We start from the raw sequence: 71,816 nt of genomic DNA, 5'->3' as shown, positions 1-71,816 counted from the left end.
TGGAGCAGAAACTTGACCTTCAGCTTTTCATGCTGTTTCCCTTTACTTGTTTCTGCCTTTCCATCTCTACCTGTCTGTTTGTTGACCTCTTTTAGTCATTCTCTTTCACTCTTTCCATCTCTACCTGTCTGTTTGTTGACCTCTTTTAGTCATTCTCTTTCACTCTTTCCATCTCTACCTGTCTGTTTGTTGACCTCTTTTAGTCATTCTCTTTCACTCTTTGATTTCTATCTGTCTCTCTGTCAACCTTCTTCATCTTCTTCTTCTCTTTGTTCATCTTCTTCTCTTTCTTCTTCTCTTTGTTCGTCTTCTTCTCTTTCTTCTTCTTCTTCTCTTTGTTCATCTTCTTCTCTTTCTTCTTCTCTTTGTTCGTCTTCTTCTCTTTCTTCTTCTCTTTGTTCGTCTTCTTCTCTTTCTTCTTCTTCTTCTCTTTGTTCATCTTCTTCTCTTTCTTCTTCTCTTTGTTCGTCTTCTTCTCTTTCTTCTTCTCTTTGTTCGTCTTCTTCTTCTTCTTCTTCTCTTTGTTCATCTTCTTCTGTCATTATACACGTGTTTTAACCATCTGCTTTCTGGTCAGGTTCTTCATGCTACTTCTTGCGTTGTCAGAATATTGTTGTTCCAATCATTACTGTCAAACACAGCAGGATGTCTGTGCTTATTGTTCAAATACTTTATATTTCTATCTACAGTACGTTAGGATTATTATCCCTAGAAGCCAAAAAGTATTCAAAAACTCTGAGGATGCATCCCAAATGGCACCCTATTCCCTTTATAGTGCACTACTTTGAGTCCTATGGGCCCTGGTCTAAAATAGTGCACTACTTTGGATGCTATGGGCCCTGGTCTAAAGTAGTGCACTACTTTGGGTCCTATGGGCCCTGGTCTAAAGTAGTGTACTATATAGGGAATAGGGTGCCATTTGGGATGCAGACTTTCTGAGACCACAGAAACCAAAACACAGGCACAGGTATATTCACTTTCTCTTCTCCAAGGAAATGATGAACCATTTCACTGTTGTTGTGCGAAATGAATGGACAGAAAATGATTGGTTGAACTCCGTCTGTCGGTGTGTGTCTCATGTCTCGACAGCTCTGTGTCATATCGCTGTACCTAAGCTACAGGACTATGCAAGTACAAACAAACAAAAAAACAGTGAATGTTTGGTTCCAATCCCTGAAATAGTATGTATATATATATTTTTATCTGTGAGAGTTCAGATCAAGGCATATAGACACACACAGGGGTGATGAGTTAAGTCCTCACTAAGGTGGTATATTCAATTAATGGGGCTTCCCTCTGTGGGAGTAACTATAGCTGACTGGATCAGAAGTGCTGACTATGGAATACAGAGCTACTAAGAAGAATAGAAAACAAGGATGAGGAGGAGGAGGATGACGATGAAGAGGAGGAGGAGGAGGACAATGATGATGACGAACATTTTGCTCTCCTTTAGGATCCTTTCCAACGGAAAAAGACATCTGAAACACAGACCGTGGAACCCTGAAGTACTACTGAAGTACTACTGAAGTACTACTGAAGTACTACTGAGTACTACAGAGTACTGTTCTCTCTCTCTCTCTCTCTCTCTCTCTCTCTCTCTCTCTCCTAAACCTTGAACTGTGTGATGCAGAGGTGAGGTTGGCTAGAAGTAGGGCTGCTCTTAGAGGCCGGTGTGCTATCTTCAGATCAGATGTCATGTTGTGCATCCACTGGTCCATTCTTTCCCCTGGGGGTGGGAGACAGCTGACGTTTGATGGAGCCCCCAAAAGGACTATATACCTAGAACTGCGTCTGCCTCCTCCACATTGCTGTCTGGTCAAAGAGAAAACAAGGAATACGCTTTTGATTATGACCTGAACCCCTGTCATTTTGTTACTAGAAAAACAGACAGACAGACATACATTTGTTTTCATTTAACTGTGTAAAACTGCCCATTGTGAATAAAGCATCTAGCCTTCTTAACCTGTAACTAAATATACTTTTTATGTAATAAATGATATTTCCTAGTTTAACGAGAACATCATTAATGTTGTCTGTAGTGGAGATTGAAAGTCAACATGTCAACTCAATCAGACACCCTTACATTTATATCACTCAGATACCATTACATTTATATCAATCAGATACCATTACATTTATATAAATCAGACACCAGTACATTTATATCACTCAGATACCATTACATTTATATAAATCAGACACCATTACATTTATATCACTCAGATACCATTACATTTATATCAATCAGACACCATTACATTTATATCAATCAGATACCATTACATTTATATAACTCAATCAGACACCATTACATTTATATCAATCAGATACCATTACATTTATATCACTCAATCAGACACCATTACATTTATATCAATCAGATACCATTACATTTATATAACTCAATCAGACACCATTACATTTATATCAATCAGATACCATTACATTTATATCAATCAATCAGATACCATTACATTTATATCAATCAGATACCATTACATTTATACCACTCAATCAGATACCATTACATTTATATCAATCAGATACCATTACATTTATATCAATCAGACACCATTACATTTATATCAATCAGATACCATTACATTTATATCAATCAGATACCATTACATTTATATCAATCAGACACCCTTACATTTATATCAATCAGATACCATTACATTTATAGAAATCAGATACCATTACATTTATATCAATCAGATACCATTACATTTATATCACTCAATCAGACACCATTACATTTATATCAATCAGATACCATTACATTTATATAACTCAATCAGACACCATTACATTTATATCAATCAATCAGATACCATTACATTTATATCAATCAATCAGATACCATTACATTTATATCAATCAGACACCATTACATTTATATCAATCAGATACCATTACATTTATATCACTCAATCAGATACCATTACATTTATATCAATCAGATACCATTACATTTATATCAATCAGATACCATTACATTTATATCACTCAATCAGACACCATTACATTTATATCAATCAGATACCATTACATTTATATCACTCAATCAGATACCATTACATTTATATCAATCAGATACCATTACATTTATATCACTCAATCAGACACCATTACATTTATATCAATCAGATACCATTACATTTATATCACTCAATCAGATACCATTACATTTATATCAATCAGATACCATTACATTTATATCACTCAATCAGATACCATTACATTTATATCACTCAATCAGATACCATTACATTTATATCAATCAGATACCATTACATTTATATCAATCAGATACCATTACATTTATATCAATCAGACACCCTTACATTTATATCAATCAGATACCATTACATTTATATAAATCAGACACCATTACATTTATATCAATCAGACACCATTACATTTATATCAATCAGATACCATTACATTTATATCAATCAGATACCATTACATTTATATCAATCAGACACCATTACATTTATATCACTCAATCAGACACCATTACATTTATATCAATCAGATACCATTACATTTATATCAATCAGACACCATTACATTTATATCAATCAATCAGATACCATTACATTTATATCAATCAGACACCATTACATTTATATCAATCAGATACCATTACATTTATATCAATCAGATACCATTACATTTATATCATTCAATCAGATACCATTACATTTATATCAATCAGATACCATTGCATTTATATCACTCAATCAGATACCATTACATTTATATCAATCAGATACCATTACATTTATATCACTCAATCAGACACCATTACATTTATATCAATCAGATACCATTACATTTATATCACTCAATCAGATACCATTACATTTATATCAATCAGATACCATTACATTTATATCACTCAATCAGACACCATTACATTTATATCAATCAGATACCATTTCATTTATATCAATCAGATACCATTACATTTAAATCAATCAGATACCATTACATTTATATCAATCAGATAACATTACATTTATATCAATCAGATACCATTACATTTATATCAATCAGATACCATTACATTTATATCAATCAGACACCATTACATTTATATCAATCAGATACCATTACATTTATATCAATCAGATACCATTACATTTATATCAATCAGACACCATTACATTTATATCACACAATCACTAACACCGGGTGTTGGCCATGCATCTGGTTTGAGAGTGCTCCTACCCCCTGGTTTGAGAGTGCTCCCACCCCCTGGTTTGAGAGTGCTCCTACCCCCTGGTTTGAGAGTGCTCCTACCCCCTGGTTTGAGAGTGCTCCTACCCCCTGGTTTGAGAGTGCTCCCACCCCCTGGTTTGAGAGTGCTCCTACCCCTGGTTTGAGAGTGCTCCTACCCCCTGGTTTGAGAGTGCTCCCACCCCCTGGTTTGAGAGTGCTCCTACCCCCTGGTTTGAGAGTGCTCCCACCCCCTGGTTTGAGAGTGCTCCTACCCCCTGGTTTGAGAGTGCTCCCACCCCCTGGTTTGAGAATGCTCCTACCCCCTGGTTTGAGAGTGCTCCTACCCCCTGGTTTGAGAGTGCTCCTACCCCCTGGTTTGAGAGTGCTCCCACCCCCTGGTTTGAGAGTGCTCCTACCCCCTGGTTTGAGAGTGCTCCCACCCCCTGGTTTGAGAGTGCTCCCACCCCCTGGTTTGAGAGTGCTCCCACCCCCTGGTTTGAGAGTGCTCCTACCCCCTGGTTTGAGAGTGCTCCTACCCCCTGGTTTGAGAGTGCTCCCACCCCCTGGTTTGAGAGTGCTCCTACCCCCTGGTTTGAGAGTGCTCCCACCCCCTGGTTTGAGAGTGCTCCTACCCCCTGGTTTGAGAGTGCTCCCACCCCCTGGTTTGAGAGTGCATTCAGGAGGTGGCCGTTATTCATCCAGCAGCCAACAGATGAGATGTAAAGGTTATTATTGATTTGGTGTATTTTCAAAGTGTCTGATTGGGGGAGGGGGGGATTGGAAAATAAAACCGTAATCTTTACGAATAAATGTTCTCCTGTTTAATGTCAACTCAGTGAATTTCCAGGTTTCTATCGCCAGGAGAGTGGTCGTGGGAAGAGGCTCCCCCGCCTGCATCAAAGGTTGTTGCTGCCGTTGCTACCAGATATGCACGCCTGCAGTATATTTTTTACTCCCTCGACCAACAGACCGAACCCCTAAACGATCGCAGGAGATTTGCCTGCTTGAAGCGGGGCTGGGAAACAGATCAATAACTATGGCTGGTGGATGGATGCCATTAAGAGGTGAATGAGATTTTTTTTTAAGGGTATTTGTTTGTTGTTTGATACGACAGAACACGGCTCGATTACATGCTGTTGTAATTATTGCTGCCAAGTCTGCGTCGGGCGGACCATGGCAGTCTGACTACATTTTGAACTAGTGAATTGAATGAGACCTCTAGTTTGGGGTGGGTAATCCCATAGTTTACCTTGATGTGTATGTTGTCTTCTCTTCAGTCTGTTAACCAGGACAGCATGTTGTCTTCTCAGTCTGTTAACCAGGACAGAATGTTGTCTTCTCAGTCTGTTAACCAGGACAGCATGTTGTCTTCTCAGTCTGTTAACCAGGACAGCATGTTGTCTTCTCAGTCTGTTGACAAGGACAGCATGTTGTCATCTCAGTCTGTTAACCAGGACAGCATGTTGTCATCTCTCCTCAGTCTGTTAACAATGACAGCATGTTGTCTTATCTTCAGTCTGTTAACCAGGACAGCATGTTGTCTTCTCTTCTCAGTATGTTAACCAGGACAGCATGTTGTCTTCTCTTCAGTCTGTTAACCAGGACAGCATGTTGTCATCTCTCCTCAGTCTGTTAACAATGACAGCATGTTGTCTTCTCTTCAGTCTGTTAACCAAGACAGAATGTTGTCTTCTCTTCTCAGTCTGTTAACAATGACAGCATGTTGTCTTCTCTTCTCTGTCTGTTAACCTGCCGCCCCTGCCGCTCATGTTTTGTAACTACCAAGTAAAGAAGGGAGAGAACGTCCTCAACTCTTATCCTCTATATCATGGCTCCCCAACCCTCTTCCTGGAGAGAGACCCTCCTGTAGGTTTTAACTCCAACCCTATTCCTGGAGAGATACCGTCCTGTAGGTTTTAACTCCAACCCTGTTCCTGGAGAGATACCCTCCTGTAGGTTTTAACCCCAACCCTATTCCTGGAGAGATACCCTCCTGTAGGTTTTAACTCCAACCCTGTTCCTGTAGAGATACCCAGATATGTTGGAGAGCCCTGATGTAAACCTACAGGAGGGTAACTCTCCAGGAACAGGGATGGAGAGCACTGCTGTAAACCTACAGGAGGGTACCTCTCCAGGAACAGGGATGGAGAGCCCTGATGTAAACCTCCAGGAGGGTACCTCTCCAGGAACAGGGATGGACAGCCCTGATGTAAACCTCCAGGAGGGTACCTCTCCAGGAACAGGGATGGAGAGCCCTGATATAAACCTCCAGGAGGGTACCTCTCCAGGAACAGGGTTGGAGAGCCCTGATGTAAACCTACAGGAGGGTTCCTCTCCAGGAACAGGGATGGAGAGCCCTGATGTAAACCTACAGGAGGGTACCTCTCCAGGAACAGGGATGGAGAGCCCTGATGTAAACCTACAGGAGGGTATCTCTCCAGGAACAGGGTTGGAGAGCCCTGATGTAAACCTACAGGAGGGTACCTCTCCAGGAACAGGGATGGAGAGCCCTGATGTAAACCTACAGGAGGGTTCCTCTCCAGGAACAGGGTTGGAGAGCCCTGATGTAAACCTACAGGAGGGTACCTCTCCAGGAACAGGGATGGAGAGCCCTGATGTAAACCGACAGGAAGGTACCTCTCCAGGAACAGGGTTGGAGAGCCCTGATGTAAACCTCCAGGAGGGTACCTCTCCAGGAACAGGGATGGAGAGCCCTGATGTAAACCCACAGGAGGGTACCTCTCCAGGAACAGGGTTGGAGAGCCCTGATGTAAACCTCCAGGAGGGTACCTCTCCAGTAACAGGGTTGGACAGCCCTGATGTAAACCTCCAGGAACAGGGATGGAGAGCACTGCTTTGGTGTAAATAAGTTAAAGCGCTCCTTGGAGCCAACAGTCGATTAGCCTGAGTGCCAGTCTGTTATCTGATGCCAACTCATCGTCATGTACGACTTGACAACGACGACAAAAGCACGCAAACAGATGTGGTCCCTCGATCACCACAAAGATTATTTTTAAAGGCCAGCACTCTCTTGATATTTTTCAATTCAAGTTTTTGTTTGAATGTTCCTTGTCTTATAGCAACGCGTCTTAAGTATTTTTTGGTAACACTTGATATGAAGAGCATACCTATAGTGCGTTATGACGTATTTTACAATGACGTTGACTGAGCATCTATTTCTTTCTCTGTAGCTACCAAGAAGATCAGCACTCACTTGAACATCAAATCAAATCAAATTTATTTTATATAGCCCTTCGTACATCAGCTGATATCTCAAAGTGCTGTACAGAAACCCAGCCTAAAACCCCAAACAGCAAGCAAGCGTGTAGAAGCACGGTGGCTAGGAAAAACTCCCTAGAAAGGCCAAAACCTAGGAAGAAACCTAGAGAGGAACCAGGCTATGTGGGGTGGCCAGTCCTCTTCTGGCTGTGCCGGGTGGAGATTATAAGCTGTGGGTTGGGATGGGCTGAGGGAAGCTGAGGGTTGGGATGGGCTAAGGGAAGCTGAGGGTTGGGATGGGATGGGCTGAGGGAAGCTGAAGGTTGGGATGGGATGGGCTGAGGGAAGCTGAGGGTTAGGATGGGCTGAGGGAAGCTGATGGTTGGCATGGGATGGGCTGAGGGAAGCTGAGGGTTGGGATGGGATGGGCTGAGGGAAGCTGAGGGTTGGTATGGGATGGGCTGAGGGTTGGGATGGGATGGGCTGAGGGAAGCTGAGGGTTGGTATGGGATGGGCTGAGGGAAGCTGAGGGTTAGGATGGGCTGAGGGAAGCTGAGGGTTGGGATGGGATGGGCTGAGGGAAGCTGAAGGTTGGGATGGGATGGGCTGAGGGTTAGGATGGGCTGAGGGAAGCTGATGGTTGGGATGGGATGGGCTGAGGGAAGCTGAGGTTTGGGATGGGCTGAGGGAAGCTGAGGGTTGGTTTGGGATGGGCTGAGGGAAGCTGAGGGTTGGGATGGGCTGAGGGAAGCTGAGGGTTGGGATGGGCTGAGGGAAGCTGAGGGTTGGGATGGGATGGGCTGAGGGAAGCTGAGGGTTGGTATGGGATGGGCTGAGGGAAGCTGAGGGTTAGGATGGGCTGAGGGAAGCTGAGGGTTGGGATGGGATGGGCTGAGGGAAGCTGAGGGTTGGGATGGGATGGGCTGAGGGAAGCTGTGGGTTGGGATGGGATGGGCTGAGGGAAGCTGAGGGTTGGGATGGGATGGGATGTGGGAAGCTGAGGGTTGGGATGGGATGGGCTGAGGGAAGCTGAGGGTTGGGATGGGATGGGCTGAGGAAAGCTGAGGGTTGGGATGGGATGGGCTGAGGGAAGCTGAAGGTTGGGATGGGAGGGGCTGAGGGTTGGGATGGGATGGGCTGAGGGAAGCTGAGGGTTGGGATGGGATGGGCTGAGGAAAGCTGAGGGTTGGGATGGGATGGGCTGAGGAAAGCTGAGGGTTGGGATGGGAGGGGCTGAGGGTTGGGATGGGATGGGCTGAGGGAAGCTGAGGGTTGGGATATGGAATTGGAGACAAGTGAGAGTGGAGTTGCTGTGTGGGAGATAGAATGATCGTCAAAGTTAAGTCGTTTTTTTTAAAGCTAAAATAAAACATAATAAAAGTACATTTGAAGGACACTGGTGTTTTTACAACTAATGCCGGTTTGCCTGAGGCTGATGCCGTGCAGGTGTTTGTACACATGCATATACACACACTCTCATTCAAATAAACACTTACAAGAACACAGTTGAAGTAGGAAGTTTACATGCACTTAGGTTGGAGTCATTAAAAATCGTTTTTCAACCAATCCACAAATGTCTTGTTAACAAACTATAGTTTTGGCAAGTCGGTTAGGACATCTACTTTGTGCATGACACAAGTCATTTTTCCAACAATTGTTTACAGATTATTTTACTTAATCACAATTCCAGTGGGTCTGAAGTTTACATACACTAAGTTGACTGTGCCTTTAAACAGCTTGGAAAATTCCAGAAAATAATGTCATGGCTTTAGAAGCTTCTGATAGGCTAATTGACATAATTTGAGTCAATTGGAGGTGAAACTGTGGATGTATTTCAAGGCCTGCCTTCAAACTCAGTGCCTCTTTGCTTGACCTCCTGGGAAAATCAATAGAAATCAGCAAACACCTCAGAAAATCATTGTAGACCTCCACAAGTCTGGTTCATCCTTGGGAGCAATTTCCAAACGCCTGAAGGTACCACGTTCATCTGTACAAACAATAGTATGCAAGTATAAACACCATGGGACCACGCAGCCGTCATACCGCTCAGGAAGGAGACGCGTTCCATCTCCTAAAGATCAACGTATTTTGGTGCGAAAAGTGCAAATCAATCCCAGAAAATGTCCTCTGGTCTGATGAAACAAAAATAGAACTGTTTGGTAATAATGACCATCGTTATGTTTGGAGAAAAAAGGGGGATGCTTGCAAGCCGAAGAACACCATCCCAACCTTGAAGCACGGGGGTGGCAGCATCATGTTGTGGGGGTGCTTTGCTGCAGAAGGGACTGGTGCACTTCACAAAATAGATGGCATCATGAGGAAAGAAAAGTATGTGGATATATTGAAGCAACATCTCAAGACATCAGTCAGGAAGTTAAAGCTTGGTCGCAAATGTGTCTTCCAAATGGACAATGACCCCAAGCATACTTCCAAAGTCGTGGCAAAATGGCCTAAGGACAACAAAGTCAAGGTGGAGTGGCCATCACAAAGCCCTGACCTCAATCCCATAGAAAATTTGTGGGCAGAACTGAAAAGGAGCAAGGAGGCCTACAAACCTGACTCAGTTACACCAGCTCTGTCAGGAGGAAGGGGACAAAATTCACCCAACTTATTGTGGGAAGCTTGTGGAAGGCTACCTGAAATGTTTGACCCAAGTTAAACAATTTAAAGGCAATGCTACCGAATACTAATTGAGTGTATGTAAACTTCTGACCCACTGGGAATGTGATGAAAGAAATGAAAGCTGAAATAAATCACTCTCTACTATTATTCTGACATTTCACATTCTTAAAATAAGGTGGTGATCCTAACTGACCTGAGACAGGTAATTGTTACTAGGATTAAAAGTCATGAATTGTGAAAAACTGAGTTGAAATGTATTTGGCTAAGGTTTATGTAAACTTCCGACTTCAACTGTACATGTAATAGTGCCAGACATGCACACAAACATATACAGTTGGCATTGCTGTTATGATTTTAGGAGTTAGTCCTTGATGTCCTGTTTCTTTGTGTATTTTATGTTAGCCGTTTTCCCCAGTCTTTTCCTTTTTTCTCTTTCGTTTATTTCTCTTGGTTGTTGGTGCATTGGGAGGGGGGGGGGGGGGGGGGGGGGGGGGGGAGTGGAATTGTATTTTCCTTTGTGGGGTGGGGTGGGGGTCTTCGGGGTTGGTGTTTATGTTTTTTTTTGGTCTGGTGGGAGATGTCTGTCAACGTGCCCTTGAGCAGGGCATTGAACCTGGATGCATCTGTGTGTCGATCTGTTGGATGACGGGTATGAATGATGTAGCTGATGTAGCGGCTTCACTGCAAGTATAATCGTATGATTTGGATATTCAATAATAAGTCCAGTTCAAAACGTCAGCTATATAAAAGGCCGAGGCTCAACCTATACTTGATACTATACTCCTATAGACAGTAATGTTACGCGTGGGGCCTTTTGAGCAGCAAACACCAATATGTTCCATGATACTGCAGCAGGACCACGGAAACTTGATTCTCTCCTTACTGGAGCATTGGCACAATACGACATAGGATCTCTGCTGTTAGGAATCTCTGCTGAGCCGGTACACTGAGCTGAAAAGACATCTTCAATTTGGACAAGATAATAAAAATGTTAGGAATCTATGCTTTTTCACCACATGAGGATTGTCATCCTGGTTGTGATTAGTATCAGGCTAAAATAAGCAGGCAACACACCCGGTTCTCCCCATGGCATCTACATTCCCTCATTGTAAAAAAATAAATAAATCCAACCATCATTGGTAATTCTGCTCACACTGCCATCTAGTGGTGTCCAGCCCTAATTACTCTAGAGGCTATAGGATATGTTTATTCATCCCCCCCCCCTCCAAAGTACTGGTAGAGTTAATCATACAATCACATTTTCATTAGCTAAAACAATCTCAGTTCTTACGAAATAGGAAACCAAAACAGGGAAGAACTGCCTGAGCTTGACCAATAAGAAAACAGATTGTGGAAACATTTCACACTAATGAATACCACACATTAGATAACCACGTGGATTTGGGATCATTTTATTTCAGTTAAAATTGACCGATCGATTAGTTTCAGGCTGAACAGCGAGGCCGTCAGCCATTGATTATTGATCACAACAAGCTCTCCATCGTTACATTAGAAACATTGATTAGCATAAACAGGGTGAGGTCAGTCAGCACATTGGTTGGCTGAGTGGGACACTGCAAAACAGGCTTGACGGGGTGGGGGGGGGGGCACACGAGCATGTTGCTAGAGATGTCTCCGTCCCACATGGCACCTCGTTCCCTCTATAGTGCACTCCTTTTGACCAGAGGGCATAGGGACCAAGGTGCCATTAGGGGGACAGGGCAGTGAGTCACATTTTAGACCACACCCCTTGGTGCTACAGTGGATTCGTCACCCACGGCAACGGACGAGCCAACAAAAATGTACACAGGTCGTGACTAAAAAATAAAAATAAAAAAAAAAAAACTGGCACCTTACTCCCTCTATCAAATGCACTACTTTAGGGACAAAGGTGCCATTTCAGAACCACCCAATTTAATAATAAAACTAAAGTATTCTACACAATTCAACAGTTTCTACAAACTAGAGATTTAAATTTGCTTTAAGGAGATGAGACTTTGTTAAACAGAAAACATCCCAGAAAGGTAAGATATATACCGTCACAGCAAGGGATGGTGGTAGGTAGGGCAACGAGTAGGCTAGAGGGATGGTGGTAGGTAGGGCAACGAGTAGGCTAGAGGGATGGTGGTAGGTAGGGCAACGAGTAGGCTAGAGGGATGGTGGTAGGTAGGGCAACGAGTAGGCTAGAGGGATGGTGGTAGGTAGGGCAACGAGTAGGCTAGAGGGCAAAAGGTAGGTAGGGCAACAAGTAGGCTAGAGGGCAAAAGGTAGGTAGGGCAACGAGTAGGCTAGAGGGCAAAAGGACCCACTAAGACTCAACTGGAAGAATCCAAGCACTCTTTCACACAGACACAGCAGTATTTATCTTCTCGCCCGTCTGCTTCACGTACTTGAAATGGGCCAGTTTCTTGAACTAAGGAAGCAAGCCGTGCTTTTCAGTCCAGGACAAGGCTTAAACATGTGAAAATCGAAATCTTTACACAAACCAGGAATAGTAAAATAATCAGTACAGTATCGCTTTGGAGGTTTGTCCCAGTAACTAAAACAGTCAGGCAGGTAGATTCCCTCTCGAAGCCCCAAAAACCACCTCTTCCCCCACATGAACTGAAAAGGCATCAACTCCCTCCTCTCAAACCTGCCTGGTAAATTAATTTAGACAAGAGCAAAAAAAAAAAATTAAATTCCACATGTTTAAAAAAAAAGAAGAAAAGTTTTATTTGATTTAAAAGTTAAGCAGCGCTAGTGTTTCTCCTTAATTTCCTAAAGGGTCCGAACGTTTAGGGAGGTCTTCTCCACTTCTTCTCCTCCACTCTATTCCCACACGTGACGCCTGCAGTGTGCCACCGCCTGGGAGAGGAAAGACCAACAGGTTAGAGACCGCCTTTCCCTACGGAATAGTTCCTCCTTTAGTTTATGCATCTGCTGTGATAATAAATGTTTTAGACAAGACAAATAAGATCTGGATGAGCAGTGATTCCCAGCTAATCATAAATTAATAAAAGTTTCAGATGGACATTTATCAAGGCAACTCTGGAATGAAACATTGATCACTGCTGTGAAAAAAGGAAATTATTTTCTTCGTAAAAATCCAAAATAACTTCACAGATCTTCATTGTAAAGGGTTTAAACACTGTTTCCCATGCTTGTTCGATGAACCATAAACAATTAATGAACATGCACCTGTGGAACGGTCGTTAAGACACTAACAGCTTACAGGCGGTAGGCAATTAAGGTCACACTTATGAATACTTAGGACACTAAAGAGGCCTTTCTACTGAGTCTGAAAAACACCAAAAGAAAGATGCCCAGGGTCCCTGCTCATCTGCGTGAACGTGCCTTAGGCATGCTGCAAGGAGGCATGAGGACTGCAGATGTGGCCAGGGCAATAAATTGCAATGTCCGTACTGAGACGCGGTTGTAAGGCAGGTCCTCACCAGACATCACCGGCAACAAAATCGCCTATGGGCACAAACCCACTATTGCTTTACCAGACAGGACTGGCAAAAAGTGCTCTTCACTGACGAGTCGCGATTTTGTCTCACCAGGGGTGATGGTCGGATTTGCGTTTATCATTGAAGAAATGAGCGTTACACCGAGGCCTGTACTCTGGAGTGGGATTGATTTGGAGGTGGAGGGTCCGTCATGGTCTGGGGCGGTGTGTCACAGCATCATTGGACTGAGCTTGTTGTCATTGCAGGCAATCTCAACGCTGTGCGTTACAGGGAAGACATCCTCCTCCCTCATGTGGTACCCCTCCAGCATGACAATGCCACCAGCCATATTGCTCGTTCTGTGTGTGATTTCCTGCAGACAGGAATGTCAGTGTTCTGCCATGGCCAGCGAAGAGCCCGGATCTCAATCCCATTGAGCATGTCTGGGACCTGTTGGATCGGAGGGTGAGGGCTAGGGCCATTCCCCCCCAGAAATTTCCGGGAACTTACAGGTGCCTTGGTGGAAGAATGGGGTAACATCTCACAGCAAGAACTGGAAAATCTGGTGCAGTCCATGAGGAGGAGATTCACTGCAATACTTAATGCAGCTGGTGGCCACACCAGATACTGACTGTTAGTTTTGATTTTGACCCCACCTTTGTTCAGGGACACATTATTCCATTTCTGTTAGTTACATGTTTGTGGAACTTGTTCAGTTTATGTCTCAGTTGTTGAATCGTGTTATGTTCATACAAATATTTACACCTGTTAAGTCTGCTGAAAATAAAAGCAGTTGACAGTGAGACAAAGTTTATTTTTTTGCTGAGTTTGAGACAGCCAGTGAGCACATGAATAGTTCATGTTGCCTGTGTATTGACTCACGTTGCAGCGTTTCGCGGAGTCCATGTCCTTGCACCAGAAGGCGGGTCCCCAGCTACACTGCTCCATACCCAGAAGCCTTTGCACTGCCTCAGGACAGACCCCCAACTTCTGTAACCAGGGACAACCACACAGAGCGCACTGTTAGACAAGCATTCATAACCTTTGATTAATTCAACCAGGCAAGTCCTTTTTTACCAACTCCGAGACAATAGATGTTATTCTATAACTTTACTCCTCCCACACCTATATTAAAAGATATTGAATTCCAGTGCTCACCATGCAGACAAAGTCAGGGTCCAACATCTGCAGGAGGAGCTGAACCAGCATGGGCTCATACTGCTCAACCAGCTGGTCACACTGGAGGAGATAGACAGTGGTTAACACCAATGATAGAGAGAGATCTATACACACACCCAGTCAAGTTGACACACCTACTCATTACGGGGATTTTTGAGTTTTACATTTTAGAATAATAGTGAAGACATCAAAACTATGAAATCATGTAGTAACCAAAATATTTTATACTTGAGATTCTTCAAAAAGTAGCCACCCTTTGCCTTGATGAGAGCTTTGCACTCGTGTCATTCTCTCAACCAGCTTCGTGAGGTAGTCACATGGAATGCATTTCAATTAACAGGTGAGCCATGTTAAATTCATGTGGAATTTGTTTCCTTCTTAATGCGTTTGAGCCAATCAGTTGTGTTGTGACAAGGTAGGGAGGTATACAGAATATAGCCCTATTTGGTAAAAGACCAAGTCCATATTATGGCAAGAACAGCTCAAATAAGCAAAGAGAAACAACAGTCCATCATTACTATAAGACATGAAGGTCAGTCCATCATCACTTTAAGACATGAAGGTCAGTCCATCATTACTTTAAGACTTGAAGTTCAGTCAATAAGGAACATTTCAAGAACTTTTCTTCAAGTGCTGACGCAAAAACCATCAAGCGCTATGATGAAACTGGCTCTCATGAGGACCGCCACAGGAAAAGAAGACCCAGAGTTACCTCTGCTGCAGAGGATAAGGTCATTAGTGAACTACAACTCAGAATGCAGCACAAATAAATGCAGTTCAAGACATCAACTGTTCAGAGACTGTGAATCAGGCCTTCATGGTCAAATTGCTGTGAAGAAACCACTGCTGAAGGACACTAAAACAAGGAGACTTACATGGACCAAGAAACACGAGAAATTGACACTTGACCAGATGAATCTCAAATGAGATTCTTCGTTCCAACCGCTCTTTGTGAGACGCAGAACAGGTGAAGCATGGAGGTGGAGGTGTGATGGTGATTTAACTCAAGGAAGACTTAACCAACATGGCTACCATTCTGCAACGATACGCCATCCCATCTGGTTTATGCTTAGTGGGACGATCATTTGTTTTTCAACAGGACAATGACCCAACACACCTCCGGGCTGTGTAAGGGCTATTTGACCAAGAAAGAGTGCTGCATCAGAGGACCTGGCCTCCACAATCACCAGACCTCAACCCAATTGATGGTTTGGGATGAGTTAGACCGCAGAGTGAAGGAAAAGCAGCCAACAAATGCTCAGCATATGTGGGAACACCTTTGAGACTGTTGGAAAAGCATTCCAGGTGAAGCTGGTTGAGAGAATGCCAAGAGTGTGCAAAGCTGTCAAGACAAAGGGTGGTTACTTTGAAGAATCAAATATATTTTAAAGTTGTTACTAAATTATTCCATACGTGTCATTTCAGAGTTTGCCTCCAATATTATTCTTCAATGTAGAAAACAGTAAAAATATAGAAAAACCCTTGTACTGGTAGTGTGTGTGTGTACACACACACACACTAGATGACCGATAGGGGCACTGTGTTGAAGCCACCATGTCTCCATCTTAGAAGCTGTAGAAAACCCTTCATTAAGGCTTTACATTCATGCCAATATGGCCGACTGGTAGCGTCAAAGTATCAGTAATCCAGGGTTTGTTTGTGTGTATATACACACACACACACACACACACCATTGGATAACACACTGGAGGACAATAGACTATCGTGTCCAGGAAACACTTAACTGACAGATCGATCCCCCCATCACTGTGACAAGCAGATACAATGGTCTCTTATTTAACCAGGATGGAGTCTCCCCAACTCACCTCGCTCCTCACGGTCTCCGGGACAAAGCTGCAGACTTTCCTGACTGCGTCTTCGATCTGTGCCTCTGTGGCGTTCTGTTCCAGGATGCCGTCGATGTACTGCACAGCCACCTTACACACCTCACAGAACCCACCCGCCTCCACCCGGGCCATGTTCAGCACCGCTGAGAGACGGGGACAGAGTTAACTAACTTAATCTGGGCCATGTTCAGCACCACTGAGAGATGGGGACAGAGTTAACTAACTTAATCTGGGCCATGTTCAGCACCGCTGAGAGACGGGGACAGAGTTAACTAACTTAATCTGGGCCATGTTCAGAAATGACACTTGCGTCTCGTTGTACCCCACATTCACTTCCTTTTAATGAACACTACTCACGGATGAAGGCGCGGCTGGCGTCCTTACAGAGCCCCAACACGGTGCAGATCGTCTTCGGGTCGGCCTCCTGCACCAGCAGCTCAATGATGGCCTGGCCGTAGGCCTCAATCAGGTCCTTACACTGGACCGACAGGGAGGAGGGCAGCACAGCGCACACCTTCTCCACAGCACGCACCACATCTTGCTGAGAAGAGAGAGGGAAGGAGAGAGGGAAGGAGAGAGGGAAGGAGAGAGCACAAGGGTGAGACATGAACCCTACCATTTCATTTGACTTTTTTTCCTAATCAACCAATCCTATTCTGGCTCAACCAGTAGAGGACTTGGCCACCACTGGGACTAGTTGCCCCAGGTTCCTGTCTTTCTAGGGAGTCCCCCCGCCAAACAACACATCTGCATTGCTTGTCTTCAGGAGTAGGCCGGGTTTTTAATAAAAGCACTTCATGACAACTACCGTTGGAATAAGGGTTTCTATATAAAATAAATACATTTGATAAACTAGGAGATGAAATGAATTAAGTCATTGACTACACACTATTTATATACCGCTGACAGAATTCTGATAAGACAACAGCTTGGCTACCAAAATAGCTAGCTAGACACAACAAGGTGTGTCACAGTCAACACTTCCCTCTGCTGCTTAAACAAACATCCTGCCATCCGTCAGAGTGACGTCGGTACAAAGACATTATTACAATAATAACATTGTTATTCCTGCGTGTCAAGGACTAACAAACACTTTGGGTCTGAGGGAAGTTTATGAAGACAAAATAAAAAAACATTCTTAGGGTTGTGAGTGACTCACTTAAAATAAATCAAATACATTCTGGCTGCACATTGCAGACAATAGTCTCTCCGTTCTGTTTTAGCACCATGGGGACTTTCTTTAAGTCACCTGCTAGGATTACTCTCTAATCGGATAGAAGTCAAAAGTTTTCCTCAAAACTGAAAGATGAGACGGATCCTTCAGATCGGGATATGGTGATCAAATCTCCACTTTAAATAAGGATGAACATTGTTTTGTTGTTGTTGCATTGTTCAAAACTCAAAGGAAGGCAGAGACTAGCTGAAGAGCAGATCAACAAGTGCCCGGGCTCACAGAAAAACTTCCAGCACACAAGTGCCTTGCTCAAGGGCACAACGGCAGTAGGTAGTATACAGGATATTGAATCTGGTAACCCTCTAGCTGCAGCCTAATCCCTGCAGAATTTCCCAGCAGGCAGCTCAGGGGGATTGAACCAGCAAACCTCCAGTTATCAAACCGATCCTGGAGTGTAAGGATTACAGAATCCAGACAATTTAATTTAAAAATGTTTTAAAGTTGCCAAACTGACGAGACGCAAACGGATCAGAGTCATGATCAGCAGCGTCGCAGGTCTTCATCATCCAGAATACCACAAGCACATTTATAATACAGATCTCATAACTATCATTTATTTATTTTTTTAAAACAGTGTCTACTCCGGTTTGAACAGGAAACCCCTCCAGTACTTCCACCAGTTTGCACCAGTCAGTGTTCTATAGCAGGTCAATGACTCGTGTGCCACACGGCAGGTAAAAACCTACCTCCGTTTTCTCATCCTGCAGCATGCTCTCCAACTCCTTCATCATGAACTCACACATGGCACATTGAGGGGAGTCACGGGCACGCACCATGTCCTATAGAAGAGACTAGTTAGTATAGCAATACCCAGTACCACATGAGCCAGACAATCGAGCTTCTTGGAAAGAGGAACAACCCTTTACAGAAAATGGTCACTGATGAACAGAGTACCTGCAATGTAACAGTGTCTTTGGCATAACGTGTTCGGTTCATACAAGTTTTCAAATAATCTGTGAGTATGCAAACTGGCCAGTATCCTGACTAGTATCAGGAGGTTAACCTACCGTGGCAGGCTTGACAGCCTCCATCTTAGTGGCAGGAACCAGTTTGACAGCGGGGATGGTTTTGGCAGCCACCAGCTTCATCATGGGGACAGAGCTCTTCACATCAGCAGAGCAGAAGCCAGCAAAGGTACAGACATCCTTGGGTTGCTGGGGGGGGGGGGGGGGGAGAACGTCAGAATGGACACATTCATACCACAGAGAATACCCTGTTCCATAGGCCACGCTAGCTAGAACCCCCTTCCACCAGTCCCCTGTTCCATAGGCCACGCTAGCTAGAACCCCTTCCACCAGTCCCCTGTTCCATAGGCCACGCTAGCTAGAACCCCTTCCACCAGTCCCCTGTTCCATAGGCCACGCTAGCTAGAACCCCTTCCACCAGTCCCCTGTTCCATAGGCCACGCTAGCTAGAACCCCTTCCACCAGTCCCCTGTTCCATAGGCCACGCTAGCTAGAACCCCTTCTACCAGTCCCCTGTTCCATAGGCCACGCTAGCTAGAACCCCTTCTACCAGTCCCCTGTTCCATAGGCCACGCTAGCTAGAACCCCTTCCACCAGTCCCCTGTTCCATAGGCCACGCTAGCTAGAACCCCTTCTACCAGTCCCCTGTTCCATAGGCCACACTAGCTAGAACCCCTTCCACCAGTCCCCTGTTCCATAGGCCACGCTAGCTAGAACCCCTTCCACCAGTCCCCTGTTCCATAGGCCACGCTAGCTAGAACCCCTTCTACCAGTCCCCTGTTCCATAGGCCACGCTAGCTAGAACCCCTTCTACCAGTCCCCTGTTCCATAGGCCACGCTAGCTAGAACCCCTTCCACCAGTCCCCTGTTCCATAGGCCACGCTAGCTAGAACCCCTTCTACCAGTCCCCTGTTCCATAGGCCACGCTAGCTAGAACCCCTTCTACCAGTCCCCTGTTCCATAGGCCACGCTAGCTAGAACCCCTTCTACCAGTCCCCTGTTCCATAGGCCACGCTAGCTAGAACCCCTTCTACCAGTCCCCTGTTCCATAGGCCACGCTAGCTAGAACCCCTTCTACCAGTCCCCTGTTCCATAGGCCACGCTAGCTAGAACCCCTTTACCAGTCCTAGGCCACGCTAGCTAGAACCCCTTCCACCAGTCCCCTGTTCCATAGGCCACTCTAGAACCCCTTCTACCAGTCCCCTGTTCCATAGGCCACGTTAGCTAGAACCCCTTCCACCAGTCCCCTGTTCCATGGGCCACACTACGTTCTAGAAACAGAGGCATGCATAGGGCAACATGCACCCAGATCAGATGGTTCCAGACACTAATGACGCAATAAGACACTAACAAACATGTTTGTGGCATGAAAAATAAAAAATAAAGTAGCAACAGCGCCATCTGCAGTCCAGCATGAAGACATGCACATCAAATACATTTCTAAAAGAAGACTGACAGCTTGCGACCTAAAATAATATTTACATCCGCCACAACTAAACAGACAAACACAGATGCAGATCTAGAGCAGTGGAGGTGAGTCTGAAGTAAGCAGCACTAATACACAGCCAGTGCAGGAAGCAGATGCTAAAGCTGTGGCCAGACAGATGGGAGTTATCCGTTGACATGTGTTTTTTTGGGGGGGGGGGGGGCGGGGGCAAATGTCAGTCTTCATGAATATGCAACTTGACCTTTCGCCAGAGAATGAATCCATAATACAAATTTTCATCCAAGTCACTGTGTGGCCACAGCCTCAAGGGTGAGAGACTCAAAGCTGAACACAGAGAGAGACACCTACCTGTTCCTAGAGACCAGCAGCAACCAGAAAAACCCCAGAGGGGGGTGGGGGGGGGGAAAGAGAGCAGAAAGGCAAATAAATGGATGGAGGAGGGGATGAGGAGAGGAAAGAATCTGTATATATAAAAAAATTAAATCAGCAGGCTAGGAGCTGTATGGGCTCAATGTATCTATTGTGCTGAACCAAATCACATGATCCTCCACCCCCCTGTTTCCCTTTCCTGTAACTACATCTCGGCCCAGTAGTGGGAAAAGTTTGCTCTTGCTCCATTTCACCCTGCAGTCTGTTTATTATCGGTCATGTGATATTCAGTGGTGAAGAAAATACCGGTCATACCAGAGTCATTTTCTATTATTAAATGGCTCAAGTAAGTCTCCCAGTAAAATACTACTTGAGTAAAAGTCTAAAAAAAGTATTTGGTTTTAAATTTACTGAAGAATCAAAAGTCAAAGTAATTGCTAAAAAAATATATACTTAAGTATGAATCATGAATCACGACATTCCAACACCGTTTACAGACTAAGCATTTGTGTTGTTCTCTGTTTAGTGAGTCCTCCAGATCAGAGGCAGTAGGGATGACCAGGGATGTTCTCTGTTTAGTGAGTCCTCCAGATCAGAGGCAGTAGGGATGACCAGGGGATGTTCTCTGTTTAGTGAGTCCTCCAGATCAGAGGCAGTAGGGATGACCAGAGATGTTCTCTGTTTAGTGAGTCCTCCAGATCAGAGGTAGTAGGGATGACCAGGGTTGTTCTCTGTTTAGTGAGTCCTCCAGATCAGAGGCAGTAGGGATGACCAGGGATGTTCTCTGTTTAGTGAGTCCACCAGATCAGAGGCAGTAGGGACGACCAGGGATGTTCTCTGTTTAGTGAGTCCTCCAGATCAGAGCCAGTAGGGATGACCAGGGATGCTCTCTTGATAAGTGTGCGAATCAGAACATTTTACTGTCCTGCTAAGCACTGTTGGGTGAATGGAGTAAAAAGTACATTTCCTTCTCTACATTCCTAAAGAAAATAAAGTCTTCAAATATATAAATAGTAAAGTCAAATACAGATACCGCCAAAAAAAATAAAAAACACTAGTAATATTATGCAGATCTCCCGGCTAAATGAGGCCTAGTTATTAGTGCTAACTGTGGAACGTAACAGATCTCCCGGCTAAATGAGGCCTAGTTATTAGTGCTAACTGTGGAACGTAACAGATCTCCCGGCTAAATGAGACCTAGTTATTAGTGCTAACTGTGGAACGTAACAGATCTCCCGGCTAAATGAGGCCTAGTTATTAGTGCTAACTGTGGAACGTAACAGTAGAAGAGTTACTCACCATGGACATCAGCTGCTGGACGATTAGAGGGGCATACTGGCTGACGTACTGCTTGCACTGAAACAAGAGGACAGGAAGTGGTACAACAAACGTGCTCTGCTAGCATCACAGATTAAAAGTAATGGGGGGGGCGGGGGTTGTATTTTGCTGTGCCCCTTGTTATAGAAACCAGTCCTCTAACCGGGTCAGAGACCACACTGGTTCTGGATCTGCAACTAACTAGATAACAAGGCCTCTCACCAGGTCAGAGATACCAGGCCCCAGCAGGTCACACTGGTCCTGGATCTGCTCGATCAGAGAGTTGACAAAAGTAGAGTTGCTCTTCGCCTCCTCCTGAGTGTCTGTGATGAACTTCACACAGTCCTCACACACATCTCCAGACTCCTACAAGGAGACAAAACATTCACTAGGGAATAAGGAGTAGCAGTTACATCAACACGCACCCCAGTATGAATCAGTAGTAGTTTAAAGTTGCTACTGTGTTAGTGTTCAGTAGGGGGGAAATGTTTTGAAAACAGGGATGTACAGACAGAATTGGTCAAAAACAGATTTAAGTTTCCCGTTGCGAAACGACTTGGTACTTTGTGCCCTACTGAACACAACCCAGATGCATCTAGATTTAGTATAATAGGAAGTCAGAATCACATGTTCCCCTCCCAAGCCCTTTTTAGGCATCACAAAGAATATGACCATGTACCTGTGCCGCGGCAGGTTCCTGCTTGGTGTTATCCTGCGCCTGAGGGTAGAGGAGCCCAGGGACGTTGAGGAGGAAGGGGGCGACCCTCTGGGCTAGGTCTACCTGGGGGATCTCATTGGACGTGAGCTGGGGGATCTCATTGGACATGAGCTTAGCCAGCCTGGCCAGAGCTGCCTGCTGGGAGTCACACAGCCCCATGGCACCACAAGCCACCTGAGGATCCTCCTGGGAAACAACAATCACCGTCCACTTTAGGTCAACGACGAGCTGCATCTCACTACACAGCATAAATAGACCCCTGGATCCTCACACTGCTACTGAGGGGGATGACGGCTCATAATAAAATGGTATCAAACATAGAAACTATGCATTTGATGCCATTCAATTGGTTTTATTTCCAGCCATTATCGTGAGCCCATCCGCTCCAATTAAGGTGTAACCAACCTTCTGTGACAAAACAATTTAACTCCGGGTCAGTTGTCCCACTCCAGACCCAGAATAGGCCAACTCCTACATTAAAAAACAATCTACACTGAAAGGGTGTTTGTCCAGGAACTATCGATATGTATTGTTGTCCATCTGGTGCTGAAGCCATGGCAGGTTGAACTGAGAGGGATGAGGCCTTTTGGCCCGTTAGTCACAGGAAGCAGTCGAGGCCCACAAAGAACCGTCTGTCTGTGTGACCAGAGATCCAGCCAGCATCCTAAATGCCTCTCATTCAACTAGTCCCCCAGCCCACACAGACACTCTACTGTGTGGCCCCTTGAGTTTACAAACAGAGTCTGATAAGGAGAGAGTAATACATTTACTTTTCTACAGAGAGAGATCAACTCTGAATGCAAATCTAATGCCTAAGATGGCCCCTATGAAAGGCTAAAATCCATTAAGTGCATAGGATTGCATAGTGGGTCAATGCTGCATAGCGGGCCACAAGGTTGCTCTACCTCAGTCAAAACGTGAACCTTTATCCCACTAATTCATTCAGTAACAGATCTCTGCCCACGGACCAGACTGTATTAAAGTCATTTGAGAAGACGATATGGTAGACCCAGACATTCAGTCCACTTTTACACATCAGTTCAGCTGTCTACCATCTCAACACTAATAAGCATTAAAAATCACCACTTCATTTTTTATTTAACTAATGTTATTATATGGTGTTTGGTACGTACCAGTTCTCCAGTGATGATACCCATAAGGATAGGGTAGTAGCTGTCTACCAGCTCCTTACACTCTGCAGACAGATTCTTGTCAGGAACCAAGGCACAGGCCTTCTCCAGGTAGCCCAGGATCTCGCCCTGGAAACACACAGATCTCAGAGCCTCAGGAGACGTTGTTGTTGTTGTCTGGCCTAACGTCTCCTCTGGGAGAACAACTACGACACCCTACTCAGAGGACTGTTGTGAACAATGGTAGCTATGGCCGGGGTATCTTACGAACTGGAAAACGGTTCTGGCATAAATGCACCGATAGTTTACGCTGGTTGGAAGAATGGTCAAATAAAAACAGATTAGTCAGTTAACAACAAATTCTTATAAACAATGACGGCCTACCAGGGAACAGTGGGTTAAACTGCCTTGTTCAGGGGAACAGTGGGTTAAACTGCCTTGTTCAGGGGAACAGTGGGTTAAACTGCCTTGTTCAGGGGAACAGTGGGTTAAACTGCCTTGTTCAGGGGAACAGTGGGTTAAACTGCCTTGTTCAGGGGAACAGTGGGTTAAATTGCCTTGTTCAGGGGGCAGAACGACAGATGTTTGTTTACCTTGTCAGCTCTGGGATTTGATCCCACCACCAGGCTACCCCGCCTCCCACCACCAGGCTACCCCGCCTCCCACCACCAGGCTACCCCGCCTCCCACCACCAGGCTACCCCGCCTCCCACCACCAGGCTACCCCGCCTCCCACCACCAGGCTACCCCGCCTCCCACCACCAGGCTACCCCGCCTCCCACCACCAGGCTACCCCGCCTCCCACCACCAGGCTACCCCGCCTCCCATGGTAGAGCATGAATTTGTTTTCAGCGGTAAAAGTTGTGGAACAATCTTCATCCCCCACGACGCACCTCAGTAGCGTTGTCTTTCAGCAGCTGGTCCACCACAATCAACACCTCCTTACACAGGTCACACGGCACAGATTTCTGAAACGGAAGGAGGGGGAGATGATTAGAGTAACAAAACCCCAAGGCCAGGTTAAACAATGCCCACCTGTTGAGCCATTTACACAGTGAAAGACAAGGGCTTAGAGCAGCATTTACCCAAACTCTGTCGTCGTCCCCCCTGGGTGCACCAACGTTACCAAAACTGTCCTGCTCCCCCCCCGGGTGCACCCTGGGGGAGGGGCCCAGGACAAAGCTTGGGTAACGGTGGTGCACGCTGGGGGAGGGGCCCAGGACAAAGCTTGGGTAACGTTGGTCAAGACCTTCTCTGCTCCTTCAGTAGCCAATAACTTGCTAGATACAGCAGGCTAGAATCTCACCATCTGGGGTTGGTTCCATACGTTCTGTTGGCAGTGGACCACGGCGCCACAGATAGAGGCAGTCTTCACATTGTGGCACCAGTAGGGAGGACCACGGGCACACTGTTCAGTACCCAACAGAGGGGTGGCGACGGCTATGAGGACAGAAAAAAAAAATCTAGCTGTTTATTTCAACGCATACCCATCTAACCACACTGTTGTCGGTGTGTTACACAATACTAGAAAAGTCACTGCCCCATTCTAGAATAAAACAGGGTCACATTTGACACATTGTCACTTAGCTCTTATCCAGAGTGAGTTACAGTAGGCAACGAGAGCATAGATTTCCGTCCCGGTCCCATGTGGGAATCGAACCCACAACCCTAGTGTAGGAAGCACCATGCTCTACAAGCTGAGCAAGTCATTTGTTTAGAAGTAAAAACCTACAGGAAAACGGCAATAAACCGCAATGAATTTAGCCTTCACTGCTATGGGGGGGGGAACCAGCAAAACAGTGTAAATAAATCCTAAGGAATAAGGTCGTGAAGTGTCCTATAGCTAGGAGACAAAGATCAAATATATTTTTATCACATATTTACACCTTTTGTGTGTGTGGGGGGGGGGCATCCATAAAAACAGTTTAAACCAGTAGCAGGTGACTTTCAGACAAGTCCTGTAACAACTTGGGGTTGTAGAACAAAAAGTATCCTATGTGCATAGAGTGGTCAAATTAGTTTGCATAAGGGCCTCCCGAGTGGTGCAGCGGTCTAAAGCACTGCATCATAAGGGCTCGGGGTGTCACAACAGCCCCGGGTTCTGTTGTCAAATAAACCAGCACCGTGATAGATGGTTAATCATGTGACAACAATTTCAGCAGACAATGACACAGATCACCTAGTGCTGCTGGAGCAATAGTCTACATACTGAGGCTGGACCCGTATTGAGTGGGTCATTGTGATAACAGCCTAAAGATAGATTGTAGATAGGATACAGCATGTGTTTAGTAAGCACAAAACATTCAGAAGGGGAGGGGGGCACTATCTGTACTTGTCCAATGAGAAACGCTAATTTTCCGTTGCAAAACCTTATCTACAGTACACCCTAGGAATCTAAGGCATTAGGAAACACAACTGAAACACTCCGTCATGTTCACATGATGATAATACCCACCCACCCACCCCTCCCTCTTCTCCTCAGCGGTCAGGTCACATGACTAGGCAGATAAAAACAAGCCATTGCTCAATATGATGTAATGGGCCTAGGCATCACAAGGACATGTTTCAGCGTTGTCGAACTCCCCAAAGAGCAAAGTCTTTAAGCTACAGTTTCAGTGAGTCAGCATAGATAACGTATAATTAAACAATAAGGCCCAATGGGTATGGTATATAAAACCCTACCCCCCCTGACAGCAGGCCTACTGAATAGCCTATGATGAACATCTTGTCTACAGAGCAAGAATGACTCCTAATGACGTAGGAGTGTCAAATCGCTATTCTCATAGTGAATGGAATTGTTGTGCTGTTAGCTTTGCAAACTGGGTGCTCTAAAACATTTCCCCAAAAACCAAAGGGGAACGAACACAAGAGCAGATGTATTGCAGAAATGGAAAATATGAGTAAGCATGTGACAAAAACAATTTAATGCTTAGTAAACAGGTGTAGATCAACACTAAAATGCTTACTTATGGGCCATTGTAATAAAGACCTTGTTCTTCTGACTTGCCCAGTTAAATTAAGGTTAAAAAAATATATATACACACACACGTGGTACCAGGATTAAATCAATGTGTAGGGGTCAAGGTAATTGAGGTAGCTATGTACATATAGGTCAGGATAAAGTGAGGAGGCAACAGGATATATAAACAGTAGCAGCAGAGGAGTCATAAGAGTTCCTGCAACAACAACAACAAAAGGGTCAACGCAGATAGAGGCTGAAGAGTAATCATATAACTGGCCGTGTCGTAAAGATAAGTGGATCGTCTACTAGACGGTCTTTATGTCAGTGTGATCCAATTCCAAAATACAACACAAGGAGTCAAGGAGGAAGAAGCTAGAAAAAAGGATTAGCCATTGTCACACACAGCAGCAATAAGCAACTCTCGATCTACTGACCAAACCAGGACGGACACAAAATGGAACTAGCTTGTGCATGTTTATTACAACAAAGCCCTTGTAACAATACTAGCCTATAGGCCTATACGGAAGTGAGTTTTGCTTCTCTACAACCCAGTTTGTGTAAGGGGTTCTATAGGGGACGTGACAGACTGCATGATTGATTTATTGAATGTGTTCGGCAGTAATTAGTAATCAGCAAAAAAAAGAAGACTCTGGGGGATTAGTGCTTTTCTAGGTCAGACTGGTTTGATTTAAAAAATAATAATAATAAGTGTAACATTAGTTTCAATTTCTTTGAACTTTAAATGCATTATGCAATAATGACCAATTGGAGCTTTTTCATGGAAATTCCAAAACCAAGGTTAATGAACATTCAAATGACAAAACATAGAAAATATTCCATTAGCTAGCCGGTCCACATTGGGTAGACATCAATAGAACAGTACATTAGACGGAGAGCATCCTGGCCCGTTACAGCACCGTCTGGTATGGCAACTGGTCAGGCATCTGACCAGAGGGTCATGCATATGGTCCAGACTATTTACATTGACAACCCCCCCCCCCCCTTTAATTTCTACACTGCTGCTACTCGCTGTCTACACATAGTCCCTTTACAAATTACCTCAACTAACCTGTACTTTGACTCGGTACCAGTATCCCTTTATATAACCTCGTTATTGTTACTCTAAATTATTTAGTAATTAAAAAAATATATAACTCCATTTCTTGAACTGGATTGTTGGTTAAGGGCTTTGTAGGTAAGCAATTCACTAAGGTCTATCTATACCTGTTGTATTCAGCGCATGTGACAAATACAATCAGATAGGACTGCATTTGTTTAGATGATAAACGCACCTTTTTCCACACACCTGTTCAAAACTGTTTCAGTTGTGGATGGATTACATCAAGAGTAGACCCTAGTCTTGTAAATGATTCTATTTTCTCTGCATTGTTGGGAACGGCCCGTAAGTACTGTTAGCATAAGATATCATGAATAAAAGACGGTGAATAGGAGAGCAAGTTAGAGTGTGATTGTGTAAGACAACAGAACCACACTTTGGTTTTTCCCATAAAGAATATGTGCATAAGAAAAGTGCAGACTCACTGTACACTTATGTTTGTTTACATAAATGGTGATATAACAGTTGTGCCATCCCTGCCATTTACCTGCGCAAACGGGTGTTAATGATTTAGTTATTTTCTAAAACAGGTTAGGTGAAAAGGAAAAACATTTGGCAGGGATAGCTACTCTGCTTAGATAGCTAATGCGTCACACCAATGTCTGAGCTATAAAAATCTAAATAAAGTAGCTATCATGAGTTGCTTTGATATTATATATCGTGGCTTTATTTTTTTTTTTTTTATTACTTTAACATTGTGTCCTTTGGCTAAAAGTTAAATCAACCGGACCACAGCTAACCTTGCCAGAGTACCTTGCTGGCTAATAACTCCCTGGTCAAATATCTAGTTAGTTAGCTATAGCAGCTAACAGGAAGTTACCTAACAGTACACTAGGCTACAGTGAAGTTAGCTCCGATTCATAACGTAGAAATAAGACAAGTTATCTAGTACAATTATCTAGTTACACATCTTGAATGTTCAGAAAGTGACGTTTTTGGTCATTGGACGAAAATGTATTTAACCGTTGGTTGCTACAGTAACGTTAGCTAGTTAGCTGTCTAAGCTAACCTCGATACGTATTCTCTATACTACATATTTATCTATGATACAACAACAGCAAAAAATACAACTATGTACCTAGTTAACGTTACACTAATCAAATCGTTTACCAATGTAATGTGTATCGTATTACCTGCGGAGATGAAAAACAAAGCGAGGTACAGCATGACTGCGCTGTTTATGTCCGGTTGAAAGCTGTTCTTGTTCTGGCGACTGTGTGAATTTGAATGGCGACTGTTCGGTTTTGAGCACTGCAATGCAGGGTGGAGGAGGAGGAGGAGCCTGTCCAGGGTCTGAGCACTGCACTGCAGGGTGGAGGAGGAGTAGGAGGAGCCTGTCCAGGGTCTGAGCACTGCAATGCAGGGTGGAGGAGGAGGAGGAGGAGCCTGTCCAGGGTCTGAGCACTGCAATGCACGGTGGAGGAGGAGGAGGAGGAGCCTGTCCAGGGTCTGAGCACTGCACTGCAGGGTGGAGGAGGAGTAGGAGGAGCCTGTCCAGGGTCTGAGCACTGCAATGCAGGGTGGAGGAGGAGGAGGAGGAGCCTGTCCAGGGTCTGAGCACTGCAATGCACGGTGGAGGAGGAGGAGGAGGAGCCTGTCCAGGGTCTGAGCACTGCAATGCAGGGTGGAGGAGGAGGGGCCTGTCCAGGGTCTGAGCACTGCACTGCAGGGTGGAGGAGGAGCCTGTCCAGGGTCTGAGCACTGCACTACAGGGTGGAGGAGGAGCCTGTCCAGGGTCTGAGCACTGCACTACAGGGTGGAGGAGGAGGAGGAGCCTGTCCAGGGTCTAAGCACTGCACTGCAGGGTGGAGTGGGAGGGCTGCACTGGGTTTATAGCATGCCTCATAGTCAGGTGACTTCTGAGCCCGAACATGTGACGGTCTTGTCTGGGTCTATTTGATTGATCAGCGTTTACCTCAACAAATAAACATGTACTGTTCTCTTTTTTTTGCCTTTGAAAAAATAGTTAGTAGATCATTATGTAAGGTATCATTATTGTAGTTATATGTAGACAAACATAGCCTACTCATTATTCCCCCCCCCCCCCCCCCCCCCCACACACACACACACACACACACACATGACTAATTAGTAGCCTATGATAATTAAGAGTGCAATTAAAGCACATGATAAGATCACTGAGTCCTGTGGGTGATCACTGTATTCAAATATTTAACTGATCTAATGAAACTTGATTTGATTTCTACTGAGTGTTGGTACTCAATTTAGTGAATTTACATGCAAGTAATCCCATTTTAACATACAGAGGAGTTTAGTTTAGGGTTATCTTTGCATAGCCTTTCCCATCCTCTCCCCAGGGAATATGTAGGCCTACTACTGTAATGTATTTCTCCAAGGCTCTACATTTATTTTATGTGATTACGTTTTACAGGATGGATTGTGAGAGAGAGAACAGACACATTTCCTCAAATACAGTGCCTTGCGAAAGTATTCGGCCCCCTTGAACTTTGCGACCTTTTGCCACGTTTTAGGCTTCAAACATAAAGATATAAAACTGTATTTTTTTGTGAACAATCAACAACAAGTGGGACACAATCATGAAGTGGAACGACATTTATTGGATATTTCAAACTTTTTTAACAAATCAAAAACTGAAAAATTGGGCGTGCAAAATTACTACTGTATCTGCCTATGCCGTTCTGTACCATCACTCATTCATATATCTTTATGGACATATTCTTTATCCCTTTACACTTGTGTGTATAAGGTAGTAGTTGTGGAATTGTTAGGTTAGATTACTCGTTGGTTATTACTGCATTGTCGGAACTAGAAGCACAAGCATTTCGCTACACTCGCATTAACATCTGCTAACCATGTGTATGTGACCAATACATTTGATTTGATTTGAATTTGATTTGATTTGAGATGCAGCATTTTCAGGAAGTATTCAGACCCCTTGTTGACTTTTTCCACATTTTGTTATGTTACAACCGTATTCTAAAATTGATTAAATTAAATTCCCCCCCCCCCCCCCCCCCCCCCCTCATCAATCTACACACAATACTACATAATGACAAACGCAAAAACAGGTTTTTATTTTTTTTAAATACAAATCTGAAATATCACATTTTACTTAAGTATTCAGACACTTTACTCAGTACTTTGTTGAAGAACCTTTTTCAGCCATTACACCTGTGAGTCTTTCTGGGTAAGTATCTAAGAGCTTTGCACACCTGTATTTGGGGAGTTTCTCCCATTCTTCTCTGCAGATCCTCTCAACCTCTGTGAGGTTGGATGGGGAGTGTTACTGTATTCATACCCCTGAGTCTATACATGTCAGAATCACCTTTTTCAGCCATTACACCTGTGAGTCTTTCTGGGTAAGTATCTAAGAGCTTTGCACACCTGTATTTGGGGAGTTTCTCCCATTCTTCTCTGCAGATCCTCTCAACCTCTGTGAGGTTGGATGGGGAGTGTTACTGTATTCATACCCCTGAGTCTATACATGTCAGAATCACCTTTGGCAGCGGTTACAGCTGTGAGTCTTTCTGGGTAAGTCTCTAAGAGCTTTGCACACCTGGATTGTACAGTACTTACACCTGATTATTTTTTAAATTCTTCAAGCTCTGTCAAGTTGGTTGTTGATCATTGCAAGACAGCCATAGATTTAAGCTGATTTAAGTCAAATCTGTAACTAGGCCACTCAAGAACATTGATACAGTAGTTTCATTTTTAGTTATGACGGTATGATAAGCACTAAGCAGATGTCAAAAAGCCTACTTTAAAGTAGAAGGAGATGAGTCGACTTTACAGTAGCAGGAGATGAGTCTATTTTACAGGAGCAGGAGATGAGTCGACTTTACAGTAGCAGGAGATGAGTCTATTTTACAGGAGCAGGAGATGAGTCTACTTTACAGTAGCAGGAGATGAGTCTACTTTACAGTAGCAGGAGATGAGTCTACTTTACAGTAGCAGGAGATGAGTCTACTTTACAGTAGCAGGAGATAAGTCTATTTTACAGGAGCAGGAGATGAGTAAAAAAATCATATACCTAGCTGGGTATTGTAACGAAACCAATTATTAGCCTGCTAATATTGTTGCACTCGCTAAGTTTCGGGGTCTTAGTAACTTGTCTGTAACCTGATTTGATCCCAGCAGATTACTCATTGTTCAAAGTGCTTTTCCCAAAATACATTTATACAACAACAAAAATGACAAAAGGCATCCCCAAAGATTAAAAACTAAAAGTTAAGGCCTCCTGGCCACCAAACTAAACCTCACAGCCTCACAGCCTGGTTACTGCTGCCTCCCGGCCACCAAACTAAACCTCACAGCCTGGTTACTGCTGCCTCCTGGCCACCAAACTAAACCTCACAGCCTGGTTACTGCTGCCCCCCAGCCACCAAACTAAACCTCACAGCCTCACAGCCTGGTTACTGCTGCCACCCGGCCACCAAACTAAACCTCACAGCCTCACAGCCTGGTTACTGCTGCCACCCACCCAGCCACCAAACTAAACCTCACAGCCTGGTTACTGCTGCCTCCTGGCCATCAAACTAAACCTCACAGCCTGGTTACTGCTGCCTCCCGGCCACCAAACTAAACCTCACAGCCTGGTTACTGCTGCCTCCTGGCCACCAAACTAAACCTCACAGCCTGGTTACTGCTGCCCCCCAGCCACCAAACTAAACCTCACAGCCTCACAGCCTGGTTACTGCTGCCACCCGGCCACCAAACTAAACCTCACAGCCTCACAGCCTGGTTACTGCTGCCACCCACCCAGCCACCAAACTAAACCTCACAGCCTGGTTACTGCTGCCTCCTGGCCATCAAACTAAACCTCACAGCCTGGTTACTGCTGCCTCCCGGCCACCAAACTAAACCTCACAGCCTGGTTACTGCTGCCTCCTGGCCACCAAACTAAACCTCACAGCCTGGTTACTGCTGCCCCCCAGCCACCAAACTAAACCTCACAGCCTCACAGCCTGGTTACTGCTGCCACCCGGCCACCAAACTAAACCTCACAGCCTCACAGCCTGGTTACTGCTGCCACCCACCCAGCCACCAAACTAAACCTCACAGCCTGGTTACTGCTGCCTCCTGGCCATCAAACTAAACCTCACAGCCTGGTTACTGCTGCCTCCTGGCCACCAAACTAAACCTCACAGCCTGGTTACTGCTGCCCCCCAGCCACCAAACTAAACCTCACAGCCTCACAGCCTGGTTACTGCTGCCACCCGGCCACCAAACTAAACCTCACAGCCTCACAGCCTGGTTACTGCTGCCCCCCAGCCACCAAACTAAACCTCACAGCCTCACAGCCTGGTTACTGCTGCCACCCGGCCACCAAACTAAACCTCACAGCCTCACAGCCTGGTTACTGCTGCCACCCACCCAGCCACCAAACTAAACCTCACAGCCTGGTTACTGCTGCCTCCTGGCCATCAAACTAAACCTCACAGCCTGGTTACTGCTGCCTCCTGGCCATCAAACTAAACCTCACAGCCTCACAGCCTGGTTGTTACTGCTGCCACCCACCCAGCCACCAAATTAAACCTCACAGCCTGGTTACTGCTGCCTCCTGAACACCAAACTAAACCTCACAGCCAAGTTTGAGGAGCCATTTTGTAAATGATTAAAACGTTATGTGGAGGAGAAGGAAAGCAGTATTACTTCATCACTGACTAGGTGAACATGTAAGAACCATGGCAAAGCTGCACTAAGCACTTTATGAACAAAAAAATAAAACTATATATTTGTTCAAGTTTGTCATTTGGAAAAAGTTATTTCATCAACATTTTTTAAAGCAGATGGCCCTGAAATAGTATTACAGTTTAATGTATGGTATGAACGCTCTAGGGAATTGTACACCACCTTTCAAAAGTTTGGGGTCACTTAGAAATGTCCTTGTTTGGGGTCACTTAGAAATGTCCTTGTTTGGGGTCACTTAGAAATGTCCTTGTTTGGGGTCACTTAGAAATGTCCTTGTTTGGGGTCACTTAGAAATGTCCTTGTTTGGGGTCACTTAGAAATGTCCTTGTTTGGGGTCACTTAGAAATGTCCTTGTTTGGGGTCACTTAGAAATGTCCTTGTTTGGGGTCACTTAGAAATGTCCTTGTTTGGGGTCACTTAGAAATGTCCTTGTTTGGGGTCACTTAGAAATGTCCTTGTTTGGGGTCACTTAGAAATGTCCTTGTTTGGGGTCACTTAGAAATGTCCTTGTTTGGGGTCACTTAGAAATGTCCTTGTTTGGGGTCACTTAGAAATGTCCTTGTTTGGGGTCACTTAGAAATGTCCTTGTTTGGGGTCACTTAGAAATGTCCTTGTTTGGGGTCACTTAGAAATGTCCTTGTTTGGGGTCACTTAGAAATGTCCTTGTTTGGGGTCACTTAGAAATGTCCTTGTTTGGGGTCACTTAGAAATGTCCTTGTTTGGGGTCACTTAGAAATGTCCTTGTTTGGGGTCACTTAGAAATGTCCTTGTTTTTTAAAAGAAAAAACATTATTTTTTTTGTCCATTAAAATAACATCAAATGGATCAGAAATACAGTGTAGACATTGTTAATGTTGTAAATGACTATTGTAGCTGTAGTAATCAAACCCACAAATGCTGATGCCCCAGATACTCAACTAGTCTAAAGAAGGCCAGTTTTATTGCTTCTTTAATTAGCACAACAGGGTTTTCTAATGATCGATTAGCCTTTTTAAAATGATCAACTTGGATTAGCTAACACAACGTGCCATTGGAACACAGGAGTGATGGTTGCTGATAATGGGCCTCTGGACGCCTATGTAGATTTTCCATAAAAATAATCAGCCGTTTCCAGCTACAATAGTAATTTACAACATTAACAATATCTACACTGTATTTCTGATCAATTTGATGTTATTTTAATGGACAAAAATGTGCTTTTCTTAAAAAAAAAAAAAAAAGGATATTTCTAAGTGACCTCAAACTTTTGAACGGTAGTGTACAATTCCCCAGAGCGTTCGGACATTAAACTGTAAATTGTAAATAAACTGTGTATGTTGTAATGTTTCCGATGGGTTAAGCGTTCACGTAGTCCCTCTCTGTTTCAGTCCATTTTCTTACGTTTGGTGCCTAATGAACATGCCCACGATGACGTGAGTCTTCAGGATGCGAAAAGCCCTATATCTGGCAGGAGAGCAGAAACAGTCTTGTACTCAGGCTAAAGCCTGGCTATCAAAATGCCATCCACTTCCCATTGTGTCACAGAAGCTGGGCAACTCGAAAGAACTATGGACATCGAAATACCTTTTCTCATTCATTTCTGCATGGTGTCCTGGAGGTTTGAAGCCCCCAGTGACCCGCGGCAGGGTCCATTGAGAGGCTCCGGCTCCGGATCCTTCTTCAAGACTGTGGGCCTCACCACGTCAGTGTCCCGTTCCAGATGAATCAGCAAGCCCGTGATGATACAAGGAGCGGTATCTTGTATAGTTTCTCTCCAAGGTTCTCCAAGCCTCTCACTACAGCACCCCACTCCATCAACAGCTCCACTGTGTGTCACAGAGCTTCCACGGTCTTCCGTGGTCTTTGTGTGGCTTTCACGATAAGGGAAAGCTCATACCGAGGCATGACAAGTACAGACAATAATACAGTTTAAACGTCCAGACATTAACAACATTCTCTGAGTGTCAAGATGCTATGTTGAGAAATTAGGGGGATCAGAACATTATAGATTATGGAAAATACATACGCCAGACTTTTACCAAAAATGGAGGGTGAGGTAGGGGGCTTAAACCGTTTTGCATAAGAATACTGTGACTAGGGCTATCACAGACTAAAAAATATTGGTCAAACCAAGAGTCGTCTGTTCTTTCGACCAATCAACCAACTGGTCTAAATTTTTATTTAATTTAATTTAATTTAATTTTTTTAATTATTATTTTTTCCATACATAAGCACACCCTATGTGTTTTAATAAAATCAACTACATGTACTGAGCTTGTCTGATGCTTTAAGCTGTGATTAAATAATGACTTAAGAGGGAGCCAGAGATCAAAATAAGAAAAAAAAACCTATTCCCGAACCACCTCTTGCCGCTGCCTGCTGGCCTTGGCAGATTCTGCCATTAAGCTCCCGAAGTTGCAGTAATAGGCTGAACCAGGTGTCGGAAAACTTTTCCATTTGAAGTGCCGATGTATCCTACCATTTATCCTACCATTTATCCTACCATTTATCCTACCATTCATCCTACCATTTATCCTACCATTTATCCTACCATTTATCCTACCATTTTGACCGATCTGCATGCCAGTTATGATTTTGCATATTTATGTGGAACAGTTTCATTTATTTTATTAGGAATTCGTCGTATCTCAAAATCATTGTCATGTGGTTAGTAAACATGTATATCTAAATGAAAATGATACCATTATAAAAGTAACTTCTATTGCGATTGCCAACTATGTAAAAATAGCCTACATAAAGCCAACAAATAAAAACATTGCAGCCAGCAGGTGAAAGATATCCTGAATAACAATAAAGCACATTGGCTACACATGGCTTGTCTGCAAGGAACTTGAAACATTGTATCAACTGTCACCTTGGTCTATCCTGAAGCTTGCACTGACAAAACTAATATCCTGGACCCTCAGAGTTTCCAGGGCCAGTGAGCTTCGGGCTGTAGGCTATTTGCACAAGGGACTAGAAGTAATCAGGTAGGACCTATTTTATGACGTTTCGACCGGTTCAGAGCATGACATCCCCCCCCCCCCCCCCCCCCCCCTGAATGGTTATGGAAAGGGAGAGAGCTGGAAAGATTTTTCTAATAGGATACGTTGGAGGAACTATTGTCATTCTCAATGGATGTAAAAACAGACTTTGTTTACTTGCTGTTTGAGGTGAAGAAAAAGTTACTTTTAGAAGCTTCACAGCTGGTGATGAGTTAAGACAATCAGTAATACAATCAGATCCCCAAATGGGCACATTTATAAGCCTACATCTGTGCAGACTGGGTGGTGTAAGCCTACATCTGTGAAGACCGGGTTGTGTAAGCCTACATCTGCAGACTGGGTGGTGTAAGCCTACATCTGCAGACTGGGTGGTATAAGCCTACATCTGCATGCAGACTGGGTGGTGTAAGCCTACATCTGCGTGCAGACTGGGTAGTGTAAGCCTACATCTGCGTGCAGACTGGGTGGTGTAAGCCTACATCTGCATGCAGACTGGGTGGTGTAAGCCTACATCTGCATGCAGACTGGGTGGTGTAAGCCTACATCTGTGCAGACTGGGTGGTGTAAGCCTACATCTGCAGACCGGGTGGTGTAAGCCTACATCTGCAGACCGGGTGGTATAAGCCTACATCTGCAGACCGGGTGGTGTAAGCCTACATCTGCAGACTGGGTGGTATAAGCCTACATCTGCAGACTGGGTGGTATAAGCCTACATCTGCATGCAGACTGGGTGGTGTAAGCCTAAATCTGCATGCAGACTGGGTGGTGTAAGCCTACATCTGCATGCAGACTGGGTGGTGTAAGCCTACATCTGCATGCAGACTGGGTGGTGTAAGCCTACATCTGCATGCAGACTGGGTGGTGTAAGCCTACATCTGCATGCAGACTGGGTGGTGTAAGCCTACATCTGCATGCAGACCGGGTGGTGTAAGCCTACATCTGTGCAGACTGGGTGGTGTAAGCCTACATCTGCATGCTGACTGGGTAGTGTAAGCCTACATCTGCAGACCGGGTGGTGTAAGCCTACATCTGCAGACTGGGTGGTGTAAGCCTACATCTGCAGACTGGGTGGTGTAAGCCTACATCTGCATGCAGACTGGGTGGTGTAAGCCTACATCTGTGCAGACTGGGTGGTGTAAGCCTACATCTGCATGCAGACTGGGTGGTGTAAGCCTACATCTGCATGCAGACCGGGTTGTGTAAGCCTACATCTGCAGACTGGGTGGTGTAAGCCTACATCTGCAGACTGGGTGGTGTAAGCCTACATCTGCAGACTGGGTGGTGTAAGCCTACATCTGCAGACTGGGTGGTGTAAGCCTACATCTGCATGCAGACTGGGTGGTGTAAGCCTACATCTGTGCAGACTGGGTGGTGTAAGCCTACATCTGCATGCAGACTGGGTGGTGTAAGCCTACATCTGCGTGCAGACTGGGTGGTGTAAGCCTACATCTGCGTGCAGACTGGGTGGTGTAAGCATACATCTGCGTGCAGACTGGGTGGTGTAAGCCTACATCTGCGTGCAGAATGGGTGGTGTAAGCCTACATCTGCGTGCAGACTGGGTGGTGTAAGCCTACATCTGTGCAGACCGGGTAGTGTAAGCCTACATCTGCGTGCAGACTGGGGGGTGTAAGCCTACATCTGCAGACTGGGTGGTGTAAGCCTACATCTGCGTGCAGACTGGGTGGTATAAGCCTACATCTGCGTGCTGACTGGGTAGTGTAAGCCTACATCTGCAGACTGGGTGGTGTAAGCCTACATCTGCATGCAGACTGGGTGGTGTAAGCCTACATCTGCGTGCAGACTGGGTAGTGTAAGCCTACATCTGCATGCAGACTGGGTGGTGTAAGCCTACATCTGCAGACTGGGTGGTATAAGCCTACATCTGCATGCAGACCGGGTAGTGTAAGCCTACATCTGCGTGCAGACTGGGTGGTGTAAGCCTACATCTGCATGCTGACTGGGTGGTGTAAGCCTACATCTGCATGCTGACTGGGTGGTGTAAGCCTACATCTGCAGACTGGGTGGTGTAAGCCTACATCTGCATGCAGACTGGGTGGTGTAAGCCTACATCTGCAGACTGGGTGGTGTAAGCCTACATCTGTGCAGACCGGGTTGTGTAAGCCTACATCTGCAGACTGGGTGGTGTAAGCCTACATCTGCAGACTGCAGACTGGGTGGTGTAAGCCTACATCTGCATGCTGACTGGGTGGTGTAAGCCTACATCTGCATGCAGACTGGGTGGTGTAAGCCTACATCTGCAGACTGGATGGTGTAAGCCTACATCTGCATGCAGACTGGGTGGTGTAAGCCTACATCTGCAGACTGGGTTGTGTAAGCCTACATCTGCATGCAGACTGGGTGGTGTAAGCCTACATCTGTGCAGACTGGTTGGTGTAAGCCTACATCTGCATGCAGACTGGGTGGTGTAAGCCTACATCTGCGTGCAGACTGGGTGGTGTAAGCCTACATCTGCGTGCAGACTGGGTGGTGTAAGCCTACATCTGTGCAGACCGGGTAGTGTAAGCCTACATCTGCGTGCATACTGGGTGGTGTAAGCCTACATCTGCATGCAGACTGGGTGGTGTAAGCCTACATCTGCATGCAGACTGGGTGGTGTAAGCCTACATCTGCATGCAGACTGGGTGGTGTAAGCCTACATCTGCATGCAGACTGAGTGGTGTAAGCCTACATCTGCATGCAGACTGGGTGGTGTAAGCCTACATCTGCATGCAGACTGGGTGGTATAAGCCTACATCTGCATGCAGACTGGGTTGTGTAAGCCTACATCTGCATGCAGACTGGGTGGTGTAAGCCTACATCTGCAAGCAGACTGGGTGGTGTAAGCCTACATCTGCATGCAGACTGGGTGGTGTAAGCCTACATCTGCATGCAGACTGGGTGGTGTAAGCCTACATCTGCATGCAGACTGGGTGGTGTAAGCCTACATCTGCATGCAGACTGGGTGGTGTAAGCCTACATCTGCATGCAGACTGGGTGGTGTAAGCCTACATCTGTGCAGACTGGGTGGTGTAAGCCTACTTCTATGCGTAATCAGGTGCACATCCTTACTCAACGTTGACAGGAGCGCTCCAAACAAAACGCAATTAATATTGACCAGGAATGGTCTTGTTTTGATTCATTGTAGAACAGAGGAAAAGATTGCAGTGAGCCTCAAAAGAATCCGGACAACAGAAGTTTTCTGTTTTGAACTTTGGAGTAGAGCATCGGTCAAAGGAGTCATCTCAGGGGTGACGACAGATGTTCAGGTTGAATCCCTGACGAGAATTCCTGGTGTGATTAGTGCCCGGCGTCTGACCCCGCTTGGTGAATGGAGAAAAAAGATAAATAGCAAATACCTACATATGTGAACCTTGGTTAGGTAAGATACGCTGTAAGAGCTTTCGTCCCCAAACTATTACAGTGTAAGAATTGTAAAGGATTTGTCCATGTAACAAGTGTGTGCAGACAGTTTGAGTTTGAGTTTATTTTTACAGGGACAGTGCACATTAATCAACGTTTCAGTAAAAGTGCCGGTTTTAGCCAGCCAGGCTAATTTTCAACCGCAGTCCCTGGGCAGGTTATTAAAAACAATTACAATATAGACAATAGCAGCATAGAACAAGCAAGACACAGACGGAGTATAATTGAAGAACGAACGGTGTGTAGAAGGACGACAGTGTTGCAATTTTGGTGTGGATCATGATCCCGAGTTCCTGGAGTGCCCTGTAACAGTAAAGGAGATTGAGGTGGCAGAAGTTAGAGCGATGAATCAACTCTCTTTAATGTGGAGGCGATTCAAATAATTGAGAAAACAAGTGATGCTAGGGAAGATATGGTAGTGGGCGCACAACAGCCTGCAGTAAATGTTTGCTGCCAGGCAAAAGATACCCCGTTGTGTTAAAAAGGTGGATTTTGTGGCGTTCATTTCCACAGTTATAAACTGTACCACACAAGTCTCAAGGGGATTGACGAAACCGGACATTATTGTGGCCGCGGTAGAAAAGTTTTTGGGACTGAAGGATTTTTACATCTGATGACTTGCAAGGGGTACTGGTGCCGGAAGACCCGCCCTCCTGGGTTCCCCTTGAGCTTGTTTACGGATCCGATCTGTTTTATTTTTATATTTTTTACATCATTTAAAAAAAAATTAAGTTTATTTTATTTATTTTTGGTATTTTGTTCCATTTTTGGGAATCCTGTTTCCTGCGTACTGTAGGTGGCAGTACGCACATTGAATTGTGCGCTCGCCAACATACCATAGAAGAAGAAGACTTCCGCGTTTCTGTTCAGCACACAGGCGTGGTAAAAAAAATGGCAGAACAAAATTCAGTGCCGAGTGATCTTTACAAGCATGTATATTCATTTCTACTAGAGAACAAGTTTACCAAGGCTGCTCAACACTTCATCAAACAAGCTAAAGTGGTAGGCGCCATATTCTGTATCTCTATTTAACGGTTGTTTTTGTTTACCGTTTAAGCTAGCTAGGTGAGCTAACGAGCTACGCAGGAGGTGCACGCCGTGGCGCTAACACGTGTGATGCCAACCCACCAAGTTTGAATGAGAATGCACTTTTTTTAATATATTTTTAATGTTTGACGAGTGACGGGTGTATTTTTTCTTTAAACGTTTGCTTTTTATCAATTGCTCTCGTTGAATTATTGGACCAACTACATAGTTAGTTAGCGAACGTTGACATATTGAAATAAAATGTCTCTGGCTAGCCCGCAGGCTAAGAAATGCATTGATTCCTGCCCCGAAGAGCCTTGGTTTACAGACGACTTCTATAGCCTGGCGTCCTTGATCAACCAAATCTAAACCAGTCGTCTGTAAACAATGGCTCGTTGCAGGACGAAGCAAAGAAATGGTTTGTAGTGATGTACAGGTTAACTCATAACCTGCGTGGGTTTAGGGTCATGACATATTGTGTGGATTAAGGGTGGGCGTGCTGATTAACGATACACACACAAATCCACAAATGTATCTTTCTTGTGGAATTTATATCTATACACTACATTTTGAATTTGTCTTGCCTTATTTTTAGGCTGTATGGCATTAGTGCTGTAAACTTACACGCCAATCACTAAATACTTTGAGGAATTTGCAGAACAATTAAGGACAATGTCTGAGTTTAATTCTGTAACAGAAAAACTGCGACATGGAAAGTTGAAGAGGGACAGAGAAGTAATGTTTGGGAAAGATTTAGTTAAGTGCTAAATGAGGACGATAGCCGTGAATGTTATGTATTTCGACAGTCACAAGAGAGGGACTTCAAATCGGCCTATGGCAAGTTCAGGGAACTTTAGTTTACTGTTCAGATGTGATAAATGGAAATCTGGACACTGACTGTAGGTCTTTAACCTCTCTCCTTAATATTAACGCCTGTAGAATTAAACATTACTTGCAGTAAAATGATTCACCAAATGTAGGCAACATTTCAAATCAAATCCATTTTGACTCCGGAACGGGAGTGAAAAAAGTGATTTATTTCATCTTAAGAGTTAGCTGATAGTATTTAAACGTCATAAAATATTGCATCCAAGCCAAACTGAAATCTTATCAGAAACATGTCTGGTTGTTTTTACAGCTTTCTATTTCCTAACAACCGTTCACACTGATGATGTTTGGACATTTTGCACAGAAAATCTTTACTGTTTTTAGTTATTGCATTTTCTCCCCAGTCCCTGAATGTCTTTGCTCCTTGAAAGAAGCAGAGATGACAGAGAAATTTACCGATGTCAAATAGATTGAAGCATTCGTTTCGTTCTATTAGATTTTTTACATTATTGTGAGGAAAAGAGGTTGATTTAGTCTTCTGGGGCAACATATCTAGTTTTTGACTAGTTGACTATCCAATAGCATCAAAAATGTCTGAAATTATAAGCAGAAAAGTATCTAAATTGGCTCCCTCAAATCCTGAACCCTGTGTCATAAAATCCTTCTGCCGTCTCTGACTGGAGCCTACAGTGGATTTTCTACATCAAATCCAATTTTATTGGTCACATACACATGGTTAGCAGATGTTAATGGTCACATACACATGGTTAGCAGATGTTACTGGTCACATACACATGGTTAGCAGATGTTAATGGTCACATACACATGGTTAGCAGATGTTAATGGTCACATACACATGGTTAGCAGATGTTAATGGTCACATACACATGGTTAGCAGATGTTACTGGTCACATACACATGGTTAGCAGATGTTAATGGTCACATACACATGGTTAGCAGATGTTAATGGTCACATACACATGGTTAGCAGATGTTAATGCGAGTGTAGTGAAATGCTTGTGCTTCTAGTTCCGACAGTGCAGTAATATCTAACAAGTAATCTAACATTTCCCCAACAACTACCTAATACACAGGAAACCTAAAGGGGAGAATGAGAATATTTACATATAAATATATGGATGAGCGATGGCCGAGCGGCATAGGCAAGGTGTAATAGATGGTATAAAATACAGCATATGATATGTAAACATTATTAAAGTGGCGTTGTTAGCGGGTAATAGGATCGGATGGGGGCTTGAGATTTTCCCCATCACATATAGCCAGGCGGTTGGGTTATTAGTGACTGGGTGAATAAATGTCCCACACAACTAGTTTGTTGCTATCCAGATGAACTGAACGTGTCGGCCCTGGCATTGGCATTGCTTGTTTTATGGGTAGATTTGGATTGTAGTTGGAACATTGATAACATGACTTAATGGAAAACTTGACTAGTTGCGTTATGCCGGTCGATGTGTCTTCCATGCACGAGAAACTTGTTTGTAGCTAAAACATTGTTCGGCGTTTCTTCCCGTATCAACACGCAACACGATGGCTAGAAACCCGCAAAGACAATCAACTGATTTTGTTAACCTTTCTTCCTTTTACAACAGCCACCCCAGAATGAGAAACACGATGCCGGTCTGCTTGACATATTCAACTTCTGGGTGAAGTAAGTAGTTCGTACATCTGATTTCATTCCTTCAGTGTATTGTCCCCCACTTGGCGGGAATGACAACCTGTATATTACAATCCTCCATTTTTCCCAGAGTTCCTGGGGGCTAAACCATGAACCTCACGTGCCTTTGTGTAATTTAGTGTAAATGGATCAGGTGGTTTTCTTTTTGTGGCTAGTTTTGAATGCCACTCACTGCTCTTGTTTGTGCCGTTCTCATTTTCAGGTCTCCTGAATCTAAGAAACGGAAGGCGCTGCCCAACGGTCCTGGAACAAGTGACAGGCCGTCTGCTAAGAAGGCAAAGACTGCGGAGAGCTCCAGTGAGGAGTCGAGCAGTGAGGAGGAGGAAGCTGCGGCGCCTGCCAAGGCCACACCCACAGGTTTGCGCTCGTCCTTTAAGTATATCCCATTTAGCAGACACTTTTATCCAAAGCAACTTAGGGTAGTGCGTGTGTAAAGTACATACGGTCTTTGGTATTATTGTCCGTAGCGACGTTTGCTAGTTAGGAAGCCAGCCCATTGAGAGAACATTGCATTGTGGGTTTTGTAGTCTTGAGCTGCAACAGATTTGCACAAAGATTATCCATGTTGCTAACCAACCTTATTATAACACAAAAAAAACATTGTTCTCACATATTAGTGTTATTAAACACTGTAGATTAAAGGAATGAGTGGTTTTGTTTGTTCGATTTGCTTAACGGAAACAATCTGGCCAGGTTATCAAGTTTTGAATGAGTTAACATGGCACAGGTTTGTCGTGATAATCGTAACACTATTGCACATGCAAATTATGTGACTTGTTAATAAGCACATTTGTACTCCACTTATTTAGTCTTGCCATAAGAAAGGGGTTGAATACTTATTGACACAAGATATTTCATCTTTTCATTTTTTTAAATGAATTTGTAATCATTTCTAGAAACATAATTCCATTTTGACATTATGGGGTGTTGTGGGCCAGTGACACAAAATCTACATTGAATCGATTTTAAATTCCGACTGTAACAAGAAAATGTTTTCGAAAAAGTCAAAGGGCTGTGTTTCTCTAAATCATGTCCAAACAATTGAATTAGCCACAGGTGGATTCCAAGTTGGTGTTACACCTCAAGGATTATCCACAGGTGGATTCCAAGTTGGTGTTACACCTCAAGGATGATCCACAGGTGGATTCCAAGTTGGTGTTACACCTCAAGGATGATCCACAGGTGGATTCCAAGTTGGTGTTACACCTCAAGGATGATCCACAGGTGGATTCCAAGTTGGTGTTACACCTCAAGGATGATCCACAGGTGGATTCCAAGTTGGTGTTACACCTCAAGGATGATCCACAGGTGGATTCCAAGTTGGTGTTACACCTCAAGGATGATCCACAGGTGGATTCCAAGTTGGTGTTACACCTCAAGGATGATCCACAGGTGGATTCCAAGTTGGTGTTGGCGTGTCAGTGATGGGGAGGGCAGAGTTTCCCTTTTTTGTTCTGTTCCATGATGAGGTTTTGTATCGTTACCAGCTACGGCGGCCGAGTCCAGCAGCAGCGACGGGTCCAGCGACGAGGAGGCCGCAGCGAAGGTACAGGAGCGCTGTGATGTCTTAACGACAACGTCACGTTTAAAATAAAATAAAAAGTTTTTATTGTCACGTTAAAGGCTGATGCTGTTTACAGAGCTGTAGGAGGACGAATGAACAAAATATTTGTGTGTTGAAGGCAGCTTGTTGTTGAAACATTCGTTTGAAATCTGCTCCTCTTCTCTGCTAACAGAAGCCTGCAGCAGCCAAAGCCCCAGTGAAGACCCCTGTCGCTGCAGCAGCCAAAGCCTCAGTGAAGACCCCTGTCGCTGCAGCAGCCAAAGCCCCAGTGAAGACCCCTGTCGCTGCAGCAGCCAGGAAAAAGGACTCCAGCTCGAGCAGTGAGTCATCTGAAGATGAGGCTCCAGCTAAATCCCCTGTGGCTAGTGAGTACATTGAACCTTTGTTTAACCATCTTTACGACAGGGTTTCTTAAACTTCTTCGGCCTGGGAGCCAAAATGAGAAATTCAGTGTTTTCCTGGGACCCACGCTCATGAAAACATAACCCCCTTTAGTGGGACATTAGTGAGACCCCCTCTTGACGGGGGGGAGAGACATTTTTAGTTTTATTAAAGTTAATTTCCTGAAAAGATAAACAACGTGCTCGACTCCACCTAACATAAACTTAAATTGGGTGCTGGTGTATATAATCCAAAGAACAGAAGTAGCACAGCACTCTGGTAAATAAACTTAAATTGACATATTTTTATTGCCTCACGAACGTTTGGGGTTTGAGTCCTTCCTGAGCTAGGCCGTGGCAGTCAATATCACAACACACAGGTAGGCTTCATGATACATTCCAATCAAGAGATCCCAACAGTTTAATTTCCTACAATTCTACCCATTTTGCCACGGAGCGGAGAGATTTTCTCTCTGCCACGGCTTAGCTGAAGAAAGACTCACACCCCAAACGCTGCAGTTTTTTTTTTACAGATAACTTATGCCGTTTTAATGATATCTGAGTGAGAGTGAATAACAAAATCAACGGGGGTCCCATTCCTCAGGGCAGCTGCCTGGGCCCCTAACTTTTCTCAATCTTTACTAATGACATGCCACTGGCCTTGAGTAAAGCCAGTGTCGCTATGTAAAGTTGAAGTCGGAAGTTTACATGCACTTAGGTTGAAACTCATTTTTCAACCACTCCACACATTTCTTGTTAAGAAACTATAGTTTTGGCAAGTCAGTTAGGACATATACTTGGTGCATGACACAAGTAATTTTTCCAACAATTTACATACAGATTATTTCACTGTATCCCAATTCCAGCGGGTCAGAAGTTTACATGCGCTACGTTGACTGTGCCTTTAATAAACAGCTTGGAAAATTCCAGAAAATTATGACAAAATTATGACATGGCTTTAGAAGCTTCTGATAGGCTAATTGACATAATTTGAGTCAATTGGAGGTGTACCTGTGGATCTATTTCAAGGCCTACCTTCAAACTCAGTGCCCCTTTGCTTGACATCATGGGAAAATCTAAAGAAATCAGCCAAAATTGTATAACTCCACAAGTCTGGTTCATCCTTGGGAGCAATTTCCAAATGCCTGAAGGTACCACGTTCATTTGTACAAACAATAGTACCTAAGTATAAACACCATGGGACCACGCAGCTGTCATACTGCTCAGGAAGGAGATGTGTTCTGTCTCCTAGAGATGAACGTACTTTGGTGCGAAAAGTGCAAATCAATCCCAGAACAAGAGCAAAGGACCTTGTGAAGATGCTGTAGGAAACAGGTACAAAAGTATCTATATCCACGGTAGAACGAGTCATATATCGACAACCTGAAAGGCAGCTCAGCAAGGAAGAAGCCACTGCTCCAAAACCACCATAAAAAAGCCAGACTACGATTTGCAACTGCACATGGGTACAAAGATCGTACATTTTGGAGAAATGTCCTCTGGTCTGATGAAACAAAAAATAGAACTGTTTGGCCATAATGACCATCGTTATGTTTGGAGGAAAAAGGGGGAGGCTTGCAAGCTGAAGAACACCATCCCAACCGTGAAGCACGGGGGTGGCAGCATCATGTTGTGGGGGTGTTTTGCTGCAGGAGGGACTGGTGCACTTCACAAAACAGATGGCATCACGAGGAAGGAAAAGTATGTGGATATATTGAAGCAACATCTCAAGACATCAGTCAGGAAGTGGACAACCACATGGACAATGACCCCAAGCATACTTCCAAAGTTGTGGCAAAATGGTGTTGTCATCCAGAGTTCCATTTATTGTCTTAGCTATTTGACTTACAGCAGGTTTTTAAAGGACTGAAGAATTAGGTCTGCTTTGTTTTCATTTTTGCAATGGCAAAAAAAATGATATGCTTGTACTGTCACGACCTTACTTGGGTCCGTGACCCATACTTTTTAAGAAATGCTGCTTTACGACAGGATCACAATTTTATAAGCATCTTTTCAATCAGGTCAGCTTCTTACTGTCTTACTGACTGTTCTTCTTGCTCTGTAGAAGGAAAAGCTGCAGCCGCGACCCCTAAGGCAGGGACGACCGCCAAAGCAGCAGCTCAGAAGAAGGCTGAGACCAGCAGCAGTGAGGACAGCTCCAGTGAAGACGAAGCTCCCGCTAAGGTACTGAAACTGATCCACAACACACCACCACCTCACCTGAGGTGTATTCATTAGTTACACACCGTTGCAAAACATTTTGCACCGGAAACAGGAGTCTCTGTTGGAGAAATTGATGTAGGTCCCTGTTTCATTTCGTCTTCCGTTTGCATCCTAGTGGATACATCCCAGGACAGCTTTCTGTTTGGTTGCGTATGCATCCTAGTGGATACATCCCAGCACAGCTTTCTCTTTGGTTGCGTATGCATCCTAGTGGATACACCCCAGGACAGGTGTTCAAGTTACCATGGGAGCTGTGTTGCCAGTTTCCATCCCTTCTTGCGGCTCAGTATCTCCTTGATCTGTCAAACCAGCCTTGTGTGCCGTGGTCATTCGATGCAGAAAGGGACTATATATTGTGGAGTGAATGTTGAATATTTTAGGGGGAAATGGAAGAAGGAAAAAAAAAAAAACTAGAACCGACTTCAACCGTGAAACTCATTCATAAAATATGTAGATATTATGAAGATGTGTAATTACAAAAAAAAAACTAAAATCTACCACTGCACTCTTCATATTTGGTTTGAGTTAAAATTCCTTCATTATTTTGGCATGTCCACAACGGCAATTAAAACCACACATTTACGCCTTTCGGCTGCTATGCTTTCTTCAGTGTCTTCAAAGTCACCAGATAAGGGAAAGCTTTGCTTCCACTACTGACCCAGTCTCTCCTAACAGACCCCTCCGGCTAAGACCCCTGGTCCCGTCAAGACCCCTCCAGCTAAGACCCCTGCTAAGGCAGCCGAGTCTAGCAGCGATGACTCTTCTTCAGATGAAGAGGAGACTCCTCCCAGCAAGAAGGCCAAACCAGGTGTGTGTTCATGTCTAGTAGTATAAAACTGTGTGTTAATTATCTATCTGTATCTCTATATACCTGATCACAGGTTATTAGGAGAGTGATTAGACCGAGGCTTATGACCAATAAGTAGGCTTATTGTTCGGCTTTGGAGCCGTTTACCCGCCTTGTTCTGCCGTGTACCCGCCTTGTTCTGCCGTGTACCCGCCTTGTTCTGCCGTGAAGCCGCCTTGTTCTGCCGTGAAGCCGCCTTGTTCTGCCGTGAAGCCGCCTTGTTCTGCCGTGTACCCGCCTTGTTCTGTCGTGAAGCCGTGTACCCACCTTTATTTACAGTTGAACCACATTCAGAAAGTATTCAGACCCATCGGCTTTTCCCACATTTTTACGTTACAGCCTTTTTCTAAAATGGATTGAGACTTATTTATTTATTCTACACACACTACCCCATAATGCAAAGCAAAAACAGTTTTTTTGAAATTTTTGCCAATGTATTAATAAATAGAAATACCTTTATTTACATAAGTATTCAGACACTTTGCTATGAGATTCGAAATTGAGCTCAGGTGCATCCTGTTTCCATTGATCATCATTGAGATGTTTCTACAACTTGATTGGAGTTCATCTGTGGTATATTCAATTGATTGGACATGATCTGGAAAGACAAGGTCCCACAGTTGACAGTGCAGGTCAGAGCGAAAACCAAGCCATGAGATCGAAGGAATTGTCCATAGATTGTCCATAGATTGTCCATAGAGCTCAGAGACAGGATTGTGTCGAGGCACAGATCTGGGGAAGGGGAGCAAACCATTTCTGCAGCATTGAAGGTCCCCAAGAACACAGTGGCCTCCATCATTCTTAAATGGAAGAAGTTTGGAACCACCAAGACTCTTCTTTGAGCTGGCCGCCTGGACAAACTGAACAAACTGGGGAGAAGGGCCTTGGTCAGGGAAGTGACCAAGAACCTGATGGTCACTCTGACAGAGTTCCTTTGTAGAGATGGGAGAAACTTCCAGAAGGACAACCATCTCTGCAGCTCTCCACCAATCAGGCCTTTATGGTAGAGTGGCCAGGCGGAAGCCACTCCTCAGTAAAAGGCACATGACAGCCCGCTTGGAGTTTGCCAAAAGGCACCGAAAGACCATAAACACGATTCTATGTCTGATGATAGGTTGACAAGCGTCACATCTGGAGGAAACCTGGCACCATCCCTACGGTGAGGCGTGGTGGCAGCATCACGCTGTGGGGATGTTTTTCAGAGGCAGGGACTGGGAGACTAGTCAGGATCGAGGGGAAAGATGAATGGATCAAAGAACCTTGATGAAAACCTGCTCCAGAGCGCTCAGGACCTCAGACTGGGGTGAAGGTTCACCTTCCAACAGGACAACGACCCTAAGCACACAGCCATGACAATGCAGCAGTAGCTTTTGGACAAGTCTTTGAGTGGCCCAGCCAGAGCCCGGACTTGAACCCGATCAAACATCTCTGAAGAGACCTGAAAATAGCTGTGCAGCAACGCTCCCCATCCAACCTGACAGAACTTGAGAGGATCTGCAGAGAAGAATGGGAGAAACTCCCCAAATACAGGTGTGCCAAGCTTGTAGTGTCATACCCAAGGAGACTCAAGGCTGTAATTACTATTTCCTTTTTTTTTTGTTTATATTTCCTAAAACTTCTAAACCCGTTTTTGCTTTGTCATTATGGGGTATTGTGATGTCATTATGGGGTATTGTGATGTCATTATGGGGTATTGTGATGTCATTATGGGGTATTGTGTGTAGATTGATGTTGGGGAGAATCATTTAATCCATTTTAGAATAAGGCTGTAATGTAACAAGGTGGATTAAGTCATGTGGTCTGCATACTTAAGGTACTGTATTGATATAACACCAACTATTTCCTGCATTAGTTGAACCCCATGATTTACCAACAGCACACACACACTATTTGTTTTTAGCGCTCTGTTCATGCTGATGCCTCGTGTGTGTGTGTGTGTGTGTAGGTGAATACAGTGCAGTTCCACCCCCTGGAGCTGCCGTAAAGAAGGCCTTGGCTCCTACAGTGGCCAGGAAGGCCAAAAAGGACCGCTCCTCAGACAGCAGGGAGGAGGAAGTGTCAGGTAACAACTACTGAACCCCTGGGACGTGTCAGAATACCCATACTTACTTTTTGGGGGTATACGAAAATAGTTTTTAGAGTTTTGAAAATTATTTTTGACTTTTCATCGAGTAGAGTTCCTGGCGTACTGTTGAGGAAGAGAATCGTCTTTTCTCCCTTATGACAACAGCTGATAATCAGGATAAGGGAAGCTATACTTCTATACCGAGAAGGTGTCATCTACACATGGGTAGTATGCTGATATTTGTTGCTTACTACTTGTGTTTTTAGTAAACAGTGCATTCTATGTAGTACTATTAGTAGTAGGTTTAGTAAGTGGTGGTGGCGGTTGTAGTGAGTTGCGGCTGTTTTAGTAGCAGGAGTCAAGACAGATTTTGGACAGTTCCCTCGTCTCCTTTTCTAAGTGGTGATCCTGTCTGAACATTGAGTGCTCTGTGTCTTTACTAATGCAAAGCAGAACGTAACATTAGACAGCTTTACATGTGATACATGACTGTCTACCTACTTTCCTTTAGTTGAATGCACCGAATGCTAGTCTCTCTGGATTAGTGTCTTCTAAATGTCTAATGTCCGCTTTTATCATCAATAGCTAAAGCATCCCGATGAGCGATCTCTGACACTACGTTATTCTCCTCTGTTAAAGCAGTCCCTGTGAAGTCTACCCCAGCAAAGACTGTGACCCCTAAACCTGCTGCTGCTGCTAAGAAGGCCGAGTCCAGCTCTGAGAGCTCAGGTAGGTTCTGGACGTAGATTCTAAAGGTTCTAGACCTTGTTTTTAAAGGCTGTGGATTGTAATTGGCCTAGACCTAGGTTCTAAAGGTTCAAGAGCAGGGTTTCCCACCTTCAGTCCTCCAGGGCCTGGTTGCGTAAAACATCCTGTGTATTCCTTAACTCTTAGAACTACCCCTCCCGGATCCGGGAGAATTGTCATCAACTGACACTAATTAGCATAACGCAACGGACACAAATATTACTAGAAAATATTCATGAAATCACAAGTGAAGTATAGTGGAACACAGCTTAGCCTTTTGTTAAGGGTTTACCTTAAGGAATAATTTCCCCTTACCTCAGGAAATTGTTTAATTAAGGATGTTGCATAGAGCTGCTCAGAAATTTCTTTAGGATCATTTAAGGGTTTTATTGTAGTTTGAAGGAATGTACGGCAGTCTCTGGTTGCCACGCAGTCCCCGATAAAAATAAAATCTTTGTCTAAAAAAAATAAATAAAATTAAAATGCTAATTTTTCCATATATTGACACATCCTATTTATTCTAATCAAATCAACTATATTCACTGAGCTTGTCTGATGCTTTAAGCACACTGTTTGGTTACTTAAGACACAAAAATGTTCTAGAGGGAGTCCGAGCAGCAACTGATTTGTGCCGGGCCGGACTCAGACTTCCTGCACCGTACAAAAACAAGTTTCCCGGAGAGCGGCTGACCACGACTAGTGCCCGTTGTCTCTCCTCACTGCTGCAGCGACCACCACAGAACATCAGAGTGTTTATCGCACAGCCTCCGTGTTGCTGACTCTGCAACATCATCACAGACAGTTCTATACTGAAAACGTCTGTTTAACAAAATCCGTCATTTGTTTAGGAGAAACATTCCCTCAACCCTTGCTCTCTTTACGTGACACATGTTCGTTGCATACAATTGGCCAAAGACCTACTCACACCGGACCGGTATTGCTAGAGAACGTTGGTTACGTAATTTACTCCAGAATGTCTGTTATTCCGGAGGACGATTCCCGGCGGGATTACTTTTTCCCCTAGCTGCCCCCTGTAGTTATTAACCCCAGTACATGTACAGTTTTAAAGGAAGCCTGGAGGTTTTTACTCTTGGTGTGAAGATGCAGTACTTCCACATGTCCAGGTGATGGGGCCACACTGATAACTCCAGCTTGGTTCTCAAGTTTCCAAACCATACTAAACCTTAATTCCTTCAGTGTCTCCATAATATTTGAATTGATGAAGTGTGGTCATAATCATTAGGAAATTTTGGCGATCCGCAATAGATCCTAAATGCCATCAGATGGGAGCTCAACAGTAGATCCTAAATGCCGTCCGATGGGAGCTCAACAGTAGATCCTAAATGCCGTCCGATGGGAGCTCAACAGTAGATCCTAAATGCCATCAGATGGGAGCTCAACAGCACAACTGCGCATGGGATGCGTTTTAAGACTGAATGAGGAAGTTAACTTATAATTTTCTAAACCTTTAGGTCAGTTGTGTGCTGCTGCTGTTTTGCCATCTATGAACCGCAGGAATTGTATTAAATAAACATTCAATTCATACGCACAAAACATATTTACGAAAGCATTCGCTGTGTCGATTTGTCACATGTGGGCCAGGGTGCCACGAACTGGCGGACCACAAGCAATATTATTTGGCACTCCAAATTCATTATGAATATAAAAAAATAAAAATAAGGAAGTTACCCTACCTTTTAAAAATAAGGCAAAAGTTACATTTTTATTTCATTCCTGAGAGACACCTTGCAACCGCAGTGCAATAGGAAGGGAACAGCATCTGGTGTTAAATATACCTCCCTTATGTCTGGCACAGCAACAGACAGAGAAAACCTATACTAATCGGAGTAATTGATTTAAACAATAGTCTTCATATTAATTTGACTTTACAAACAAACGAGGGCTTAATTGAAGTCTTTCTTCAGAGTCTTAAGGCCTATATAAAATAACTGAACTGGCTGAAGTAGGCAATGAAGATTAACAGCATCTTTCAGTATACAAATATATCGCCTAATAGAAGTGATTTGTTTTTATTAGACCTACTTACAATTAACTGGCTAAAAATGTAGCATCCAACATAAAACAATAATTTAAAAGGAAAAAAAAGGCGAGGTCTGAATGTTTATTGCCGTTATCAACAGAACAAACAGAAAATACTGTCGGCTTGAGACCTAAATATCCCTGGATAAACACTCACAATAATGTTAGTATTTACTAACTACAGTCGTATAGGAATATAAATGATTTCCCTGACTGTGTGTATAGCTTGTGGTTAACGCTCCAATGTTTCGGCGTCGGCCTTCTGTCTCGGGGCTGGAAGCCATTTTGAAAGTTCCAAGGTTTATAATGACGTCTGACATGGAATTATTTGTAAACTGCGACATTTTCCTTGCAAATAAGACAGTGGCTTGGGAAAAGATGGTACATCTCTCTTCCCTGACACTTTGATTTCCTTTGGTCAATTGTTTTTTTTTGAGAGCGACATTTTTCTGTTGCTAAACGTTCTGAACGAATGTTGACGGTGAAAAAGTAGTCTACGTAGACCTGTTTCCCCCACCACCAATCAACGCGCAGAGAAATGGACCAAATTTGCAAACACCTGTCAATCTCAGACATTTGTCTCAAAACACAGGGATGTCGATTAAAACAGGACTAGTATTATCAGAGGGGAAAAAACATTTTAGGTTATTATGGCTGGAATTGTTACTGTCCTGCCATGTAAAAAAATTACTGCCATGGCAGATTCAAACGGAACAAGAATTACCGATGTGGTGTTTGGTGCTCGTGAGCATAATTACCCGACCAAACAAATCCAGTCCGAATAGGGATCAGTAGGGCCTGAGCATAACACATAACATTAAAAAAACTAACACATGCGACAGCAAAAATAGATGCAGAGGACGTAACAAACAAACTTGAAACGGGGAATATTTACAGGTTGCTCAGGAGGTAAAGGGAATGTTTGTGTGGAAAGTAAAATAATAAGTGCTGAGTGCATATAATGTGCTGTATAGATTACAATATAATATTTCTGACCGTATGAAACAATGTAAACAACACAAATAAATTATAAGCATACCAGAAAATCTAATGTGTTTTTTTTTAGTCTTTATTACAGCAAAGACTAAGAACAATTCTCATTCTTTCGTGACGACCTGATTCACTGACTGAACATCTCTCATCAGAGACAACTTCTACATTGAAGACCAGGAGAAACACATTGATTCAGAAGAACATAAGACATGTTTACTATAGTTAACCAATGTGTCTGTATTACTTTCTAGCACGTCAAGCTAGCTGACAGAGTAGGTCTGTAGCCATTGTTTAGCTACATAGCTAGCTAGCTGATGAATGTTTTCCTTTTGAAACCAGGCCAGAGGAAAGCAACATTCACCTCCACAAATGCTATTTACAGTGATATTCATACTAAATGAAGCACTTAAGGGACCTAATGGGCCTTAACTTTTTCACTTAATTGTAAGGGGGAAATTCACCATAAAATGTTTTGTTCAACTGACTTAAAGTTGAGGTGAAAGATTAGGGGAATATTGACTTAAGATGTTTCAGTACCCCCGAGAGCCACCTCGGTACCCTCAATAGCACACATTTGTTGTCGTCCCAGACAAACGCACCTGATGCAACTCCATTGAGGGCTTGATGATTATTTGTTGAGTCAGGTGTGCATGTCTGCTGGTCTGCTGTTGGGGTTACTGGGGAAACTGTTCGAGAGCAACGGTAAACACTTAAATCGTTTAAAAAAAGTTTTCCACATCTGGTTTGAATAACTAGACACAATCGTCAAGTTCGTTATACCTGGGGCGTATTCATTACACTGATTTTTTTTGTTTTTTTTTGCTTCCATTTGAGAAAAGTTTTGCAAAAGGAATGAAACGGCAGGAACCTAGTTGAATCTGTCCAATATAAATGTTCGTTCTAGTTGCGAAACGTTCTGTTTGGACTATTACAGCCCTGAGTTTGCATAACATTGGAGTTTTATTTTAAAGTTGAAGTTAACATCAGTCTAAATTCTTCTCTTGTTCCTCTCTTAAGACTCTAGCTCTGAAGATGAAGAAGCAAAAAAGGCCCCGGCTAAGGCTGCCCCGGCTAAGGCTGCCCCGGCTAAGGCTGCCCCGGCTAAGGCTGCCCCGGCTAAGGCTGCCCCGGCAGAAGATTCTTCCTCGGACTCGAGCTCAGAGGATGAAGAAGAGGTGACAGTGAAAGTGGCACCAGCTAAGGCGACTCCTACGGGGACCCCAGGCAAGGCTGCAGAATCCTCCTCTGACTCAAGCTCAGAAGATGAGAAAGAAGCTAAGAAGCCTGTTGCCAAGGCCACTCCTGCCAAGGCCACTCCTGCCAAGGCCACTCCTGCCAAGGCCGCCCCTGCTAAGAAAGCCGACTCGTCAAGCTCAGGTAAAATAGACGAAATAGGACTGAGTCATTTTTAGAACTGACTACTAGAGAAGACTGAGTTCCAGACTCTAACTCCTGTGTCATTGTCACGCCAATGAGTTGTGGTAAGACAACACAGAAAGATCTGGAACTCAAGCTGGGGAAGAACATGCTTGGCTTATTTCAATATCAACAGGATTTAAACAATGCAGTATGTTGCTAAACATACTCACCTTTTCGACGTCTGGATCTCCAGCTTCTCTGCGGTCTTGCGCAGGGCTTCTCTGCGGTCTTGCGCAGGGCTTCTCTGCGGTCTTGCGCAGGGCTTCTCTGCGGTCTTGCGCAGGGCTTCTCTGCGGTCTTGCGCAGGGCTTCTCTGCGGTCTTGCGCAGGGCTTCTCTGCGGTCTTGCGCAGGGCTAGTAGTTGGCTAGATAGACGTCACAAACACGAGAACTGTCAGACCTGACATCCATGTTGCTTTTATTCTCACCCTGTTTTAAGATGGTAAACTAAGCTGGAAGTTCACTTACCTTGTATGTAAAATATTGAGTTCTTTAACCACGGTTTTGTTGGCTGTTCTTGGTTCTTTTGTCATCTATATTTAGAGAAACACCGTGAAGCTTTTATATTATTAAAGTGTCTGGGATTGTAATATCAGACCTACGGACTAACTGATTCTGACATGTTCCCCTCGGTCCTGTAGACTCTGACAGCAGCTCTGAGGACGAGGCCCCTGCCAAACCTGCCACAGCTACCAAGAAACCTGCCACAGCTACCAAGAAACCTGCCACAGCTACCAAGAAACCTGCAGCAGCTACCAATAAACCTGCCACAGCTACCAAGAAACCTGCAGCGACCCCCAAGGTCCCAGCCAAGGCTGCTGCAGCTACCAAGAAACATGCAGCGACCCCCAAGGTCCCAGCCAAGGCTGCTGCAGAAAGCAGCTCGGACTCCGACTCTTCATCTGAAGATGAGGCTCCAGCTAAGAAGGCTACCCCGGCCCCTGTTACTAAACCAGCCTCCAAACCAGCCTCCCCAGTTGTTAAACCAGCTGCTGCAGAAAGCAGCTCGGACTCCGACTCTTCTGAAGATGAGGCTCCAGCTAAGAAGGCTACCCCGGCCCCTGTTTCTAAACCAGCCTCTAAACCAGCTTCCAAACCAGCCTCCAAACCAGCCTCCCCAGTTGTTAAACCAGCTGCTGCAGAAAGCAGCTCGGACTCCGACTCTTCATCTGAAGATGAGGCTCCAGCTAAGAAGGCTACCCCGGCCCCTGTTTCTAAACCAGCCTCTAAACCAGCTTCCAAACCAGCCTCCAACCCAGCCACCCCAGTTGTTAAACCAGCTGCTGCAGAAAGCAGCTCGGACTCCGACTCTTCTGAAGATGAGGCTCCAGCTAAGAAGGCTACCCCGGCCCCTGTTTCTAAACCAGCCTCTAAACCAGCTTCCAAACCAGCCTCCCCAGTTGTTAAACCAGCTGCTGCAGAAAGCAGCTCGGACTCCGACTCTTCTGAAGATGAGGCTCCAGCTAAGAAGGCTACCCCGGCCCCTGTTACTAAACCAGCCTCTAAACCAGCCTCTAAACCAGCCTCCAAACCAGCCACCCCCGTGGTGAACAAACTAGCCCCAACCAAGGCCGTAGCCGAGAGCAGCTCCGATTCTGACAGCGACAGCTCGGAGGACGAGGTCGCTGCAGCCAAGAAGACCACCAAACCTACAGCCGCAGCCAAGACTCCTGCTTCAGCCAAGACTCCTGCTTCAGCCAAGACTCCTGCTTCAGCCAAGACTCCTGCTTCAGCCAAGACTCCTGCTTCAGCCAAGACTCCTGCTTCAGCCAAAGCTGCAGAGTCCAGCAGCAGTGATGACAGCTCTAGTGATGAGGAAGAGGGTAAAGGAGTTTACATACTTCCCATTCGAAACAGTTTGTTCATATATTATGACATTTTGTGACGTTTTTATCTTCGGCAAGTGTTTTTTAAAAATGTTTCTCGACATCTAGGCAAGCTGAAGTGGGTAGCCAAATTCTACGCTAGAGTCATTCACGGGTCCAAAAAGTTGTTCCAACGTGGAACTGGGGCTTTCCCCACCCGTACCTGATATGCATGAATACATAAAAAAAAAAAGATATACAGACCCGAGGACAGCTAGATCCGTTCCGTATAGACCTGGTCGGACAGACCCGAGGACAGCTAGATCCGTTCCGTATAGACCTGGTCGGACCAGTCCGATCCGAGGACAGCTAGATCCGTTCCGTATAGACCTGGTCGGACCAGTCCGATCCGAGGACAGCTAGATCCGTTCCGTATAGACCTGGTCGGACCAGTCCGATCCGAGGACAGCTAGATCCGTTCCGTATAGACCTGGTCGGACCAGTCCGATCCGAGGACTGCTAGATCCTTTCCGTATAGACCTGGTCGGACCAGTCCGATCCGAGGACAGCTAGATCCGTTCCGTATAGACCTGGTCGGACCAGTCCGATCCGAGGACAGCTAGATCCGTTCCGTATAGACCTGGTCGGACCAGTCCGATCCGAGGACAGCTAGATCCGTTCCGTATAGACCTGGTCGGACCAGTCCGATCCGAGGACAGCTAGATCCGTTCCGTATAGACCTGGTCGGACCAGTCCGATCCGAGGACAGCTAGATCCGTTCCGTATAGACCTGGTCGGACCAGTCCGATCCGAGGACAGCTAGATCCGTTCCGTATAGACCTGGTCGGACCAGTCCGATCCGAGGACAGCTAGATCCGTTCCGTATAGACCTGGTCGGACCAGTCCGATCCGAGGACAGCTAGATCCGTTCCGTATAGACCTGGTCGGACCAGTCCGATCCGAGGACTGCTAGATCCTTTCTGTATAGACCTGGTCGGACCAGTCCGATCCGAGGACAGCTAGATCCGTTCCGTATAGACCTGGTCGGACCAGTCCGATCCGAGGACAGCTAGATCCGTTCCGTATAGACCTGGTCGGACCAGTCCGATCCGAGGACAGCTAGATCCGTTCCGTATAGACCTGGTCGGACCAGTCCGATCCGAGGACAGCTAGATCCGTTCCGTATAGACCTGGTCGGACCAGTCCGATCCGAGGACAGCTAGATCCGTTCCGTATAGACCTGGTCGGACCAGTCCGATCCGAGGACAGCTAGATCCGTTCCGTATAGACCTGGTCGGACCAGTCCGATCCGAGGACAGCTAGATCCGTTCCGTATAGACCTGGTCGGACCAGTCCGATCCGAGGACAGCTAGATCCGTTCCGTATAGACCTGGTCGGACCAGTCCGATCCGAGGACAGCTAGATCCGTTCCGTATAGACCTGGTCGGACCGGTCTGATCCGAGAGATGGACGCAGAAAAGTCGAAGCTACTTTATTAACCGGAGATGAGAAACCGTGAGGGAGCCTCTAGCTGACCACTGACACAATGTTGTCGTTCAAAATTAACACATTAGGGAAGCCATAGAAAAAGGAATCTGGTTGAGATCTCATTCACTGCTCAATAGGGACGCATAGGAACGCAGAGCTTTCTAATTAAGTGTCCCTTCCTGATTGGATTTTTCTCAGGCTTTCACCTGCAATATCAGTTCTGTTATACTCACAGACAATATTTCTACAGTTTTGGAAACTTTAGAGTGTTTTCTATCCTATCTGCCAATTATATGCATATTCTATTATCTGGTCCTGACAAAATAGCCTGTTTATTTTGGGAACGTTATTTTTCCAAAAATGAAAATAGTGCCCCCTAGTTTCAAGAGGTTATTAACCGGAGCTGAGAAACTGTGAGGGAGTGGAGGTAGAGAGGTGACGCTCTAGCAGGGGTCGTACTGTGTAGCCTAACTTTTGCCACACAGAGGCTTTTGAGGCTCTACGACTAGCCTATTGCTGATTTGATGACCATATGATTGGCCAACTACAACAAGCAACACGTGCTACTCAAGTCAGTTGAAATTACATATTGACATCACCCGTGATAATCATATCAGATCTGACTTAGACTTGTGATAGGATTTTGATTTCTGGATCTGTATCTGCTCGGGTCCCGGATTGGGTTTTGGGGGACAGGTGGCTCCGTGAAGATCTCTAGTCTACGCCCCTTCGTCGTTGATTAGTCAACAGTAGGGAATTCTTCGTTTAACTGTTTGTCATCGAGAGACTACTCCTTTCTCAAAAACGTCAAACTTAATGATCGATTTCTTGAGTTCTTATTAATTCTGACTACTTTGAGGAAGTGTATACTGGCTACGGCGATATGGACAAGCGAAGGTCTTATAAGCGAGTATGCCAGCTAGACGCTGGCTGAACTGAAGCTGATGCTTTCAGAAGGCAGACTCTTTCTCATGGTGCCTCTTCACTGTGACTTAGTCCTACATGTATTTAATATTTGTACTGTGTAGGCCTATCATAGCTATTTTATATTTTGAGGTTGATTTGTTAGTAAGCATTTCATTGCATTTGTATACGTATCATCAATTGAACCTTGAACCTTGCAACAGCCTCGACTAAGAAGGCAGCTACCCCAGCCTCGACTAAGGCAGCTACCCCAGCCTCGACTAAGAAGGCAGCTACCCCAGCCTCGACTAAGAAGGCAGCTACCCCAGCCTCAACTAAGAAGGCAGCTACACCTAAAGCCTCCTCCACCCCTGCTGCCAAGGCAACAACACCGGCTAAGGCTGCCGAGTCGTCATCGTCCCAGGACAGTAGCTCTGAGGAAGAGGAGGCGAAAGCACCGGCAGCAGTCACCACTCCCATCACTAACGGTGAGCTTTGAACTCTAGAAGGTTCGGTCTGGAACCTGGGAATCTGGTCAATGGTCATTTCAATTCCTGATATTTACCCACTGATTCTTAAAGAATATAACTTATCAATTAGTGATGAGGGGGTCGATAGTTACATACTGGGATATTATTTTTAATGTATCGTTTTGACATTGCAATATTGTTTTTGTCCTAGTTAGCCTGCAGCAAATCTCGTGTTTATTTCTCCTTCGTTCATTTAAAAAAAAAAAAATGGGGAGCCAATTTGTTTCCAACACTAATTTCCACGACTAAACTTTGTTTTCTCTCTTGAAGATGTATTGTGAGCAAAATGTTTAAAACATCGAAACACAATAAAATCACAGTATCGAATCCCAGTACACATACAGTTGAAGTCGGAAGTTTACATTCACTTAGGTTGGAGTCATTAAAACCCGTTTTTCAACCAATCCACAAATTTCTAGATTACAAACTATAGTTTTGGCAAGTCCGTTAGGACATCTACTTTGTGCATGACACAAGTCATTTTTCCAACAATAGTTTTCAAAATAGAAGCCACTTCCTGGTTTGATTTTCCTCAGGGTTTCGCCTGCAATATCAGTTCTGTTATACTCAGACAATATTTTGACAGTTTTGGAGACTTTAGTGTTTTCTATCCAATACTAATATATATTAGCAACAGACTGAGGAGCTGGCCGTTTACAATGGGCACCTTTTCATCCAAGCTACTCAATACTGCCCCTGCAGCCATAAAAAGTTAAAGGCAATGCTACCAAATACTAATTGAGTGTATGTAAACTTCTGACCCACTGGGATTGTGATGCTGAAATAAATAATTCTCTCTACTATTATTCTGACATTTCACATTCTTAAAATAAGTGGTGATCCTAACTGACCTAAAACAGGACATTTTTACTAGGAATACATGTCAGGAATTGTGAAACTGAGTTTAAATGTATTTGGCTAAGTTGTATGTAAACTTCCGACTTCAACTGTAGAATTGTGAGACTCCAATACATATCGTATCAGCACCCAAGTACGATGGTGATGTCCTATTGTGAAGTCCCAGCCCTACTACCAATGTCTTGTGAGTTTTTAGTATAGTTGTCTAATGTGTTGAGTGTCAGTTTACAAGGTCAAGGGAAATATATTTTACAATCATTTAACCAAGAGGGGTAAAATTGACTGATCTTGTTTTTGTGTCGCAGTAGCTCACCAGTGTCTTGTCTGGGCTGTTGAATCCTGCTGGGCTTTTTAGTTCTCATTTTTAAATGGGGGAAATCAGTTAACATTTCAGAATTCCTTCTCATGTCATCCTCACTAAGGTTTGAATTATTTTAGAATCAAAGGTCGATTATTTACAAGGACAGTTTCCTCAATGTCCCCCCCCCCCCCGTCTTCTCTCCCTCCCCAGGCAAGAGAAAGGGGGATGGAGAAGACTCGTCTTCTGAGAGGGAGGAGGAGGAGGAGGAGGAGGAGGAGGAAGTAACGACGCCTAAAAACCAGAAAGTATTACCAGCACCACAGACTTACCCCAAAGTCTCTAAGAAGGTGAGACCCCGTCACACTGACTGGGGGTTCAGAGCTTGGATTGGCTGGCTGGCTGACGGCTGGCTGACTGGCTGACTGGCTGGCTGGCCGGCTGGCTGACTGGCTGGCTGGCTGGCTGGCCGGCTGGCTGACTGGCTGACTGGCCGACTGGCTGGCTGACTGCTGACTTGGCTGGCTGGCTGGCTGCTGACTTGGCTGGCTGGCTGGCTGCTGACTTGGCTGGCTGGCTGGCTGCTGACTTGGCTGGCTGGCTGGCTGCTGACTTGGCTGGCTGGCTGGCTGCTGACTTGGCTGGCTGGCTGGCTGCTGACTTGGCTGGCTGGCTGCTGACTTGGCTGGCTGGCTGGCTGCTGACTTGGCTGGCTGGCTGGCTGCTGACTTGGCTGGCTGGCTGGCTGCTGACTTGGCTGGCTGGCTGGCTGCTGACTTGGCTGGCTGGCTGGCTGCTGACTTGGCTGGCTGGCTGGCTGCTGACTTGGCTGGCTGGCTGCTGACTTGGCTGGCTGACTTGGCTGGCTGCTGGCTGGCTTGGCTGGCTGCTGACTTGGCTGGCTGCTTGACTGGCTGCTGGCTGGCTTGGCTGGCTGCTGACTTGGCTGGCTGATTGACTGGCTGCTGGCTGGCTTGGCTGGCTGCTTGACTGGCTGCTGGCTGGCTTGGCTGGCTGCTGACTTGGCTGGCTGCTTGACTGACTTGGCTGGCTGCTTGACTGACTTGGCTGCTTGACTGACTTGGCTGCTGACTGGCTGGCTGACTGACTGCTGGGTTTTTTGGTTCAATGTATTTGTTATGATGGCGTAGTCTCAGTATTCAGAAATGGGCCCTGACCTTGATGGCTCTGTAGCGCTACATGTTGGAGATGGAGCTATATATATATATATATATAGCCAACAACATCTATTGATGCCAGAACTACCATGCCAGCAGAATCAATGTTTGGGCCCATTTCTGAATGAATATATATTCACACTCACACGTGTGTTTGTAAATAAATGCTTTGGGCTGTAGAACAGAGGTGCATTGTGGTACTAACCGGTGTGGGGCGTTGTCAGATGCGGACTGAACTAAACCCCTCATTCTCTCTGTGACCATCTGTCTCACCGTCTGTGTGTCCCTCCTCTAAAGATCAATGTACCTTTCCGTAGAATAGTAGAGGAGGAAATTGAAGTGGACAACCGTCTGGCCGACAACTCCTTCGATGCCAAGGTGAGTTTATCTACACTCCTCTGTCCCTCTGCCGTGTCCACGCCCCTCTGCCGTGTCCACGCCCCTCTGCCGTGTCCACGCCCCTCTGCCGTGTCCACGCCCCTCTGCCGTGTCCACGCCCCTCTGCCGTGTCCACGCCCCTCTGGCGTGTCCACGCCCCTCTGGCGTGTCCACGCCCCTCTGGCGTGTCTACATGAATCCAGCACTCACTTGATTCAGTTGTAATTTGTAAGGCTATTCTCTTGTACAGGATGTTGTAACACGTTGCTGCTCTGTGTGCTAAGCCCCTCATCCGAACGCCCATTACAGCTCTGCCAAGCGGTGAAACCTAGAGAGTTAACCATCTGTTTCTGTTTACGTTGTGTGCGGTCAGGTATGTGGATCAGAGCCACACCTGTACTGGAGAAATCTCAATATAATACAAGATGAGAAGCGGTTAGTTTAAAAAAATTGGATATCACATTTTTTTTTTTTGTGATATCCAATTGGTAGTTAGTCTTGTCCCATCGCTGCAACTCCCGTACAGACTCTGGAGAGGCGAAGGTCGAGAGCCGTGCGTCCCCCGAAACACGACCCACACCAAGCCGCACTGCTTCTTGACACAACGCCCGCTTAACCCGGAAAGCCAGACGCACCAAGGTGTCAGAGGAAACACACCATACACCCGGTGACCATGTGCCCGGCCCGCCAACAGTCGCCAGTGCGCCGTCCCATGGGTCTCCCGGTCGCGGCCGGCTGAAACGGAGCCTGGACTATAGAACCCAGAATCAGCTAACACTGTGATGCAGTGTCTTAGACCACTGCTCCAGTCGGGATGCCTTGTGGGTTAGTTTTATTTAACTGTCGCCATCTTGGTTGTTTGAACGATGGGCTAGATGGAGCTGCTCTAAAGTTGGATGTTAATGCAGAGGATCACTGAATGGCTGAAACAACATGTCACATCTCTGTCGTTTCAGGGCTAGAAAGTATATTTGTGTTGCTCGATCTTTACGCGAGGATGTCCCACCGGACACACAGTTCTGGGAGTCGGTCAGAAGACCTGTCAGTCAAAGGGCACACTTATGAATATTTGTCTCTCTGCCCACTCAGCCTTACTGATAGTTAGAGAATTAGCATTTCCCTGCCCACTCAGCCTTACTGTTAGAGAATTAGCATTTCCCTGCCCACTCAGCCTTACTGATAGAGAATTAGCATTTCCCTGCCCACTCAGCCTTACTGTTAGAGAATTAGCATTTCCCTGCCCACTCAGCCTTACTGTTAGAGAATTAGCATTTCCCTGCCCACTCAGCCTTACTGATAGAGAATTAGCATTTCCCTGCCCACTCAGCCTTACTGATAGAGAATTAGCATTTCCCTGCCCACTCAGCCTTACTGATAGAGAATTAGCATTTCCCTGCCCACTCAGCCTTACTGATAGTTAGAGAATTAGCATTTCCCTGCCCACTCAGCCTTACTGATAGAGAATTAGCATTTCCCTGCCCACTCAGCCTTACTGATAGTTAGAGAATTAGCATTTCCCTGCCCACTCAGCCTTACTGATAGTTAAAGAATTAGCATTTCCCTGCCCACTCAGCCTTTCTGATAGTTAGAGAATTAGCATTTCCCTGCCCACTCAGCCTTACTGTTAGAGAATTAGCATTTCCCTGCCCACTCAGCCTTACTGATAGTTAGAGAATTAGCATTTCCCTGCCCACTCAGCCTTACTGATAGTTAGAGAATTAGCATTTCCCTGCCCACTCAGCCTTACTGATAGTTAGAGAATTAGCATTTCCCTGCCCACTCAGCCTTACTGATAGTTAGAGAATTAGCATTTCCCTGCCCACTCAGCCTTACTGATAGTTAGAGAATTAGCATTTCCCTGCCCACTCAGCCTTTCTGATAGTTAGAGAATTAGCATTTCCCTGCCCACTCAGCCTTACTGATAGTTAGAGAATTAGCATTTCCCTGCCCACTCAGCCTTTCTGATAGTTAGAGAATTAGCATTTCCCCGCCCACTCAGCCTTTCTGATAGTTAGAGAATTAGCATTTCCCTGCCCACTCAGCCTTACTGATAGTTAGAGAATTAGCATTTCCCTGCCCGCTCAGCCTTACTGATAGTTAGAGAATTAGCATTTCCCTGCCCACTCAGCCTTACTGATAGTTAGAGAATTAGCATTTCCCCGCCCACTCAGCCTTACTGATAGTTAGAGAATTAGCATTTCCCCGCCCACTCAGCCTTACTGATAGTTAGAGAATTAGCATTTCCCCGCCCACTCAGCCTTACTGATAGTTAGAGAATTAGCATTTCCCTGCCCGCTCAGCCTTACTGATAGTTAGAGAATTAGCATTTCCCTGCCCGCTCAGCCTTACTGATAGTTAGAGAATTAGCATTTCCCTGCCCACTCAGCCTTACTGATAGTTAGAGAATTAGCATTTCCCTGCCCACTCAGCCTTTCTGATAGTTAGAGAATTAGCATTTCCCTGCCCGCTCAGCCTTACTGATAGTTAGAGAATTAGCATTTCCCTGCCCGCTCAGCCTTACTGATAGTTAGAGAATTAGCATTTCCCTGCCCGCTCAGCCTTACTGATAGTTAGAGAATTAGCATTTCCCTGCCCGCTCAGCCTTACTGATAGTTAGAGAATTAGCATTTCCCTGCCCGCTCAGCCTTACTGATAGTTAGAGAATTAGCATTTCCCTGCCCGCTCAGCCTTACTGATAGTTAGAGAATTAGCATTTCCCTGCCCGCTCAGCCTTACTGATAGTTAGAGAATTAGCATTTCCCTGCCCACTCAGCCTTACTGATAGTTAGAGAATTAGCATTTCCCTGCCCGCTCAGCCTTACTGATAGTTAGAGAATTAGCATTTCCCTGCCCGCTCAGCCTTACTGATATTTAGAGAATTAGCATTTCCCTGCCCACTCAGCCTTACTGATAGTTAGAGAATTAGCATTTCCCTGCCCACTCAGCCTTACTGATAGTTAGAGAATTAGCATTTCCCTGCCCACTCAGCCTTACTGATAGTTAGAGAATTAGCATTTTACATAGGATATTTAGAGGTACTGCAATGTCATCCTTAGTAAAAGAGCTCCAATATAAATTGTCGGTATTGTATTGATCCAGGGATGTGATCATGTCATTATGGGTATTGTATTGATCCAGGGATGTGATCATGTCATTATGGGTATTGTATTGATCCAGGGATGTGATCATGTCATTATGGGTATTGTATTGATCCAGGGATGTGATCATGTCATTATGGGTATTGTATTGATCCAGGGATGTGATCATGTCATTATGGGTATTGTATTGATCCAGGGATGTGATCATGTCATCATGGGTATTGTATTGATCCAGGGATGTGATCATGTCATTATGGGTATTGTATTGATCCAGGGATGTGATCATGTCATTATGGGTATTGTATTGATCCAGGGATGTGATCATGTCATCATGGGTATTGTATTGATCCAGGGATGTGATCATGTCATTATGGGTATTGTATTGATCCAGGGATGTGATCATGTCATCATGGGTATTGTATTGATCCAGGGATGTGATCATGTCATTATGGGTATTGTATTGATCCAGGGATGTGATCATGTCATTATGGGTATTGTATTGATCCAGGGATGTGATCATGTCATCATGGGTATTGTGTTGATCCAGGGATGTGATCATGTCATCATGGTGCTCTTCGTGTTTTGACTCTTGTCTCTCTCTGTTCACCTCAGCGCGGGTCGGATGGAGACTGGGGCCAGAGGGCCAATGACGTGCTCCGCTTCACCAAGGGAAAGTCCTTCCGTCACGAGAAGACCAAGAAGAAGAGGGGAAGCTACCGCGGAGGAGCCATCTCCCAGTCCGTCAACTCCATCAGGTTCGACAGCGACTGAGAAACTAGTCATCATCATCATCATCACCCCCCTCCGACCTGATTGAGCCGAAACATCAACTGAACTACCTACAGCTGTGTTGACAAGACGGCCACACTGACAGCTGGCTACCTAGTGATTTTAGTTCATAAGTCTGTTAATCCTTTTTTTAACGGCTTTTTTATGGGGTAGAAGACGACACAAGTGGTCCTGAAAGGGCACCTTATTTGCTTTGTAGGGCTGTTGATCTGGTCTAGAGCAGTGCACTACATAGGTAGTAGTGTGCTATTTAGGATGCTGTCTCATGGGTCAAGGCTGCAGGGGGAGTGGTCTGTCTCTGTGCTTTAAACGTTGTACAGATTACTAAAGGGTTAATGTCCTTAAGCTGCATTTACAACATATAGCCACCGGGTGGCGGTAGTAAGCCACCAATTCTGTTAAATATCCATTTAAAAGTGTAAACGGTTCTCAATTTTTTTTTTTTTTTGCTTTTTCTCTCAGCCATTAATCTGTTGCTTGTTGTAGTATCGTCAGCGCGGTATCTTCCCCCTTCTGTCCAGTGTCTCCTCAGTATCAACATTTTGAAATGCTCTGTTCTTGTTGTTTTATCGCGGTTTGGAGGAGGAGGGTTACTTGATTTTTAATGCAGACAAGGCCTTTTGAATGATGCCGTCCCCTACCAGATCTCACAACACCTGGATAAGTGTTAAACCACTGCCATGTGAACGGTCTGGAACTTGTCCGTCCTTTAACATCCTCTGCAGTCTCACGGAGACCCATCACGGTTTAGATATGAAGGTTTTATGTACGTATTTCACTTGTTGTAAGCCGGAGATCATCCAACTGTTATTACGAGCTCTATAGTGTTGAAGGAACTCCCTGGGTCATGTTCAGTATACAAAACGTTTGGAAACAGGAGAACACACTTGTTGTACAAGTCCATGCAGTACCTTTTTCACTCAGTTATAAAACATCCCCCCCCCCCCCCCTCTACTGAACAGGATCTGGGTGTATCTGAAATGGTGCACTATATAGGGAATAGGGTTCCATAGGGCTCTGGTCTAAAGTAGTGCACTATATAGGGAATAGGTTTCTATAGGGCTCTGGTCTAAAGTAGTGCACTATAGGGCTCGGGTCTAAAGTAGTGCACTATATAGGGAATAGGGTTCCATAGGGCTCTGGTCTAAAGTAGTGCACTATGTAGGGAATAGGGTGCCATTTCGGGCGTCATCCTGGGGTTAATTTCTGCTGATGTGAGACTGCCCCCTGTCGGTCTGGTAGACTGCCCCCTGTCGGTCTGGTAGACTGCCCCCTGTCGGTCTGGTAGACTGCCCCCTGTCGGTCTGGTAGACTGCCCCCTGTCGGTCTGGTAGACTGCCCCCTGTCGGTCTGGTAGACTGCCCCCTGTCGGTCTGGTAGACTGCCCCCTGTCGGTCTGGTAGACTGCCCCCTGTCGGTCTGGTAGACTGCCCCCTGTCGGTCTGGTAGGTGGTTCATCATTGGCAGCTGAGGTACTTCTCTTGGCCCAGCAGCTTGATTGACAGCCGGAACAGCTAACCTCGAGGTTATAATTTTATGAATTTAAATTTCCTGTTTCTACTCGAATGTAACCCCTTTCTTATTGAGTCTTGTTTATTATTGGAATAAAATACGTTTGTGTCCCAATTTCCTTCCTCCCTGCACATTTAGCAGTCATTTCCTTTTGACTTGTGAAGTTGAGCAACTCTTTGGAGCTCAATGAAATTAAATTAAAGGTTTGTTTAAAAATACAACCAACATAACCCTGAGAGTTGCCTCTGTTCTGTTCTGTTCTGTTCTCTGCCTCTGTTCTGTTCTCTGCCTCTGTTCTATATTCTCTGTTCTGTTCTATATTCTCTGTTCTGTTCTGTTCTATATTCTCTGTTCTGTTCTCTGTTCTGTTCTCTGCCTCTGTTCTATATTCTCTGTTCTCTGCCTCTGTTCTGTTCTCTGCCTCTGTTCTATATTCTCTGTTCTGTTCTATATTCTCTGTTCTGTTCTCTGCCTCTGTTCTATATTCTCTGTTCTCTGCCTCTGTTCTATATTCTCTGTTCTCTGTTCTCTGCCTCTGTTCTATATTCTCTGTTCTCTGCCTCTGTTCTATATTCTCTGTTCTCTGTTCTGTTCTATATTCTCTGTTCTGTTCTATATCCTCTGTTCTGTTCTCTGTTCTGTTCTCTGCCTCTGTTCTATATTCTCTGTTCTCTGCCTCTGTTCTATATTCTCTGTTCTCTGTTCTATATTCTCTGTTCTCTGTTCTGTTCTATATTCTCTGTTCTGTTCTCTGCCTCTGTTCTATATTCTCTGTTCTCTGCCTCTGTTCTGTTCTCTGCCTCTGTTCTATATTCTCTGCCTCTGTTCTATATTCTCTGTTCTCTGCTTTTGTTCTCTGTCTCTGTTCCCTGCACCTTGGTTGGAGAGCGAGGTAGCGGCAGTGAATCCACCCTCAACGTTTGACCAGGACCATAACTTGGGGACAAAAGTCCACTCTAAAATGGGCAGTTTTGTCAAACAACACAGATGTTTCAAGTTGAGGAAGCGTGCAAAAAAACACATCAAGAAGCTGATTAAACAGCATGATCATTACGCAGGTGCACCTTGTGCTGGGGACAAGTCCTCTCTAAAAATGGGCAGTTTTGTCAAACGACACAATATCACAGATGTTTCAAGTTGAGGGAGCTGACTGCAGGGATGTCCTGCAGCTGCCTCCAACGTTGTTTGAGAATTTGTCACAACCGCAGCCCTCGGGTAACCAGTGTAACCACGCCAACCCAGGACCTCCACATCTGGCTTCTTCACCTGCGGGATCATCTGAGACCAGATACCTGGACAGCTGAGGAAACTGGGTTTGCACAACCAAAGAATATCTGCACAAACTCAGAAACCGTCTGAGGGAAGCTCGTCTGCGGCCCGTCGTCCTCATCAGGGTCTTGACCTGACTGCAGTTTGGCGTCGTAACTGATTTCATTGGGCAAATGCTCACCTTCTATGGCCACTGACACGCTGGAGAAGTCTGCTCTTCACGGATGAATCCTGGTTTCAACTGTACCTGGCAGATGGCAGACCGCGTGTATGGCGTCGTGTGGGTGAACGGTTTGCTGATGTCAACGTTGTGAACATAGAGCCCCAAGGTGGTGGTGGGGTTAGGCTATGGGCAGGCATAAGCTACGGACAACGAACACAATTGGATTTTATCAGTGGGAATTTGAATGCACAGAGTTACCGTGATGAGATCCTGAGGTCCATTGTCGTACCATTCATCCTCCGCCATCACCTCATGTTTCAGCATGATAATGAACAGCCCCATGTCACAAGGATCTGTACACAATTCCTGGAAGCTGAACATGTCCCAGTTTTTCCATGACCTGCATATTCACCAGACCTGTCACTAATTGAGCATGTTTGGGATGCTCTGGATCGATGTGTACGACAGCATGTTCCAGTTCCCGCCAATAACCAGCAACTTCACACAGCCGTTGAAGAGGAGTGGGACAACATTCCACTTTTCTGATCCACATTTTTTTCATTTTTTTCTCAGGGGCATGTGGGGAGAAGCCACCTTCTTCTCCCCACATGCCCCTGAGAGAAATTAGTTCTGATTTGTATAACATTTCAAATTGCAGCTTTGAAAGCTTCGTCCCTGTCGAGGAGAGGAGGGTCTCAGCTTTCTGTTTTGCGTTTTTATTTCTCAATATTCAGCTCAATAGCAACTATTTTACTACGAAGATATTTGATATGGCTTTGCGATATCGCGCGGCACACCGGCCATTGTGATGCCATAGATTTCACTGGTAGTCGTCTTCAACTGCAATGTTTGTTTTTTGTTGGATGAATTCTACTAGTCGTGGGTAGTATTGCTAGTTAATGTGTTTTGAGTTTCCACTTCCTGTTAAACCCCAAATTAATTGTTCTATGATATTAGTTAGTGCACATAAACATGTAATTAATATTTGTTGGAACAAAACAAACATCTGGAAATTCTAGAGTCCTATTTTGACAGTAAAATGCAACCAACATTTAGTCTTTTATAGTTGTCAACCCAAAAATTCATGACAATCACTGGATTAGGTAGAAAAAATATATTGAGTCCTGCTTGGATGTGTAAGAAATTAAATGAAAACAACTTATGTGAATCCAGTCTATTGTAGCTCTTAACAGAACACTTTCAGATGGTCACCGACCAAGTCATGGGTTGGTACCTCCAACTACAAGGCTTAGACAGACAGACAGCCCCGACTGACTAGGAGTTAATGTAAGGTGGGATGTTCTAGGAGTTAATGTAAGGGAAGGATGTCCTAGGAGTCTAAGGTGGGATGTCCTAGGAATGTCAATATTAAGTCCTAGGAGCTAATGTAAGGTGGGGTGTCCTAGGTGTTAATGTAAGGTGGGATGTCCATTTTAAGTCCTAGGAGTCTGTGTTAGGCGGGATGTCCTAGGAGTCTGTGTTAGGTGGGGTGTCATATATTAAGTCCTAGGAGTTAATGTAAGGTGGATGTCCTAGGAGTCTGTTTTAGGTGGGGTGTCATATATTAAGTCCTAGGTGTTAATGTAAGGTGGGGTGTCAATATTAAGTCCTAGGTGTTAATGTAAGGTGGGATGTCCTAGGAGTCAATGTAAGGCAGGATGTCCTAGGTGTTAATGTAAGGTGGGATGTCCTAGGAGTCAATGTAAGGCAGGATGTCCTAGGTGTTAATGTAAGGTGGGATGTCCTAGGAGTCAATGTAAGGTGGGATGTCCTAGGAGTCAATGTAAGGCGGGATGTCCTTATTAAGTCAACAATCACGTTCGCCCTTTAGCCAAAGGAAGCAAATCAGGATAAC

At 44.9% G+C, this 71,816-nt stretch overlaps 2 protein-coding genes across 17 annotated transcripts; one reads left to right on the top strand and one right to left on the bottom strand.

Moving 5' to 3' along the window:
* Positions 1-11,467: 11,467 nt before the first annotated feature.
* Positions 11,468-29,079, bottom strand: LOC110499505 (prosaposin). Of its 2 annotated transcripts, XM_036956405.1 has the most exons (15): positions 28,920-29,078; positions 25,014-25,147; positions 24,601-24,675; positions 23,712-23,837; positions 22,540-22,764; positions 22,083-22,226; positions 21,843-21,899; positions 20,523-20,528; positions 18,770-18,916; positions 18,449-18,541; positions 16,886-17,069; positions 16,508-16,671; positions 14,661-14,741; positions 14,385-14,492; positions 11,468-12,918 (listed from the first exon to the last, which is right to left on the bottom strand). In XM_036956405.1, exons 1-15 carry the CDS (start codon positions 28,951-28,953, stop codon positions 12,883-12,885), a joined length of 1,614 nt encoding a protein of 537 aa, XP_036812300.1. In that variant the 5' UTR covers positions 28,954-29,078; the 3' UTR covers positions 11,468-12,882. The 2 variants fall into 2 exon arrangements, with proteins under 2 accessions (XP_036812300.1, XP_036812301.1); XM_036956406.1 differs by lacking the exon at positions 20,523-20,528 and having other exon boundaries at positions 12,883-12,918; positions 28,920-29,079.
* Positions 29,080-40,676: 11,597 nt separating this feature from the next.
* LOC110499507 (nucleolar and coiled-body phosphoprotein 1) lies at positions 40,677-68,759 on the top strand. 15 transcript variants are annotated; one of them, XM_036956392.1, is made up of 16 exons: positions 40,681-40,866; positions 43,329-43,387; positions 43,617-43,771; positions 44,902-44,960; positions 45,151-45,343; positions 47,424-47,542; positions 48,257-48,389; positions 50,374-50,490; positions 51,133-51,222; positions 55,291-55,334; positions 55,365-55,650; positions 56,334-57,515; positions 60,113-60,376; positions 61,788-61,924; positions 63,050-63,130; positions 66,841-68,759. In XM_036956392.1, exons 1-16 carry the CDS (start codon positions 40,756-40,758, stop codon positions 66,997-66,999), a joined length of 3,189 nt encoding a protein of 1,062 aa, XP_036812287.1. In that variant the 5' UTR covers positions 40,681-40,755; the 3' UTR covers positions 67,000-68,759. The 15 variants fall into 15 exon arrangements, with proteins under 15 accessions (XP_036812297.1, XP_036812287.1, XP_036812289.1 ...); XM_036956394.1 differs by having other exon boundaries at positions 55,291-55,650; positions 56,334-56,368; positions 56,411-57,515; XM_036956401.1 differs by having other exon boundaries at positions 55,291-55,650; positions 56,334-57,068; positions 57,213-57,515.
* The last annotated feature ends 3,057 nt before the right edge of the window (positions 68,760-71,816 follow it).

This window comes from Oncorhynchus mykiss, chromosome 20, assembly GCF_013265735.2.
Source record: "Oncorhynchus mykiss isolate Arlee chromosome 20, USDA_OmykA_1.1, whole genome shotgun sequence".
Taxonomy (NCBI): domain Eukaryota; kingdom Metazoa; phylum Chordata; class Actinopteri; order Salmoniformes; family Salmonidae; genus Oncorhynchus; species Oncorhynchus mykiss.
This window is presented reverse-complemented; position numbering and strand designations above follow the sequence as displayed.

Bases quoted from the DNA above. Each gene is read 5' to 3' on its own strand.
- LOC110499505 (XM_036956405.1), bottom strand. From the start codon at position 28,953: ATGCTGTACCTCGCTTTGTTTTTCATCTCCGCAG. The intron at 16,672-16,885 runs GTGAGTAGTGTT...CCCGTCTCTCAG, and splicing joins CGCCAGCCGCGCCTTCATCC to CGGTGCTGAACATGGCCCGG. The intron at 14,493-14,660 runs GTGAGCACTGGA...CCCTGGTTACAG, and splicing joins ACCCTGACTTTGTCTGCATG to AAGTTGGGGGTCTGTCCTGA.
- LOC110499507 (XM_036956390.1), top strand. From the start codon at position 40,756: ATGGCAGAACAAAATTCAGTGCCGAGTGATCTTTACAAGCATGTATAT. The intron at 44,961-45,150 runs GTACAGGAGCGC...CTCTGCTAACAG, and splicing joins ACGAGGAGGCCGCAGCGAAG to AAGCCTGCAGCAGCCAAAGC. The intron at 51,223-55,290 runs GTAGGTTCTGGA...TCCTCTCTTAAG, and splicing joins GTCCAGCTCTGAGAGCTCAG to ACTCTAGCTCTGAAGATGAA.